Genomic DNA, 72,089 nt, shown 5'->3' on the forward strand with positions numbered 1-72,089 from the left:
CTCACAGTGTGTCTAAGAATGTTTTGCACACGAGTGTGGGCATGCAGGGAGTTACTGATCTGCAGGATAAGTTGGGTATCATCCATGTAATTAAAAACTTGACAGTCCATGCAAGCTAGGGCAGCCACCAAAGGTTGGAGTTACACATTAAACAGGAGAGGGGACAGGCCTGAGCACTGAGGGACACCACAGGTAAGAGCACCGCTATTTGACATCTGCATAAGCAGTTGGATCCTTCGGGACCGCCCCAGCAAAAAGGATACAAGCCACTGGAAAGCCAATCCACAAATGTCCATATTGGCAATCCGAAACAAGAGTTGGACGTGATTGACTGAATTTAACGCCGCTGACAGATCTAACAAAATCAGGGCGCTCAAATCTTTGTTATCAGCCCTCACTCTGAGCTCATCTAGCACAGTCAACATCACCAGTTCGGTTCTATGGTGTGCTCTAACGTCTGCCTGCCGCCCCTGGAGTAGCTTGTGTTCCTCTATAAAGGCTGAAAGTGTTTTGAGGACATGTTACTCCAAGACATTTGCCAGAAAAGGGAGCTGGGAAATGGGCCGATAGTTTTTAAGATTGGCCACCTCTGCCCCTGGGTATAAGTACTGGGGCTCTGACTCTACCAAGACAGTACACTACTGGACCTGTGAAGATCTCTGCGAGAAATAAATAGTGCAGTGCTACAAGGATTGCCACTCTGCTTGACTGTTCTGGAAGAACTGCTTTTCTGCTTTGCTGCCTGCTGCCTGCTTATCTTTGCTGTGCTGAGTACCCACAGTGGAGCCAAGGGCTTGCTGGCTTGCCCTCGGTTTTGAAGTCTAAGAGCCATCAAAGACTTCCTTCAACCCTGCAACAGCACCTGGATTCTGTCATCAGTGAATGCTGCCCTGCAGTGGTGCCAATCCAGCCCTAGGACCTTGAAAATGAGCTTTTGCTGTGCACAGCCATCAAAATTGAAGCTGTGACAATTGTGCGCTGATTGGAACTGACACATTGCTCTTTGACGCTGATGCAGGAGTCAATCGACAACACTGCTTCAACTGACTGCACATCTCATCAACAATGTTCAGCATGGCCCAACGACGATGCATCATCTGCATCATTAGGGGTTCGGCGACGAAGCCATCATCACCTGTGCGGATTGGAACCAAGTCATTGAGTGTTCGACGTCGGCTCATTCTCCATCCAAGGTAATTTTTCAGCAGGAACTGCATGTGCATTGTAGCTGGCATGCCCTTCATCACAGTCAACCTGAACTTTAGATTCACCCCGGTCCAACGTGCCCTCAAGTGATCCCCTAAGCGCGATTTGCTTGAAAGCACTACATGTTGATTTATTCTTTAAAAATGCATAACTCCGGTTCTACTTAATGGATTTTTGTCAATTTTGTCTTGTCTTACTCCTATAATTATCATCGATGTTTCTAATCCTGTGTGGATATTTTTGTGGCGTTGTCATTGTGTTACTGTGTGTATGTGAGTTGCACAAATAATGCACACATTGCCTTTTTAGATAAGCCTGACTGCTCTGTGCCAAGATATCAGAGGGTGAGCACACGTTATCTTTTAGTGTGTGTCTAGCTTACCCTGTCTAGAATATCGGTTCCTGCTTGTACAGGGTGCATACTGTGATAACCAGAAACTTCAGTTCTAACAAGCACATTATGGACAGCATTACCAGTTAAATTATTGATTTCATTGATTATATCACCATTTAGTTTAGTAGATCAATCAGAAACCCTATTTTACCAATTAGTAAACCAGTTTAATTATCATCCAAACATTAAATGCAAAATGTTTCATATGTGGTCCACATTGACAATTTTGATAGAACCACCTTCATTTGACCGTAGGAATGAATCTGGACCTAGATTTTATATGCTAAATGAAAATGTAATTTAAAAATTAGTACATATTACACGGGTACATTAAAAAACAAATATATATATATATTTAACTTAATCCATCCAACCACGAGCTCCTGTACAGAAGAATTAAGGAAACGTAACAGTGGTTACCTTTCGCAAGCACTTGCAGATATCTCTCAGAGGAGTCAATTTTGTGTTATATTTTTTACCTTTAAATAATGATGCAATATTTGCGGAAGGCAAAATTCACTTTAGTAATTGAGTGACATTTGCACACAAGAAGTATTAATGAGCGAGTAATTAACCAGGGATAATGGGTTATGACAAATGAGTCATTAATAGGGCACTTGCCTGAAATAAGAAAACAGTTTTTTAATTGCATTCATATTTTTTTAAATTGTAAAAACTTGTGATATTACCACAGAGTTTTATAATTATTTGGGCGATTGAGCATGCTAATTTGTAAAATGCAATGAAAATTTGTTGGATATATTGACTGCAAATGTCGCCTTGTAAGTTATATTGTTGCACTGTCACTTTAATTTTACATTTGAAAATGTATTGCTAATAATGCAATTAAGAGTTGCACAAGTATAAAAAGGTGAAAAAATAGCGGCGCCTTTAGGTCTGAAAAAGACCGCTTGGACGGTCGAAAAGCGTGACCTAACAGTATGTGGCTTGAATAAATACCCATAACGAGCAACCCAGAGGGTGCTGGAGTCTGTTTTAAAACTTGAAAGCAGACGTTGGAACGTATATATATATATATATATATATATATATATATATATATATATATATATATATTCACTGAAAAAACCATAGGTTATAGACCATATATAGTTAGGAATTAGCATTTAAAAAACCTTATTTTACTCACACAAAACCATTGAAATTCCATATATAGTTAGTTGCACTAACTATATATCGCGCACCCGCAATCCACTGCTGATCATGTCACATATTACATCATTCATGACATGGTCAGTGACATCACTGATGACATCACTGATGACATCTCAAATGACATCACTGATGAGATCACTGATGACATCATCCAGTGACTGTGTGTTTCTGTAAAGTTTAAATATGTTTTACATATTGAAGAATGAGTAGATGTATAAGTGTCTGGACGAAGGATTTAGTAGGTGCATGACTGAATGTATGAGTGAGTGATTAAATGTGTCTCACTGAGTGCATGGGTTAGTGAGTAAACTGTCTTAATTTGTGCATCATTATGTCTGTTGTTCTGTAAACTGCTGCATGTGTTGATCAGTAGCTATATGATTAACTATATGGGTTATTGATTGATTGTCCAAGTATTTGTATAGGAGACTGAGTGTGTGTGTGGCTGGCTGGGAGGTGTGTGACTCTGTGCAGATCAATGTGTACTTGTATCAATGATTGTATAAGAAAGTAAGTATGTGTTAGTATATGTTTGAAAATGTAAGGTGCTCTATGTTTAACTGTATAGACAAGAAAATGGAAGTGTGATTGATTCTTTACAGGACTGACTAGGTGTGTGAGTAACTCCATGGATGAGTGGCAGAGTGTAAGTGTCTGTATAGGTGTATGAGTGCATATGATAGTGTTGTAAAGATGAGTGATTGTATGTATGAATGATTGTATGGGTGAATGAGTGAATGTGTGTGTAGACGTAGGAATCAGTGAGTACGTATGTAGTAACTAGTATTGGTGTGTCAATGGTTTCAAAAATTATACTCTGTATTTAACACTGGGTGAAACAGAGGTTATATTAAAACGTGAGGAGATGCATTGTATTGTCACATGAATGATATCATCAGTGATGTGGTCATTGATGTCAAATGAGATGTCATCAGTGATCTCATCAGTGATGTCATTTGAGATGTCATCAGTGATGTCATCAGTGATGTCACTGACCATGTCATGAATGATGTAATATGTGACATGATCAGCAGTGGATTGCGGGTGCGCGATATATAGTTAGTGCAACTAACTATATATGGAATTTCAATGGTTTTGTGTGAGTAAAATAAGGTTTTTTAAATGCTAATTCCTAACTATATATGGTGTATAACCTATGGTTTTTTCAGTGAATTTTCAAGGTTTTGTAAATGCTAATTCCTAACTATATATGGTCTATAACCTATGGTTTTTTCAGTGAATTTCAATGGTTTTTTAATAGCAAATATCATAAGCTGTCGAATGTCAAGTACGTGGTAAGTGAAAACATTTTCGTGTTTATGCACACTGATCTGCTTTGAATGGTGCCCCCCCCCCCTCATTTCTATTAGGAGTACTCTCTCTTTGCAGATAGTGAAAGGTAGTTAACGCAGGCCTTTGCCCCCGTTGTAATCCGTCGTGCCTGCTTCTCTCTCCATTTGATTGATTGTTATCCAAGTATTTACTGTTTTAGAATTAGTTCTCTTTGGTTCATTCTCTATTTACAAACAAACACAGAGTCGCAATACTCTGTTTAGTCTTTGCAGATAACGAAAAATCGTGTAAAAAAAAAGAAAAGGAATCGAGCAAAATCAGTAGGCCACTAATGGGATCTCTTTTTGACCTCGCTAAAATAGAAACATTAGGAACAACCCCTCATGACAAATACAAAACTAGTGAGATGAACTGAACTCCACACAATGATGGCTGCAAAACAGCTCGGCTCCGCCACCCACCCCGCCCAAAATAACGATAAAGAGCGGCTGCCATGATTGGTTGCGGAATGGTCACAACGGAGCTACGAAATGGTGCTGCTCTCATGCTAACCCCAGCTTCGGTCTGAAACATCCAGAAACACTGTAGACTACCAATTCTATCAGTTCCGGTAGCGCCCCAATGTAACCCGGTAGAGAAGAACTAGCCCTCCCCTCTTTGACTGATGGTTCTTGTTGCCTGTCCTTTCTGTTGTCATTTAACAGAACTATTTAGCCTGCTGAAAGGGGTTGTGTTTCGACCGCTGGTTGGTGGCGACATTTTGACTATATTCTGGACCTGCGTTGTCGCGTAATGCGTCATATGACGCGCCGCGTTAGCGCATCCGGAAGTCATCCGGGGCGCGCAGCGAGTAACGTAAGCATAACAAGTCATGTGACTTGTTAATAAAACTTTTCATTGGTTCATTTTACTTTTCTTATTCTAATGATGAAAGCCTTGGTCATATCACCTAAAAATTACGCTTTTAATTACTTCCGAACATTATTTTCTCTTAAATATATGTTATAATGTTCCAGGCTAATGTACTTTCCCGGAAATTTTACAACTGTCCTGCAAGTAAAATATATTCTTTTTTCGAGAAAAAGAGCGTTTCTTCGTCCCATGACGGAGCCGTTGAGCAAAAGAGGGTCGACCTGCTGTCTTAGTCGCCGATACGCCTGAATATGAGATTCTTATCGATCACTTTATGTTGCAGGAATAGAAAACACAACAGCCCTTGACCATTTATCTTTACTGCGTTCCTTCGTATTATACCTTTTACCCTTCATGTAATTGGTCTGCTTTATTTCACTTGCCTTTTAATGATTCTAAAACAGTGACTATTATTAAAAACTTTACCAATGTATACACTACTACCATGTTTTCTTTTAAAAACCTTTATTGTGAAAATTTCATTATACAAATACGAGCCTATAACCACGTGGGCCTGCCACGGAGCAAACTGTAATCGTATATGATGAATAGACATTTACACTGTAGAGGAACGTAACGGGCGGGCCATTAGGTTGCAAAAACTAAGGTGTCTAACAGTTACGGAATCGGTGGACGTACATTTTATAATTAAAATACGACAGGGCCAGTTACAATAAAATTATCTAGATATACATTTGCGGGCAAGTACCATGGGTGACGTTAATTCGAATTTTCAACAGTACAGTAATCAATAACACATCAGAACTTAATATCAATAGGGATGTCGAAATATTCAATCAATTCTCGTCCCCGCCCGCCATGTGCTTCAAAACTGCATACGTATCTCGTGATTTCAAGGTTCTGCAACCAGTACACAACAAGGAGTTACGAGTCCCATTTATTCCGGCGCCATTTTGGGCGAGGACGGGCAGGTCCAGGATATAGTCAAAATGTCTCTACCAACCATCGACTATGATGATGTTCATATGCTGTATTTATTAGAGTAACACTCATCTGCCCACATGAAATTAATTTACCACAATCTAAACATGTCATTTTAATCTTTCCAAAGTTCTTCTAAATATTTGGGACCGTTTCCCTTGCCTCTGAAGCTCTCAGTGCCACTTCTTTGATGAATGTACTAGCAGGTCAGGGGTTCTCCTCCAAATCTCTCTTTTATGCAGCACTATAATTAATTGGTGCCACCTCTCCATATGACGATGCATGGTATAGTTACCACAACTATATATTTTTTCGGTTCCTCTGGAGAGTTCATCGTGGCAGATGAAGCGTGTAACATACCGGGCATTTACCTTTTTTTGCATGTACAGGAAAGGAAAAAAAAATCGAGCGTTCGAGTTCTTAGGTGTCCCAGGGCCATTTTAGTGGACCAGGCCCAAATCCAAAGAACAGCTATCTCACAGGCTAATGGGGCGACCCACGCCGAGTTTCAGCATTGTAGGATGACCACACAAGTACAGCAACTTGCTAGACATCACCTCGGTGCCATCCGGATCTCGGCGCCCCACTGCAGATGAAGTGCCTCTCAACTATGAAACCACCACGGTGACATCCGGATCTTGGCGCGTTGTGCTGCCTTCGGCCTATTCGCACATCGGTCCGCTACTGACGCCATCTCACAGGCTAATGGGGTGACCCACGCCGAGTTTCAGCATTGTAGGATGACCACACCAACTTGCTAGACATCACCTCGGTGCCATCCGAATCTTGGCATCTCAACGCCTAGTGGTATCTTCCATACAGAAAATATTGTTACGCTGCCTTTGGCCCCATTCGCACATCAGTCCGCAACTTAGACATCACCTCGATGCCATCCGGATCTTGGCATCTCAGCGCCTTGTGGTGTCAGTCAGAAAATATTGTTGCGCTGCCTTTGGCCCCATTCGCACATCAGTCCGCTACTGACACCATCTCACAGGCCAATAGGGCGCCCCACGCCGACTTTTACCATTGTACGATGGCCACACCAGTGGCACAACTTCCTAGACATCACCTCGGTGCCATCCGAATCTTGGCATCTCAACGCCTAGTGGTATCTTCCATACAGAAAATCTTGTTACGCTACCTTTGGCCCCATTCGCACATCGGTCCGCAACTTAGACATCACCTCGGTGCCATCCGGATCTTGGCATCTCAGCGCCTTGTGGTGTATTCTCTTCAGAAAATATTGTTGAGCTGCCTTTGGCCCCATTCGCACATCCGTCCGCAACTTACACATCACCTCGGTGCCATCCGGATCTTGGCATCTCAGCGCCTTGTGGTGTCTTCTACTCCGAAAATATAGTAGAAAATATTGTTGCGCTGCCTTTGGCCCCATTCACACATTAGTCCGCTACTGACACCATCTCACAGGCCAACAGGGCGCCCCACGCTGACTTTTACCATTGTACGATGGCCACACCAGTGCCACAACTTGCTAGACACCACCTCGGTGCCATCCGGATCTTGGCATCTCAGCGCCTTGTGGTGTCTTCAAATCAGAAAATATTGTTGCGCTGCCTTTGGCCCCATTCGCACATCGGTCCGCTACTGACGCCATCTCACAGGCCAACGGGGCGCCCCACGCCGACTTTCAACATTGTAGGATGGCCACAGAAGTGCGACAACTTACTAGACACCACCTCGGTGCCATCCGGATCTTGGCGCGTTGTGCTGCCTTCGGCCTATTCGCACATCGGTCCGCTACTGACGCAAACTCACAGGCCAACGGGGCGCCCCACGCCGACTTTCAGCATTGTTGGATGGCCACACCAGTGCGACAACTTACTAGACACCACCTCGGTGCCATCCGGATCTTGGCGCGTTGTGCTGCCTTCGGCCTATTCGCACATCGGTCCGCTACTGACGCAAACTCACAGGCCAACGGGGCGCCCCACGCCGACTTTCAGCATTGTAGGATGGCCACACCAGTGCTGCAACTTGCTGGACACCACCTCGGTGCCATCCAGATCTTGGCGCGTTGTGTTGCCTTCGGCCTATTCGCACATCGGTCCGCTACTGACGCCGCCTCACGTGCCAACGTATTTTCTCCTAATTTTACACCCTATGCCGCATAACAGGTCATGTGACTTGTTTATAAAACTTTTCATTGGTTCATTTTACTTTTGGTTTCCTAATGATGGAAGGCTTGATCATGTGACCTAAAAACAACACTTTTCATAGGATGAAAACTTTTTTTTTTCCCCAAACGATGAAAGCCCCACCTTGTTTCTGGATGTTTCAGACTGAAGCTGGCGTCAGCATGAAAGCACCACCATCTCGTAGCTCAGTCGTGGTCATTCCGCGAGCAATCATTGCAGCCGCTCCCCACCAGAAGCCTGCAGGAGTCGGAGCCCCCAAAACTTTTGATGAATTCTCAAGGCGGAGGGGACGCTTTCGAGAATGAGGTCCAAGACCTAGCAGACAAGCGTCCGATTTCCAAGGTGTCCCAGGGCCATTTCAGTGGACCAGGCCCAAAAAGGAAACAGCCTGCCGCCATTTTGAGAGTCCTGTGACAGCCGCCTATCGCTGCACCGCAAGAGTGGGCGCAACTCAGCTGAATTGCGGCTTTTGACACAGTGGACCAAAAACGGACGGAATGGCAACTGAAACGGTAAAGGGGCGCCCCACTACAACAGATGACACTCCACCTGGAGAGGCCCGTTCACGCCGCCTCCCCCGGGGCGCTCCACGCCGTTATTCGGAGCAGCATTGTAGGATACCAAAACCAGTGCGGCAACTTACTGGACATCACCTTGGTGCCATCGTTCTGCTGCCTTGGAACTATTCGCGCAACAGTTTGCTACTGATGACCCACCCCCCGCGACGCCCCATGCCGTTATTTGCTGGGTGGCAACTTACTAGACATCACTTTCGTGTCATCTAGATTTCAACGCGTTCTGCTGCCTTGGAACTATTCGCACAACAGTTTGCTACTGATGACCCACCCCCCGCGACGCCCCACGCCGGAAATCTGGACGTTGTGCTGCGTTGGGACTATTCGCACAGCCGACCGCTACTTCGTTGTTTTTCCCTAAAAATGTTTATATGTTATTACTATTTTTGTTTTCTTGTATATATTTATAAATTATTAAAGTTTTATAATCTTACTACTTTGTCGGAGTGCTATATATTTTTAATGTGACACATAATTGTAAAAACTTTGATGTACAAACAGTCATCCCTGGAATCTTCCGCTTCAGGCTCGGTCCCCTCCCCAATCACAATACAGGATGGTTTTCAGATAATAGCAACGCTTCTGCTGTGACGAATCTCATCGAGTGTGGGCCTTGATCTACTATAACTCCTTTGAAGAGGGGTGATTCTTTACAGCTGTGGCCATAAACTACATCTGCAGGGCTAGCTGATACCCTAGGACCAGCCTGGACAATCGGACACAGAGGAAAAGGAGTGTCAGAGGGTGCGGTAGTGAATAGGGCGAAAGGGAGGTGTCGGGCGGGCACAGGGTGTGATTCTCAGGGAACAGCAGCGCAGATGGGGGAGGTTTATTACCCATGCATAAGACAGAGAGCGGGGGTGACCACTGCCTGGGGGAGATGTTTGCGAGGGTGGGGAGCCATGCTAAGGATCGACAGTGTGCACAGAGTGGGTCTGGTCAAGGCATCTAAAATGGCTGCCGTGCACGACAAAAGTGTGGCATTTGAAAAAAGACAAGATGGCGCAGACAATGTTTTTCAACACTTCCTGATTTCCTTTGAATCGAACGTTAACAGACGTTGGGGCATATTACCAAAGTTAAGCGATATTTATCCGTAACGATGCTTAGCAACGATTTTTTTACCGTCAGAAATTATCGCAGATAAACCTTGCTATTATCAAGGTTTATCGGAAATACGATAAAAAACGACCGCAATGCATTAATATCGCTGAAAACTCAGCGATATTCATGCATTACCGAGCTAATGCTCTTAGCCATGTTATCCACCTCCCATTGGATAACATGGCTAAGAACTGCTCAGGGCAGGTGGTAGCTTTTAGAGATATTCGCCCTTATCTCGAATATTTCCAAAAGTTGATAATAGGAGATAGCGATGTTAGCGACTGTTTCCAGTCGCTAACATCTTGGCATGCCCACTTTGCATGTCATTAGTGATAAATATCACTCACATGCAAAGTGGGGCCCAAGATGGTCGCTATCTTCTACTAGCCGTCGCTAACTGGTGTTAGCAACAGCTAGGTAATACACATATAATTTTATCTCCGCGAAGCGGAGCGCTGTTACAGATATATATCTTGTTTCTGAACGTTAATTTCTCAAAATGCACTGAAGCACATATATTGAGACCTAGCAAAGGCACATCGGGCTACCAGTCCCTACAATTTTGCCAAGTTTCGTGCAAATCCATTCAGCTGTTCGATCCTACCGAGAGACAAGATGGCGGCCGCTACGGACTGTTTGGAATGTTTACAGACACCGGAGAGCCAATCAGCTTCGCTTCGCAAAGCTCCGTAACGCGAAAAGTACGCGAAGCGGTGCGCTGTTACAGATATATACCTTTTTTTGAACGTTAATTTCTCAAAATCCACTGGAGCACATATATTGAGATCTAGCAAAGGCACATCGGGCTACCAGTCCCTACAATTTTGCCAAGTTTCGTGCAAATCCATTCAGCTGTTCGATTATTATTATTTTTATTTTTTTTTGCCCCGCGGGGCCCTTTTAAAACCTCCACATCAAACCTAGGGGGTGAGCGACAATGTACTATGCCCCCTTATGGTCATTTGCCCCTTCGCTTCGGCCTCCTCTTGTCTCTCGATCCTACCGAGAGACAAGATGGCGGCCGCTACGGACTGTTTGGAATGTTGACAGATGCCGGAGAACCAATCAGCTTCGCTTCACAAAGCTCCGTTGCGCGAAAAGTCCGCGAACCAGAGCGCTGCCCGGTCCGCTGTTACAGATATATATCTTTTTTTAAACGTTAATTTCTCAAAATCCACTGGAGCACATATATTGAGACCTACAAAAGGCACATCGGGCTACCAGTCCCTACAATTTTGCCAAGTTTCGTGCAAATCCATTCAGCCGTTCGGGCTAAAAGTGAGGCCAACCGCCCTATGGAAAACTCAATGTTAAAAACACGTTTTGGGACCCCCCTTTTTTCTCGGCCCCCACTGGACGAACCCCCCCCAAATTTTCAAGGGCTGCTCAGAAACAAAATGTGCCATTTTCCTGAAAATTTCAGCCAATTCCGTCCACAAACGCCAAAGTTATTAGACATAGAATTTTCAAAAAACCCATAGAGAAAAAATCCTAACTATATATACCTACTGGCGACCGCCAGTAGGTAATTTATATATATATATATATATATATATATATATATATATATATATATATATATATATATATATATATATATATATATATATATATATATATATATATATAATATATATTACCTACTGGCAGTCGCCAGTAGGTAGTTATAGTTAGGACCTAGTTTCCATAGGAAATCCGCAACATTCTATTGGGAATAACTTTGGCGCCGGATGAGGAATTTGCTTGTAATTTTCCCCCAGTAGTCCCACCCACATAGAATAGCTCTTACATGACCCCCAACGGAGGTGTCTAACCAGGGATTTATTTGTCAACAGGAGATGCCTCTCCTCAGCCTCACTTGATTCCGTCCCAACTGAAAAACGAGGCCTTTCCTTCCCACGTAATCCTCAAACACATAATGGAATCATTATGCATTGAGGGTCTGAGCGTGCAACCACTGGGAAGAGTGTTCGCAATTTCACTATAAAAGAAGGATGAGGCATGCCAAAGAAGAGTTTATAGACTTAGTAGCATTTCTGTCTAAAAACCGTGGTACTGGACGCAGCGTTGTTTTCCTCACCCTGGTAGTGCTGTTAATTTTAAATGCATGTACCAACATTAAAGCCATCAAACGGTTTATCGGATACGAGACCTAAAGTGGACCTAAAGTGGATATTTTGTAACCAATAATGTAAGCTTAGAGGTACAAATATCGGGGCATACATAATATTGAACTGGGCTGTTTGTGCCTCGTCACTATGCTCTTCGAGTTTGCTCAGATTCATTTTTCATTACTTATATGAAGTTGAAACATGCAAGAGAGTTCTTTAAAATTATTGATTATGTTCAATTTCAAGAGGATCACGATTGGTAAATTTGGAGTCTTTAAAGGGTCACCCCAAACCTGTTTGCCTTCCTCCTCTTTTTATTACTTTCTTTTTGTTGCCACCCGCACTGGTAGCCTTTTAAACCTGTCCCAGGCCTCAAATTGCAGGGCCTGTGTATGCAGTTTACTTCTACTCCGACTTGGCATTTAACCCGTTAAGTGCTGCGAACGTTCAGCGGACGTCGCTTGTACTACCTCAGTAGTGCTGCGCACGTCCACTGAACGTCGTGGCCCCGCCCGCACAATAGAACGTTCCGCATCAGCGCGGAACGTTCAGCGCAGCGGAGGGGTTAAAACTACTTCCCAAGCATTAAACTCCCCTTTTATTACACAGACGTCACCTTTAAGGTAGGCCCTAGATAGCCCATGTGGCAGGGTACTGTGCGACTTGGCATCTAAAACTACTTCCCAAGCATTAAACTCCCCTTTTATTACACAGACGTCACCTCTAAGGTAGGCCCTAGATAGCCCATGTGGCAGGGTACTGTGTAAATAAAAGGTAGGACATGTACTTTTAGGTTTTGCGTGCCTTGATAGTGACAAACAGCAAAATTTGATTTTCATTACTGTCTGGCCTACTCCTCCTATAGGTTAGCATTAGGAATTCTTAATGCTCTTTTAAGCTGTAATTCCTGATCAAAAAGGAGAGCTGTTTAATGTTTTTGGAATTATGATAAATCTTCTTTAATGCTAAAGCTGGATTTAACATTACTATTTTAGAAATGCCACTTCTAGAAAGTGAGAAATCATCTGCTCTTACTGCTCTGTGTGTGCCTGCACCCTGTCTCCAATACACATCTGGGGTGTGCGACACCCATTGGTGGCCCTCCATAGGAAAAATAAAATGAAAATAACACTATGTTTTTATCATTTTATTTTTCAGAAGGTTCTGAAGATGCGCGGCGGGGCTGCCCACAGAGCAAGGGGAGGAGTGTTGAGCACTTTCTAAGTGCGCGTGATGGTTTGGCCGGTCGTCTTGGGATGGCTTATCACTCATGCGCCATTAGCATGTTCTCAACCCAGATGTATTAGCACCGCCTGGGTGGCGAACATGCACAGGCCCATCACTGCCATTTGTGAGTGCTGAATCGCGTTGGTCAGACCCATCATGATGTTGCTGTCTTGCTGGTGGCAGCAGCATTGTGATTGGCTAGAGTAGGCTGCTTCCTGCTTAACCGAAGAGGACGGAGGAGAAGCGGCAGGTAAGTGAATTTTTCTTTTTTTCTAAATCCTCCCCCACCCCTGTCCCACCAGTACTACCCCATAGCAACTACTACTGGTGACAGCTACACTTTGTGCATTCCCTCTAGACAGCCACAAACGCAGGAAGGCTAGGAGTGACAAAGAACTCATCTGCATTTGGATTGCACTTACTGGGCAGAAGAGAGGGGGTCACTGACACACCTGAACAGGCAGTGTCCTGTTTTCCACACAAAAGGCTGATTACCCCCTCTTGATAGTTTGGAGCAAGGGCTAAGAAGAAAGGAACTGTGTGCACTTCAAAGACCCTTCTTTTAAGTCACCCCCACTTCAAAGGCGCAACTGGATATGTTATGTTAACTACAATTTGCATAGCGCATAATCTCCTGCAGGTCTCCTAGCGCTCGTTGAGAAGACCCAGAAGCCATCTGCCAACACTGAAAGCACCTAAGCGGAGGAGTTAGACAATGTCCAGTGGCTCCCTAAACAGATAAGTCTTGAGGCGTTTCCTTAAAGGAAGAAGGGCGGTTTCCTTGCGGAGATTGTCAGGCAGTTGGATCCAAAGTTGGGGATTAAAACAGAAAAAGCTCTGCCAACTTTAGATGCAGTTTTGACCTGTGAGTGGGCCAGGAGGCCTGCCTCGGATGATATAAGTGTGCCTCCTGGCTCATAGTTCACCAGGCACTCCTTGATTTAAGCTGGAGCCTGGCTGTAAATGGCTTTATGGGCAATACAGAGGCCCTTAAACTTTGCTCTCTGTTTGACCGGGAGCCAGTGCAGCTTGTGCAGCACAGGGTTAGCCTGAGCCCTTCTAGGGAGCCTGAAGATCAGCCTAGCTGCATCATTCATGGTCACCTGCAGCTTGTGGATTATTATTTTAGGGAAACCAATTTATAAGGCATTGCCATAGTCCAGCCTTAACACAATTGTGACCGACAGGATCATCTGTAGAGTGGTGGGTGAGAGAAGCGGGACAAGTTTCTACAACTGTCTCATTAAGCCCAGACAAGTGCCGACCACAGTAGCGCCTTGATTGGTCATGGAGAGATTGGCATCAATCTTGATGCCCAGGCTTTTTACGATGGGAACTGGCGAAGGTGCGGTGCCGAGCTCTTGTCGCCAGAAGAGGTCGTTCCAAGGGTTGCCTTTGGAGGAGATTACGAGAACCTCCGTTTTGTCCGGATTGACTTTTAACAAGTTTGCTGTCATCCAGCTCACAGTGTGTCTAAGAATGTTTTGCACACGAGTGTGGGCATGCGGGGAGTTACTGATCTGCAGGATAAGTTGGGTATCATCCATGTAATTAAAAACTTGACAGTCCATGCAAGCTAGGGCAGCCACCACACGTTGGAGATACACATTAAACAGGAGAGGGGACAGGCCTGAGCACTGAGGGACACCACAGGTAAGAGCACCGCTATTTGACATCTGCTTAAGCAGTTGGATCCTTCGGGACCGCCCCAGCAAAAAGGATACAAGCCACTGGAAAGCCAATCCACAAATGTCCATATTGGCAATCCGAAACAAGAGTTGGACGTGATTGACTGAATTTAACGCCGCTGACAGATCTAACAAAATCAGGGCGCTCAAATCTTTGTTATCAGCCCTCACTCTGAGCTCATCTAGCACAGTCAACATCACCAGTTCGGTTCTATGGTGTGCTCTAACGTCTGCCTGCCGCCCCTGGAGTAGCTTGTGTTCCTCTATAAAGGCTGAAAGTGTTTTGAGGACATGTTACTCCAAGACATTTGCCAGAAAAGGGAGCTGGGAAAAGGGCCGATAGTTTTTAAGATTGGCCACCTCTGCCCCTGGGTATAAGTACTGGGGCTCTGACTCTACCAAGACAGTACACTACTGGACCTGTGAAGATCTCTGCGAGAAATAAATAGTGCAGTGCTACAAGGATTGCCACTCTGCTTGACTGTTCTGGAAGAACTGCATTTCTGCTTTGCTGCCTGCTGCCTGCTTATCTTTGCTGTGCTGAGTACCCACAGTGGAGCCAAGGGCTTGCTGGCTTGCCCTCGGTTTTGTAGTCTAAGAGCCATCAAAGACTTCCTTCAACCCTGCAACAGCACCTGGATTCTGTCATCAGTGAATGCTGCCCTGCAGTGGTGCCAATCCAGCCCTAGGACCTTGAAAATGAGCTTTTGCTGTGCACAGCCATCAAAATTGAAGCTGTGACAATTGTGCGCTGATTGGAACTGACACATTGCTCTTTGACGCTGATGCAGGAGTCAATCGACAACACTGCTTCAACTGACTGCACATCTCATCAACAATGTTCAGCATGGCTCAACGACGATGCATCATCTGCATCATGAGGGGTTCGTCGACGAAGCCATCATCACCTGTGCGGATTGGAACCAAGTCATTGAGTGTTCGACGTCGGCTCATTCTCCATCCAAGGTAATTTTTCAGCAGGAACTGCATGTGCATTGTAGCTGGCATGCCCTTCATCACAGTCAACCTGAACTTTAGATTCACCCCGGTCCAACGTGCCCTCAAGTGATCCCCTAAGCGCGATTTGCTTGAAAGCACTACATGTTGATTTATTCTTTAAAAATGCATAACTCCGGTTCTACTTAATGGATTTTTGTCAATTTTGTCTTGTCTTACTCATATAATTATCATCGATGTTTCTAATCCTGTGTGGATATTTTTGTGGCGTTGTCATTGTGTTACTGTGTGTATGTGAGTTGCACAAATAATGCACACATTGCCTTTTTAGATAAGCCTGACTGCTCTGTGCCAAGATATCAGAGGGTGAGCACACGTTATCTTTTAGTGTGTGTCTAGCTTACCCTGTCTAGAATATCGGTTCCTGCTTGTACAGGGTGCATACTCTGATAACCAGAAACTTCAGTTCTAACAAGCACATTATGGACAGCATTACCAGTTAAATTATTGATTTCATTGATTATATCACCATTTAGTTTAGTAGATCAATCAGAAACCCTATTTTACCAATTAGTAAACCAGTTTAATTATCATCCAAACATTAAATGCAAAATGTTTCATATGTGGTCCACATTGACAATTTTGATAGAACCACCTTCATTTGACCGTAGGAATGAATCTGGACCTAGATTTTATATGCTAAATGAAAATGTAATTTAAAAATTAGTACATATTACACGGGTACATTAAAAAACAAATATATATATATATTTAACTTAATCCATCCAACCACGAGCTCCTGTACAGAAGAATTAAGGAAACGTAACAGTGGTTACCTTTCGCAAGCACTTGCAGATATCTCTCAGAGGAGTCAATTTTGTGTTATATTTTTTACCTTTAAATAATGATGCAATATTTGCGGAAGGCAAAATTCACTTTAGTAATTGAGTGACATTTGCTCACAAGAAGTATTAATGAGCGAGTAATTAACCAGGGATAATGGGTTATGACAAATGAGTCACTAATAGGGCACTTGCCTGAAATAAGAAAACAGTTTTTTAATTGCATTCATATTTTTTTAAATTGTAAAAACTTGTGATATTACCACAGAGTTTTATAATTATTTGGGCGATTGAGCATGCTAATTTGTAAAATGCAATGAAAATTTGTTGGATATATTGACTGCAAATGTCGCCTTGTAAGTTATATTGTTGCACTGTCACTTTAATTTTACATTTGAAAATGTATTTCTAATAATGCAATTAAGAGTTGCACAAGTATAAAAAGGTGAAAAAATGGCGGCGCCTTTAGGTCTGAAAAAGACCGCTTGGACGGTCGAAAAGCGTGACCTAACAGTATGTGGCTTGAATAAATACTCATAACGAGCAACCCAGAGGGTGCTGGAGTCTGTTTTAAAACTTGAAAGCAGACGGAACGTATATATATATATATATATATATATATATATATATATATATATTCACTGAAAAAACCATAGGTTATAGACCATATATAGTTAGGAATTTGCATTTACAAAACCTTGAAAATTCACTGAAAAAACCATAGGTTAGAGACCATATATAGTTAGCTGGACATTTTATTGACATAAAACCAATGAAATTCCATATATAGTTAGTTGCACTAAATATATATCGCGCACCCGCAATCCACTGCTGATGATGTCACATATTACATCATTCATGACATGGTCAGTGACATCACTGATGACATCACTGATGACATCTCAAATGACATCACTGATGACATCACTGATGACATCTCAAATGACATCACTGATGACATCATCTAGTGTCTGTGTGTTTTTGTAAAGTTTAAATATGTTTTACATATTGAAGAATGAGTGGATGTATGGAAGACTGAGCGTGTGTGTGTGGCTGGCCGGGAGGTGTGTGACTCTGTGCATATCAATGTGTACTTGTATCAGTGATTGTATAAGAGAGTAAGTATGTGTTAGTATATGTGTGAAAAGTATGGTGTTCTGTGTTTAACTGTATAGATGAGGAAATCGAAGTGTGATTGATTCTTCACAGGACTGACTAGGTGTATGAGTGCATATGATAGTGTTGTAATAATGAGTGACTGTATGTATGAGTGATTGTATGGGTGAATGAGTGAATGTGTGTGTAGACATAGGAATCAGTGAGTGCGTATGTAGTAACTGGTATTGGTGTGTCATGATGTCATCAGTGATGTCATTTGAGATGTCATCAGTGATGTCATTTGAGATGTCATCAGTGATGTCATCAGTGATGTCACTGAAGTATGGTGTTCTGTGTTTAACTGTATAGATGAGGAAATGGAAGTGTGATTGATTCTTTACAGGACTGACTAGGTGTGTGAGTAACTCCATGGATGAGTGGCAGTGTGTGAGTGTCTGCATAGGTGTATGAGTGCATATGATAGTGTTGTAATAATGAGTGACTGTATGTATGAGTGATTGTATGGGTGAATGAGTGAATGTGTGTGTAGACGTAGGAATCAGTGAGTGCGTATGTAGTAACTGGTATTGGTGTGTCATGATGTCATCAGTGATGTCATTTGAGATGTCATCAGTTATGTCATCAGTGATGTCATTTGAAATGTCATCAGTGATGTCATCAGTGATGTCACTGACCATGTCATAAATGATGTAATATGTGACATCATCAGCAGTGGATTGCGGGTGCGCGATATATAGTTAGTGCAACTAACTATATATGGAATTTCATTGGTTTTATGTCAATAAAATGTCCAGCTAACTATATATGGTCTCTAACCTATGGTTTTTTCAGTGAATTTTCAAGGTTTTGTAAATGCAAATTCCTAACTATATATGGTCTATAACCTATGGTTTTTTCAGTGAATTTCATTGGTTTTTTAAAAGCTAATATCTATAGCTGTAAAATATATTCTTTATTACGTGACGTATCACGTAGCCACGTGAGACGCCTCATGACGCGTCGCATAACCGTGACGTATCGGCTCTGCAGCGCAAACAAAACCCGTAACGTAAGCGTGCCGGAGCACGCTTACAGATATATATATTTTTTTTAACCTTAATTAGACAAAATCCACACGTGCACATATCTTGAGGCCTTGCAAAGGCACATCAAACAAACAGTCCCTACAATTTTGCCAAGTTTGCTGGAAATCTATTCCCTTAATTTTTTTTTTACTGTTTCTCTTGGTTTTCCCCTTGTTACGCTTACCGGGACGCTACCCGGTACGCGAACCGGACGCTCCAAAAACACAAGATGGCGGACTCCCGTTACGCTGCCGGTTAGCTGCCCGGTTCGCGTACCGGGAAGCGCCTCTACCGCGAAAAATCGCGGGGGACTTTAATATCCCCCTCATCAATCCTAGGGGGTCAGGAGGGGTTTACCTTGCCCCCTTTCCTTCATTTCCCCCTTCTTTTTTCACCACATCTTGTCTCTCGAACCTACCGACAGACAAGATGGCGGCCGCTCCGGACTGTTTACAATGTTGACAGCTACGCTGCCGGTTAGCTGCCCGGTTAGCTGCCCGGTGAGCTGCCCGGTTCGCGTACCGGGACGCGCCTCTACGGGGCACTTTAATATCCCCCTCATCAATCCTAGGGGGTCAGGAGTGGTCTACCTTGCCCCCTTTCCTTCATTTCCCCCTTCGTTTTTCCCCACATCTTGTCTCTCGATCGTACCGAGAGACAAGATGGCGGCCGCTCCGGACTGTTTAGAATGTTGACAGACACCGGAGAGCCAATCAGCTTCGCTTCGCGAAGTTCCTTTACGCGTCAGGTACGCGAACCGGGGCGCTAACCGGAGCGCTGTCACAGATATATATATTTTTGTAAACGTTAATTTCTCAAAATCCACTGGAGCACATATATTGAGACATAGCAAAGGCACGTCGGGCAAACCATATCTATAATTTTGCCAAGTTTCATGTAAATCTATTCAGCCGTTCGAGCTAAAAGTGAGTCCAACCGCCCTATGGAAAAATGAATGGGAAAAATGCGTTTTGGGACTCCCCTTTTTTCTAAGCCCCCCCTTTACGAAACCCCCCCAAATTTTCAGGGGCTGCTCAGAAACAAAATGTGCCATTGTCCTGAAAATTTCAGCCAATTCCGTCCACAAACGCCAAAGTTATTAGACATAGAATTTTCAGAAATCCCATAGAGAAAAAATCCTAACTATATATACCCACTGGCTATCGCCAGTAGGTAATATACATATATAAACATATATAATCTGCATATCTATATAAATATTCACTGAAAAAACCATAGGTTATAGACCATATATAGTTAGGAATTAGCATTTACAAAACCTTATTTTACTCACACAAAACCATTGAAATTCCATATATAGTTAGTTGCACTAACTATATATCGCGCACCCGCAATCCACTGCTGATGATGTCACATATTACATCATTCATGACATGGTCAGTGACATCACTGATGACATCACTGATGACATCTCAAATGACATCACTGATGACATCACTGATGACAACATCCAGTGACTGTATGTTTCTGTAAAGTTAAAATGTGTCTTACATATTGAAGAATGAGTGGAAGTATAAGTGTCTGGACAAAGGATTTAGTAGGTGCATGACTGAATGTATGAGTGAGTGATTAAATGTGTCTCACTGAGTGCATGGGTTAGTGACTAAACTGTCTTAATTTGTGCATCATTATGTCTGTTGTTCTGTAAACTGCTGCATGTGTTGATCAGTAGCTATATGATTAACTATATGGGTTACTGATTGATTGTCCAAGTATTTGTATGGGAGACTGAGTGTGTGTGTGGCTGGCTGGGAGGTGTGTGACTCTGTGCAGATCAATGTGTACTTGTATCAATGATTGTATAAGAAGGTAAGTATGTGTTAGTATATGTTTGAAAATGTAAGGTGCTCTATGTTTAACTGTATAGACAAGAAAATGGAAGTGTCATTGATTCTTTACAGGAGTGACTAGGTGTGTGATTAACTCCATGGATGAGTGGCAGACTGTGAGTGTCTGTATAGGTGTATGAGTGCATATGATAGTGTTGTAAAGATGAGTGATTGTATGTATGAATGATTGTATGGGTGAATGAGTGAATGTGTGTGTAGACATAGGAATCAGTGAGTGCGTATGTAGTAACTAGTATTGGTGTGTCAATGGTTTCAAAAATTATACTCTGTATTTAACACTGGGTGAAACAGAGGTTATATTAAAATGTGAGGAGATGCATTGTATTGTCACATGAATGATATCATCAGTGATGTGGTCATTGATGTCAAATGAGATGTCATCAGTGATGTCATCAGTGATGTCATTTGAGATGTCATCAGTGATGTCATCAGTGATGTCACTGACCATGTCATGAATGATGTAATATGTGACATCATCAGCAGTGGATTGCGGGTGCGCGATATATAGTTAGTGCAACTAACTATATATGGAATTTCAATGGTTTTGTGTGAGTAAAATAAGGTTTTGTAAATGCTAATTCCTAACTATATATGGTCTATAACCTATGGTTTTTTCAGTGAATTTTCAAGGTTTTGTAAATGCTAATTCCTAACTATATATGGTCTATAACCTATGGTTTTTTCAGTGAATTTCATTGGTTTTTTAACAGCTAATATCTGTAGCTGTAAAATGTATTCTTCTTTAAATCCAAAAATATATTTTATATGTTTATGAATAATTTTTTTTTAAAATATTTTTTTTTCTTCGTTCCCGCTTCGCGAATCGGGAAGCTTCCCGTTAGCTGACCTTGATGACGCGAAATAGACCGCGAGCCGGTAAACGTTTCTTTACCGCAACTGCCGCGTTAGAAAACAACATCGTGACGCCTCCCGTCCGCATGACGTTTCACGTTGTCGCGTGATACGTCATATGACGTGCTACGTTAGCGAACTGGTACGCGAAGCGAGTCGCAAAGCGCAGGTTTCTGGAAGCAAACCGGGAGGCCCTGCAAAGCGCTTAACGTAAACACAGCAGGTCATGTGACTTGGTAATAACACTTTTCATTGGTTCATTTCACTTTTGGTTTCCTAATGATGTAAGACTAGGTCATATAATCTAAAATGAACACTTTTCATTGGTTGAGAACTCTTGTTTTTCCCAAATGATGAAAATCCCTCCTTCTTTCCTCACTCTGACTTTCATCATTGTGAGAGAAAGACCCTTTGTTACCAGTGAGCAATGTCTTCTTTAGTAGCTTCAGCTGGTGCTTCCCCACCACCTCCACCACATCCAAGGAAGAGTGGACCACCTGCTCAAGTTATAATTCAACAAGAAGAGGAAGAAGATGAACAGGACGACGAGCACGAAGAGAGGCAGTTTTTGCCTGAGGAGCCCAGGACGTCTCACCGGAAAGAAAACTTCATTTGGCAATTTTTTAAAATTCCCAAAGGTCAGAAAAAAGTAAATGCAAGATACGTAACTTGCCTTATATGTCAAGATAGACTGTCCAGAGGGACCGAGAAAAAATACAGTTTCGGAAACTACACAATGCATCGCCATATGACTAGGTGGCATCCTAACAACTACAGTGCTGCACAGTTTCGGAACGACCTAGATAATCTCCCTATTATGGCCAGAAGATCTGTTGTACCGGAAGTAACGGGACCAGAGGGCAGGGAGATGGTGCCAAATATACAAATGAGATTTGGTGAAGTAAAACACGTCTGCGTACATTGCAATGGATTCATTTGCTACAGAGAAAGTAGCATCACTCTGATCAACAGAGCTATTGACTATCATATGCAAGTTTGTACGAAACGCCCAAAATAATAAATACTTTTTTTTTGTTTTGTTGCTCCTGTTGAGCCCTTTACAATGAATCGTTTTCATTGCCCCCTCCAAGAAAAACCCCCAAAAATATAAAACTGTTCAGAAAAATTCAAAAAAAGTAAACAAATGTTCAGAAAAATAATAAAAAAAATATAAAACAACAAAAACAATAAAAAAAAAGTTCTTTTCAGAACTACCTCCCCGTTATAAAAAAATTGGTACAATATTTGGAACTGTGCCAACCTCTATTTCTCGTAGTTCGCTTCCCAGTTCGCTCGCCGGTACGCGAACCGGAAGTGAACCAAAAATTTTTTTTAAAAAAAAGAACAGTAAGTATAAGGGAAGGAAACAGACACTTATGTTAAAAGAAAGACAGCTATAAGGGAGTAAACTAGAGATACTATTACCCGTAATCCACTGCTGATGATGTCACATATTACATCATTCATGACATGCTCAGTGACATCATCAGCAGAGGATTGCGGGTTTTTTGGCAACGTGCCTTATCCACGGTTTAATAACGCTGCCTTTTGCTTTATATAAGTTTTCAAATTGTATGAAATATATACCAATAGGTCGTTATGAACCTTTAGGTAGTGCTTTTCTTCATGAGGTCTGGTCGCTTCCATACACATACAGATGTTTCAAAGATGATCAAGAAGTTTATCTGAATGGAGAGGAATGCACTGAGACGACACATCATTCACTAATGTGTAGGCACATACAGTTACACGGTTCATGCAACAAACACCGACCAAATATGGCTTGCGTGTTGCAAGGCACGCCAGTTCCTGCTATCATCCCCACGTTCAAGTTGTTGGAAAATGGTAGTTATTTGATGCTCAATAATGAAGATTGTTCTGGGTTAATTAAAAGTATTCCTTTTATCGTAACAGTAAGTGAACGGGTTATTTGCTGCAGAAATGTTCTATTTCCTCCCACACATGAACATAGGGAGTTTTCAATCTCGCCACAAATACCAACCTTGGGAGCAGATTTCAACGGCATGGCAAGAATAAGAGCTCTTTTGTCTCAGAGAGAGGTGGCCTTGAGTTCGGCCCGTGAAACTTTCGTGCTTCACATAGCGAACACCCGTACAGAGGTGCAGACCCTTTTCAATACAGATTTGCCTTTCCATTTCAGCAAGATGGTTCGGACTATCTCTAACGCGTCCTCCACAAAGGGCCTGGCGCACTTTTTTAAAGTTGTTACCAGTGGTCTCGTGACTTCATTTGAGAAAATCTTTGGAGTCATCCCTGCTTTCTTTCATTCTATTTTTTTCACTCTGCTTCGTGGATTCCCATTTTTACTTGCATTACCAGCGGACGCTCTTGTGCTTTTTTACATTTTTAAATATGGATGACCCTCCTGTGCAAGCTCCCGCCCTGCAGCTGCTGACACTGTTCCGCAATCGCATGCTAGAATATTATGGCACAATGCCGTTGGCGATATTAAGCACGGCATATGGATTATCTTTTCGATTCTCCTACTTCACCTGTGTCCAGCCTGTATTTCACTGCCTGACCTGTGATTTCGATTGGGCCATTGATTTGTGTCTCTGCGGACCGGTTTCTCCTGACGTCGACTTTAATCAGCTGATGACTCCTATGATTACTCACGAGTTGGTTTGTCCTGGCGAAAGGATTATGGCTGTGGCATTGATGCATGGACTAATTGGTCCCTGGAATTTACTGGCGGCAACACAGTCTTTCTTGGAACAGAGCTTTCTTGAAAACCCACCGAGCTGTCCTCTGATGGTGATAGAGGATCCGGTGCTGGGAGAGCACGTATGTTCTTTTCCGCTTTTAAATTGGATGGCTGAACTCTTTTCGGATGAAGACGGTGACTTCCTATTGGAGGCTGTTGCAGCTTATTTTGCATACACAGTTATGTCATAGACCTTTTTCATGTTTGATATGCTGAGTACTAGCATTTCATTGACAATTCATTGACTTATTTGTCAAGTTTTTATTATTTAGCTTGCCTATTGGCTTAAGACTCGATAAAGTACTTGGCTGTTTTATTTTTCTTTAGCATTACATTTTCCTAGTTTTTAATGCTTTACCTTGCGGACCGTCCACATATAAACTTGCAATCTGCTCTCATGAGATGGCACTTCTATTATCTTATTCAGTTCGTTTCCGGATCATGGGGAGGTGTCATCTAGGTCCTGGATATCTTTACACCGTGTTAAGTTAGCATGGGCTCATTACCGGTTTAAACGCCATTTTTCCTTTTTTGCAACTTCTGCACACGACACTTAGTTGTTGCTTTAGCTTTCAACCTAGTAGTTCATCGTGGTTTACATGAGAATAATATGTTATTGCTCTACTATCTGCTTTGCTTGTTAAACTATATCAGTACAGCGAGTGCTGAAGTTTCAAGAACAACACGATACAGAATTGTTATGAGGTCTGATCTCCACAACTTCATACTCATAACATAAGTGCAACTTCTGCCAATTCTGGGCATTAGGCGGGTTTTATATTGCTTTGCCGAACACATATACACAACAGTTGATGCGGTTCACATGAAGAGAGAGCTGGTGTATGCTGATGTGATTCCTTCAAATCTAAGACACTAAAGTATGGGCACGCCCTAAACCAACACAAAGAGACCTTCTTAGCAAATAATATAATATGTGTATTAGGGAGGGTGAGATATAAGCAGCCGCGGGCCGTGGAGGGAGTTACGGTGGGGCAGGGAGGCGGGGAGGGGGAGGGGCAGGGTGGAGCCCTCTCCACCCTGCCCCTCCCCCTCCCCGCCTCCCTGCCCCACCGTAACTCCCTCCACGGCCCGCGGCTGCTTATAAGTGTTGCTAACTCTTATTCATTTACAGCATGTTAACATACTGTCACCATTCGCTTTTTATGTACTAGTAACTATGCTGGTAATTTTGCTACTGATAATATGTGTACTTGTATTCTCCACCCTGCTTCTCCCCCTCCCCGCCTCCCTGCCTCACCGTAACTCCCTCCACGGCCCGCGGCTGCTTATAAGTGTTGCTAACTCTTATTCATTTACAGCATGTTAACATACTATCACCATTCGCTTTTTATGTACTAGTAACTATGCTGGTAATTTTGCTACTGATAATATGTGTACTTGTATTATCTAAGATACTACGCCTGAGAAGACGGCATTAGTAAATAAACATTTCAAATACACATGTGTTCTTCTTAACTCCATGTTCTGGTTTCTAAGAAATATATAACGACCGACTGTTCATGAGTTCCACGTATCCTGAGGTACTATAAGTTCATATTCTGGATTGTCTAAACATTGAGAGTTTGTTATATCCAATGTGACACTGTACCTAGCTTGCTAAGGAGTTTTTGATTACTAACGTGAGTTTTGGGATACCCTAATTCGCCGAGGTTCCAATCCTCTGTCCACAGTTCTGTGTGAGAACAGAAACCCTGCGACAGGGGCACCCCCGACCCTTGCTGGAGCTTCATCACACTTGCGATACAACTCCAGCAATGCGCCACCTTTACGGCACAGATACATCACGCATCTGTGCTGTTTTTGCCCCATGATGCGCCGCATTGTAAATGCAGCACACCATAGGTGACGGAACAGCGGCACAGAATGACTAACACATCCCTGGTGATGCGCCAGTCATCATAAATGTATCCCTATGCTTCTTATCTTGTTAGAGATGAACCGCCATATGTATCATCAAAGTTTTTTGCATTTACGGCGAGGAAGCAAGGCCACGCCTACCTGAGGCCACGCCCACCCCCCCTCCTTAACCCCATAAAATAATGTGCAATCACCGGACGCGCAGCGGACGGGCGCAGCGGGCGCGCCGTCAGCGCGCCGAAGGCGCGCCAAAGGCAAGCCCGTCTGGGCCCGTCCGGACCCGGACGGCCCCTGGCCCGGTTACTCTGCCAGGTGACCCTCAGGAGCGAGTGATGTATACAGCTGATACATTACGCGCCCTACGTCCGAAAACCACCCTGACCTGCTACCACACGGTCACGGAAGGTAAGGTCTTTTCGACCTGCTCACACTGCAATCCGACTCCCCCCCCTAAAATTACCAGACCGGCTCTGAAAGCTGGACTCCTCAACTGCCGCTCCCTCCCGAAACACGCCACCGAAGTAAATCTCCTAATCCAAAATCAGGATTTCGACCTATTGTTCCTAACAGAGACATGGCTTTCTGACTGCACCGATCCGGATGTCATCACAGCCCTCCCCACAGGTTATCTCTGCCAAACGCTAAATAGACCGAAAGGGAGAGGAGGCGGGGTAGCCATAATCCACAGGGAACGATACGTCTGTAGGATGATTAACGCTGATATCGAGGATTGTGAGTGCGGCCAGTTCTCCATCCAAATCTCTCCAGCCTTCACTGTGGCGGGGCTTCTGACCTATCGTCCCCCTGGGGCCCCAGGCAATTTCTCCAACTCCATAGTTGAAACCATTTCCCAACTAGCCTCCTCCACCTCCAACTTCCTGATATTAGGTGATCTCAATTTCCACTTCCTTGACCCAACGGATCGTGTCGCCGCGGACATCAGACACGACCTTACAGCTCTAGAGGTATGTCTGGTGAACAACGAGCCCACCCACGAGAAGGGCCATCTATTGGATCCCATCTTTACCAATATTCCAACGATGACCACTAACTCTCCGGTGACCCTTCCATGGACTGACCATTTCCTGGTTCCGTTCTTCTGGGAAACTCCCATATCTAATCACTTAACTCCTAAAACCCAGGTCACCGACCGCCAATGGCACAAATTGTCATCTGATATTTGGGCCCGTTCTCTTATAGATTCCACTCCCGAGCTTTCTTCGGACCCGAATGCGGCCGATAAACAATTCAGCGACTGGATTACGTCGTCTCTCGACGCTTTGCTTCCAAAAATCACTACTTTTAAACAGCTAAAAAAGATATCCCCTGCTCCATGGTATACTCCAGAGCTTAAAGCCCTACGGCAAGAATGTAAAAAAACTGAACGCTCATGGAGACGTGATAAAACAGGAGCAAATAAAAATATCTACTCCATCTCTCTTCTCAATTACAAAACCGCCATCCGGAAAACCAAAAGCGTGTTTTTTCAGGAGAGAATAGAGAGAGCGGGTGGCTCCGGGAAGGAAGCATTTGCTATCCTCAAAGAACTCTCAAAACCACCAGAACAAGGACGGGGACTCCCTTCCGACCCTAAAGCCGACCAGGAGAAATGCCAACAATTGGCTAACTTTTTCCAGGACAAAATCCGATTAATCCTGGATTCAATTCCTCCCCTGAGTCCGAGGGAAGAAATCGCTCTCCCATATCCGACTTCTTCCACTAGCCTGTCCACATGGGGCCAGGTCACTTCAGACGAAGTACGTACGACGCTCAACTCCATGAAGAGCGGCTCCCCCAGAGATCCTGCTCCTCTCCGGATCCTTAAAGAGGTAGCCCCTTCTATCATCCCCTCCCTCACTCAGCTGATTAATACGTCACTTCAACAGGGAGTTGTGCCCCTGAGCTGGAAGAAGGCGGTGGTAAAGGCCTTACTGAAGAAACCCACTCTTGACCCTGAAAACCTGGTGAATTACCGGCCCATTTCCTTACTCCCAGGAGTAAGTAAAATCGCGGAAAAACTCATCAACAAGAAACTCTCGCAGTACCTAGAGGCTAACAACAAACTGAAAAATTCCCAGACGGGCTTCCGACCAGGACAGGGCATGGACATCGCCCTCCTGGCGGCGGTAGAGGAAGCCAGAACGCTGCTGGATGGAGGAGGATCAGTGGCAGTGATCCTCCTCGACCTTAGCGCAGCGTTCGATACCGTTGACCACCAACTCCTCACCGAAAGGCTGGCAAGAGTTGGTCTGGAAGGCACAGCCTTATCCTGGCTCTCATCCTTCCTGACACAACGATCTTATCAGATCTGGGAGAAGAACGCCCGCTCCTCCGAAATGCCCCTCCAATGTGGTGTGCCTCAGGGCTCCTCCCTGAGCCCCACATTATTTAATATCTATATGTCCACATTGGAGGAGGTTATCACCCCTTTCGGAGTGAGTGTCGTCAGCTATGCTGACGACACACAATTAGTGGTGTCTCTGTCCCACCCTAAACAACAGAAAGCTGATCTCCTCAACTGCCTCACGCAGGTCCATCACTGGATGAATAGATCAGTGCTAAAATTAAACGGGACAAAAACCGAGGTCCTTATACTCGGCTCAAAAGGAACTTCACTTCCTCTGGACATGTGGCCAACATGTCTAGGTCCTCCCCCAGACCCAAAGACAGAGGTGAAAAGTCTGGGTGTTTGGATTGACTCGGAACTCTCATTCGCCCCGCAAGCAAAGAAGGTCGTAGGGACCTGTTTCGGTCTTCTAAAATCCCTGAGGAAAGTCCTGCCCCTTCTTCCTCCGAAATCGCAAAAACTATTAGTCCAGGGTCTCATTATATCAAGACTGGACTATAGTAATGCGATTTATCTGGGTGCACCGGAAGCAACACTGAATAAACTGCAAAGGATTCAGAATACTGCTGCCCGGATCATTACCAACACCCCGGCCAGATCATCGGCCAAACCGGCCCTCAAACTCCTGCACTGGCTCCCTATAAGGGAGAGAATTAAATTTAAAGCCTTGTGTTTGGTGCATAAAACTTTGAACAACCAAGGCCCCCCAGTTCTACGCAATTTCATCACCCCTTACATAGCCACCAGATCCCTCCGCTCCAACGCAGAAAATCTCATCAACGTCCCAAGGTTCAGGAAAGCACGTTCAGGAGGAAGACGGTTCTCGGTCCATGCGGCCCGTCTTTGGAACTCCCTTCCTCGGGATCTTCGTCTGGAACCCCAATACCTCCGTTTTAGGAAACTGCTAAAGACATATCTTTTTCCCTAGCTCCTATGTCCCCCTCGTGAACTCAGCTTCGGTCCTCAGTTTTACTGTTTTAGGGTTCTTCAGCGCTGGGATACCTCCGGGTGACTATGCGCTTTATAAAAATAAAAAAAAATAAAAAAATAAAAAAAAAAAAATTTCCTAAATAGCGAACTTTAAGGAATAAATAGCGATTCTTTACCATTCCTAGTTTGCGATTAGCTATTTGCTAATGACAAATTACCCATTCATTTCCTTCATTTCCATAGGGCGGTTGGACTCACTTTTAGCTCGAACGGCTGAATGGATTTCCACGAAACTTGGCAAAATTGTAGGGACTGGTAGCCCGATGTGCCTTTGCTATGTCTCAAGATATATGCTCCAGTGGTTTTTACGAAAATTAACTTTGAAAAATATATATTGGGCTACATTGGCCTATATATATGTTGGAGCCCAAATGTAGCCCAATGTAGCCCAATGAAGCCCAATGTAGCCCAATGTAGCTCAAAGATGGCCGCCAGACACACAAAAAAACAAATGTAGCCCAAATATCAGCCAGATGTAGCCCAACTATAGCCCAGTGACAGAATGACCAATCAGCTTCGCAAACCTCCGTTACGCGAAGCGGAGCGCTGTTACAGATATATATCTTTTTTTGAACGTTAATTTCTCAAAATCCACTGGAGCACATATATTGAGACCTAGCAAAGGCACATCGGGCTACCAGTCCCTAATATTTTGCCAAGTTTCGTGCAAATCCATTCAGCCGTTCGATTATTATTATTATTATTATTTTTTGCCCCGCGGGGCCCTTTTAAAACCTCCACATCAAACCTAGGGGGTCAGCGAGGGTCTACTATGCCCCCTTATAGTTATTTCCCCCTTTGTTTTGACCTCCTCTTGTCTCTCGATCCTACCGAGAGACAAGATGGCGGCCGCTACGGACTTTTTGGAATGTTGACAGACGCCGGAGAACCAATCAGCTTCGCTTCACAAAGCTCCGTTGCGCGAAAAGTACGCGTCCTGGGACGCTGCCAGGTCCGCTGTTACAGATATATATCTTTTTTTAAACGTTAATTTCTCAAAATCCACTGGAGCACATATATTGAGACCTACAAAAGGCACATCGGGCTACCAGTCCCTACAATTTTGCCAAGTTTCGTGCAAATCCATTCAGCCGTTCGGGCTAAAAGTGAGGCCAACCGCCCTATGGAAAACTCAATGTTAAAAACACGTTTTGGGACCCCCCTTTTTTCTCGGCCCCCCCTTGACGAACCCCCCCCAAATTTTCAAGGGCTGCTCAGAAACAAAATGTGCCATTTTCCTGAAAATTCCAGCCAATTCCGTCCACAAACGCCAAAGTTATTACACATAGCATTTTCAAAAATCCCATAGAGAAAAAATCCTAACTATATATACCTACTGGCGACCGCCAGTAGGTAATAAATGCATGCATACATATACATATATGCATACATATGCATGTTATTTACATGAAAGTTTTAAAAACACTAATAAAAGCAAAGCTAAAAAGCCACCTCATTACAAACAGAATGGCTTTAACTTAAACGAGGGCGAGATCTATTGCATTTTCAATGCTTGTTTACTTTGGTTCTATCAAGAAGGCATTCAGATGTGTCACACATTTGCCATAAATTCTGAATGTTAGCACTCTAGTTGCTCATTAGATCACTGTAGTAAAGCTAGTGCTCACCAGGGAAGTCTGCTGCTAATCATGGTTTGCAGCCATTTTCCCGCATTTTTTATCCCGCAGACTTTCAGTCCGCATACCATTATCCCGCAAGGTCATTGACCTCGCATACCATTATCCCGCATTTTTTCAAAACGCATGTGCATTTATCGCGCATGCCTTTACAAAGAATTACGTTTTAAAGGCATGTATGGTAAATGCATTTGCGTTGTGAAAACCACGATGACGAGAGAGGTAAGTGGGTTTGTGTTAATTTTTTCGTGGGTTAGTGATTGTGTAGTGTAGTGTAGTGTTGTGTAGTGTAGTGTTGTGTTAGTGTAGTGTAGAGTTGTGGTGGTTGTTTAGTGTAGGGTCATGCTGGGGGTAGTGTTTTAGGGTTTAGGGTTGTGTTGTAGTGTTTGCGTAGTGTAGGGTCATGCTGGGGGTAGTGTTTTAGGGTTTAGGGTAGTGTTGTAGTGTTTGCGTAGTGTAGGGTCATGCTGGGGGTAGTGTTTTAGGGTTTAGGGTTGTGTTGTAGTGTTTGCGTAGTGTAGGGTCATGCTGGGGCTAGTGTTTTAGGGTTTAGGGTAGTGTTGTAGTGTTTGCATAGTGTAGGGTCATGCTGGGCGTAGTGTTTTAGGGTTTAGGATAGTGTTGTAGTGTTTGCGTAGTGTAGGGTCATGCTGGGGGTAGTGTTTTAGGGTTTTGGGTAGTGTTGTAGTGTTTGCGTAGTGTAGGGTCATGCTGGGGTGTAGTATTTTAGGGTTTAGGGTAGTGTTGTAGTGTTTGCGTAGTGTAGGGTCATGCTGGGGGTAGTGTTTTAGGGTTTTGGGTAGTGTTGTAGTGTTTGCGTAGTGTAGGGTCAAGCTGGGGGTAGTGTTTTAGGGTTTTGGGTAGTGTTGTAGTGTTTGCGTAGTGTAGGGTCATGCTGGGGTGTAGTGTTTTAGGGTTTTGGGTAGTGTTGTAGTGTAGGGTCATGCTGGGGTGTAGTGTTTTAGGGTTTTGGGTAGTGTTGTAGTGTTTGCGTAGTGTAGGGTCATGCTGGGGGTAGTGTTTTAGGGTTTAGGGTTGTGTTGTAGTGTTTGCGTAGTGTAGGGTCATGCTGGGGGTAGTGTTTTAGGGTTTAGGGTAGTGTTGTAGTGTTTGCGTAGTGTAGGGTCATGCTGGGGGTAGTGTTTTAGGGTTTAGGGTTGTGTTGTAGTGTTTGCGTAGTGTAGGGTCATGCTGGGGCTAGTGTTTTAGGGTTTAGGGTAGTGTTGTAGTGTTTGCATAGTGTAGGGTCATGCTGGGCGTAGTGTTTTAGGGTTTAGGATAGTGTTGTAGTGTTTGCGTAGTGTAGGGTCATGCTGGGGGTAGTGTTTTAGGGTTTTGGGTAGTGTTGTAGTGTTTGCGTAGTGTAGGGTCATGCTGGGGGTAGTGTTTTAGGGTTTTGGGTATTGTTGTAGTGTTTGCGTAGTGTAGGGTCATGCTGGGGGGTAGTGTTTTAGGGTATTGGGTAGTGTTGTAGTGTTTGCGTAGTGTAGGGTCATGCTGGGGGTAGTGTTTTAGGGTTTTGGGTAGTGTTGTAGTGTTTGCGTAGTGTAGGGTCATGCTGGGGGTAGTGTTTTAGGGTTCAGGGTAGTGTTGTAGTGTTTGCGTAGTGTAGGGTCATGCTGGGGGTAGTGTTTTAGGGTTTAGGGTAGTGTTGTAGTGTTTGCGTAGTGTGGGGTCATGCTGGGGGTAGTGTTTTAGGGTTTAGGGTAGTGTTGTAGTGTTTGCGTAGTGTAGGGTCATGCTGGGGGTAGTGTTTTAGGGTTTAGGGTAGTGTTGGAGTGTTTGCGTAGTGTAGGGTCATGCTGGGGGTAGTGTTTTAGGGTTTAGGGTAGTGTTGTAGTGTTTGCGTAGTGTAGGGTCATGCTGGGGTGTAGTGTTTTAGGGTTTTGGGTAGTGTTGTAGTGTTTGCGTAGTGTAGGGTCATGCTGGGGGTAGTGTTTTAGGGTTTAGGGTAGTGTTGTAGTGTTTGCGTAGTGTAGGGTCATGCTGGGGGTAGTGTTTTAGGGTTTAGGGTTGTGTTGTAGTGTTTGCGTAGTGTAGGGTCATGCTGGGGGTAGTGTTTTAGGGTTTAGGGTTGTGTTGTAGTGTTTGCGTAGTGTAGGGTCATGCTGGGGCTAGTGTTTTAGGGTTTAGGGTAGTGTTGTAGTGTTTGCGTAGTGTAGGGTCATGCTGGGCGTAGTGTTTTAGGGTTTAGGATAGTGTTGTAGTGTTTGCGCAGTGTAGGGTCATGCTGGGGGTAGTGTTTTAGGGTTTTGGGTAGTGTTGTAGTGTTTGCGTAGTGTAGGGTCATGCTGGGGGTAGTGTTTTAGGGTTTTGGGTAGTGTTGTAGTGTTTGCGTAGTGTAGGGTCATGCTGGGGGTAGTGTTTTAGGGTTTTGGGTAGTGTTGTAGTGTTTGCGTAGTGTAGGGTCATGATGGGGTGTAGTGTTTTAGGGTTTTGGGTAGTGTTGTAGTGTTTGCGTAGTGTAGGGTCATGCTGGGGGTAGTGTTTTAGGGTTTTGGGTAGTGTTGTAGTGTTTGCGTAGTGTAGGGTCATGCTGGGGGGTAGTGTTTTAGGGTTTTGGGTAGTGTTGTAGTGTTTGCGTAGTGTAGGGTCATGCTGGGGGTAGTGTTTTAGGGTTTTGGGTAGTGTTGTAGTGTTTGCGTAGTGTAGGGTCATGCTGGGGGTAGTGTTTTAGGGTTCAGGGTAGTGTTGTAGTGTTTGCGTAGTGTAGGGTCATGCTGGGGGTAGTGTTTTAGGGTTTTGGGTAGTGTTGTAGTGTTTGCGTAGTGTAGGGTCATGCTGGGGGTAGTGTTTTAGGGTTTAGGGTAGTGTTGTAGTGTTTGCGTAGTGTAGGGTCATGCTGGGGGTAGTGTTTTAGGGTTTAGGGTAGTGTTGTAGTGTTTGCGTAGTGTAGGGTCATGCTGGGGTGTAGTGTTTTAGGGTTTTGGGTAGTGTTGTAGTGTTTGCGTAGTGTAGGGTCATGCTGGGGGTAGTGTTTTAGGGTTTAGGGTAGTGTTGTAGTGTTTGCGTAGTGTAGGGTCATGCTGGGGGTAGTGTTTTAGGGTTTAGGGTTGTGTTGTAGTGTTTGCGTAGTGTAGGGTCATGCTGGGGGTAGTGTTTTAGGGTTTAGGGTTGTGTTGTAGTGTTTGTGTAGTGTAGGGTCATGCTGGGGGTAGTGTTTTAGGGTTTAGGGTAGTGTTGTAGTGTTTGCGTAGTTTAGGGTCATGCTGGGGTGTAGTGTTTTAGGGTTTTGGGTAGTGGTGTAGTGTTTGCGTAGTGTAGGGTCATGCTGGGGGTAGTGTTTTAGGGTTTAGGGTAGTGTTGTAGTGTTTGTGTAGTGTAGGGTCATGCTGGGGGTAGTGTTTTAGGGTTTAGGGTAGTGTTGTACTGTTTGTGTAGTGTAGGGTCATGCTGGGGGTAGTGTTTTAGGGTTTAGGGTAGTTTAGTTGTTTAGTGTATGCTAAAGGCATATTCGTTCTAAAAGTTTTCGTTATTTTAATTTGCGGCCTAATAGTACATGCGGGATTTTTTTTGTGGACTTTTGGTATGCGGGATTTCGTCATATATTCGCTAATCATACTTTCTATGGCAAAATTAACCCCCTCATTTTGTTCCTTTTTAAATTAAATGTTTTAAGAGTTACCACTTTATTCCAATCAAGATGGCTTCAGGTGTGCCATACCTTTGTAATAAGTAGGACTGTTAGCACTCTAGTTGTTCTTTAGAACACTCTGGGACATTCTGTCATTGGGCTATAGTTGGGCTACATCTGGCTGATATTTGGGCTACATTTGTTTTTTTTGTCTCTGGTGGCCATCTTTGGGCTACATTGGGCTACATTTGGGCTCCAACATATATATAGCCCAATGTAGCCCAATATATATTTTTCAAAGTTAATTTTCGTAAAAACCACTGGAGCCTATATCTTGAGACATAGCAAAGGCACATCGAGCTACCAGTCCCTACAATTTTGCCAAGTTTGGTGTAGATCCATTCAGCCGTTCAGGCTAAAAGTGAGGCCAACCGCCCTATGGAAAATTGCATGGGAAAAACACGTTTTGGGACCCCCCTTTTTTCTCGGCCCCCCCTTGACGAAACCCCCCCATATTTTCAGGGGCTGCTCAGAAACAAAATGTTCCATTTTCCTGAAAATTTCAGCCAATTCTGTCCTCAAACGCCAAAGTTATTCGACATAGAATTTTCAAAAATCCCATAGGAAAAAAATCCTAACTATATATACCTACTGGCTATCGCCAGTAGGTAATATATATATTACCTACTGGCGGTCGCCAGTAGGTATATATAGTTAGGATTTTTTCCCTATGGGATTTTTGAAAATTCTATGTCTAATAACTTTGGCGTTTGTGGACGGAATTGGCTGAAATGTTCAGGAAAATGGAACATTTTGTTTCTGAGCAGCCCCTGGAAATTTGGGGGGGGTTCGTCCAGGGGGGGCCGAGAAAAAAGGGGGGTCCCAAAACGTGTTTTTAACATTGAGTTTTCCATAGGGCGGTTGGCCTCACTTTTAGCCCGAACGGCTGAATGTATTTGCACGAAACTTGGCAAAATTGTAGGGACTGGTAGCCCGATGTGCCTTTTCTAAGTCTCAATATATGTGCTCCAGTGGATTTTGAGAAATTAACGTTTAAAAAAAGATATATATCTGTAAGCGCGCTCTGGGCAGCGCTCCGGTCCGCGGACCTTAAGCGTACCGGAACTTCGCGTAGCTAAGCTGATTGGCTCTCCGGTGTCTGTCAACATTCTAAACAGTCCGGAGCGGCCGCCATCTTGTCTCTCGGTAGGATTGAGAGACAAGAGGAGGCCAAAACAAAGGCGAAAATGACCATAAGGGGGCATACTAGATCCTCCCTGACCCCCTAGGTTTAATGTGGAGGTTTTAAAAGGGCCCCGCGGGGCAAAAAAAACAAAAAAAAAATTATTTTTTTTTTGCGTGGGGAGCGCCCGGTCCGCGAACCGGGAAGCGTTCTGGGCAGCGTACTGCAATGAAAAATGAATGATAGACTTTTCAAATGCTGTATGTTAATTGATTGTTGTTTTTGTTGATTATTTTTTATTTTCTTTATTTTTTAAGCATTTTTTTTAATGTGATTGTGTTTCATAATTTATTAAACTTTCTAACATTTCATTGTCAGAAATTTCATAATTATCATGGAATATACATTGTAGTCTCTGAGGGTGTAAAATGTCCTCATTTGCAAGGAGGTTATCTACTGCTTGTACACATTGCAGTAGTTCATTGTCCCAAGTTTCATCGAAAAATTCAATGTCAATTTGATCAATTGTATCAATCAATTCTTGGCTGCTGTCTTGCAGGTCCATTTCAAAAGAAACTTGGTTTTCGCCTTCCTTTTTGCCTGAAATTTGAATTAAAAAAATATATATTAGTAGAGATAGGGCAATGTTGGGAATAATTTTAGATAGGCATTTTTTATCAGTGAATTTATCTTTGGGCAGTGTATAGTATCAGAGTGGAAGTAGGAATATAAAAATGTGTATGTGATTTAACGTAAGTAAATTCATAATTATACAAGAGAAGCCTAACTCCATCCTTAACTATAACAGAGAAGTCTCTCTAAATCTATAACTACTACAGAGGGATAGTATATATCTATCAGAAAAAGTTTACCATATTAACTTATAGTGCACAATATACTTCAGTTTTAAAAATAAAAACTTACCTTTAGAAAGAAGTTGAAGGAATTAGTGAAAATACTATTGAAATGTACAGCAAGAAGTAGTAGTCAAAATGGCTGTGTTTTCTTCTCTTCCTTTATATATATTCAGGTATATAACCAATGAAATGTCAGGTAAAAAAAATAGAAAATGAAAGTAACATTTTCATTGGTTGTCAATTCCAACACTTCAGATGTGTTTTGTGAAGTAATTTACCTCAGGGTATTTAGAGAGGTCTACAGGCTAAATGACTAAATGGAATTCCAATCAAATTTGTGAAAATGGTAGGGATTGGTATGTAGTATGAGCTAATCTATATTTGGTGAAATTGTCTCCAGTGGCTTTTCTGTGAACTACTTTCCCACCTTTTTTGATGGTGCGCTTCCCAGGGAGCGACCCGGTACGCGAACCGTTGAGCGCCCCGGTTCGCGAACCTTAAGCGTTCCGGGAGTCCACCATTTTGTGTTTCGGTCGAATTTAGATACAAGCTGGAGGGCAAATAATGTTCAGAATGGGTAGAAGGGGGCACGGTAGACTTATCTTGACCCCCTAGGTTTTGTGAGGGTGGCTGAGGAGGCCCATATGTGCGAAAAAAAAACATTTTTTTTAAAAATTTCGCGAGGTTAGCTCCCGGTTCGCGTACCGGGTAGCGCCCCGGGGAGCGTACTTTGTTGAAAATTAGTGAAAATGTTAGAGTAAAATAATAATTGTGAGTGATTAGATGTAGGGTAGCTCTGAGAAGAGCTTTTGGGTTTATGGTACATTTAGGTACTTATAAGTAGGCACCAATGCACATTCTTAAATTCAGAGTGAAAACTCTGTTGCCCTCATCTGAGAAGTGAACTCCATCTCCTCTGTAGATATCTTGCATGTAGTATCGCAAGTTATTGTTGTACAGGGAGCCCATTCCATGGTCTCTCATGTAAGCTGAAACAGATTTGTTTACATGCTTCCTCGACTTCTCAATTTGTGGACAAAATTGGTTTGACCACCTCCATTTCTGTCTTTGGCATATATTTGAATATACCAAGGCAGTCTGAGGAAAAAGTGCCATTAATTGCTCAAAGGTGTCCTTTAAAAGCATTTCCAGACCTACACCAGTCAAAGTGCCCAAGTCATTACCTCCACAGTGCACAATTAACAGGTCAGGTTTGGGCAAATGCATAAAGGTTTTCACCAATGGTATCAATTGGTGACATTTTAATCCTCTGTGGCCAAACCACTTAATTTCCACATCTTGTAAATTGAGGTTAGGTAATTTCCTGTTTTCAACGTACCTTTGAGCCCAGTGAATATAACTATGTCCAACAATCCAGACAGAAAACATGGTGAGAGAAGGTTCTCCTGCAGTCAGATGAAGTGTGGCAATGAAATGGCAGTTGAAAAAATGAGAGTTTAAAATGAAAAAAACTGTGGAGTTTCTGTGTTCATGAAGCAGTAACAGTGATTGGTGGATTTTGATTGCTGAAAACAGAAAGTTAGGGTGCACGGATGTGTTCTTTGAAAGATGTATTTTGAATGGTCAATAAAAAATCATTAAATGAAAGAATGCACTGGATATGCAGGTGCACTGAGAGTTCAGAGTTCAATTGCAACAAAGTTGTGTGAACTTGCAAACACCAGAAGTCTTCCAATGAGGTGGTTGCCATGCAGAAAAGACAGAAAGGCCAGAGGGGGGAAGGGTTTTCATTTGAAAAAAAGTGAGGGAAGAGTTTTGATTGGGTGACATGAGAAATATGTGTGAAGAATTACAGCATTTCTGTGCTTTTGATAGCTGCAGACTCTGGAGTGCATACCTTTTGCTCTGCTGAAGACAAATTGGTGTGTTTCTGAGACTGTTTTCAAACTCAAAGTATTTGCTAAGGTGAGAAAATATTTCTTTAAGTTAGATAGAGAATAGTGTGCTTTAAGGAGAAAATTATGAATTATGTGGCGCAAATTGCTTGTAAATATGCTCCCACCTGTGCATGGAAAATTTAGATTTTGAATGTTTGTGTTACATAGCCATGTTAAAAGTGACCCAACCATGCAGGAAAGGCAATCAAAAAACGCTTTTATGTGTCTTAAGGACATTTTAAGTAATTTTCCCATGTGCAGTGTTTTGAAATTATGAATTGAAAATCGTTTTTGAGGTAAAGGAATTGTTTTTAAATTTATGACAAGGACATAATGGTGTATGCTTCTTTATAAGGCAATTGACTGTCCCTGATGTTATTTTTCCCATTTTAATGTAAGACTTTTCTCTGTGGCGCAAATTGCTTGTAAACATGCTCCCACATGTGAATGGAAAATTTAGATTTTGAATGTTTGTGTTACATAGCCATGTTAAAAGTGACCCAACCATGCAGGAAAGGCAATCAAAAAACGCTTTTATGTGTCTTAAGGACATTTTAAGTAATTTTCCCATGTGTAGTGTTTTGAAATTATGATTTGAAAATCGTTTTTGAGGTAAAGGAATGTTGTTAAAATTTATGTGCGCCATATGCCCCCAAATTTATTTTTCAGGGGTGCAGCAGGGTGTTATTGAGACACCCCTGCAGCTTTGGAAAAATTCCTAATTTGTGATGAGCACATTGTTAATCGCAAATTGCACCTTCATTTATATGAGCCTCCTAGCCCATGGAAATGAATGGGTAATTTGCAATTAGCAATTTTCTCATCGCAAATTTGGAATGGTAAAGAATCGCTATTTATTCCTTAAAATTCGCTTTTTTGGAAATGCAATATAGTTATATGATACATATGGCGGTTGATGTCTAACAAGATAAGAAGCTTAGGCATACATTTATGATGACTGGCGCAATGAAGTAGAAATCACTTACTTCATTGGTAGAGCTTTACATGTATTATCTCCTCTTTATTCTTCATCAAGCGTAACTTTAATCTGCAATCCTGAGTAGGCCTCACTTTAAACAAACCTCTGGATAGGCCACATCTTGTTGTTATCTTGATTTAATCATTTAAAATGCTAGGGACAGATTTATGATAGGTGTATGCCTCTTTTGCGCCACTTAGAAAACATTGTCCATGGGGAAATGACTTAAAATGTCCTTAAGACACATGAATGTGTTTTTTTAAAACGTTTGCAATTTTTTTGGGTCACTTTTAACATGGCTATGTGACTCAAACAGTCAAAATCTAAATTCGCCATGCACAGGTGGGAGCATATTTACAAGGAATGTGCTCCATGGGGAAAGGTCTTATAATGTAATATGGGAAAAATGACATCAGAGACACTGAAATGCCTTATAGAGAAGCATACACCATTATGTCCTTGTCATAAATTTGCAAACCATTACTTTTCCCCAAAAACGATTTTCAAATCATAATTTGAAAACACTGCACATGTGGAAATGACTTAAAATGTCCTTAATTCAAAATGTGCGATTCCTTAAATGCAATGTATCAAACAAAAAATATGTAAAAAATGATATTAAGGATGAGCACAGAGTCGGTGAGGCTTATCCAAGGTTAAGAACAGATGAGTCCTGTTCAGTGAAAAATTAGACATAGGCTTCACCTGCTCAGCATCGCTGGACATGGCTAAATAATAGCTGCAAAATGTTACTCTTGTTAAACAATTTTACTATTATAATCTGTGAGATTTGTCTCTTACTCTGCAACATCTCATTGTTGTTATCTTTCTTTAAAGATAAAGACAACCTCAACATGAGCGACAATCTGCAATCAGTTGATTTTGACCTCATCATTGAACTTGTAATTGAAACATCAGTGGATGTTGATCCATTGGATGATTTAAATCCTGAGGATGAAGAAGAGCGTGATGAGGATGCAGATTTGTCCGAATTATATGATATAGGATGGGAAGCTGACCTGCTTGAGCCTTTGGAAATATAAACATTTATTTTTAAAATTTATAATTAATAAAAAGTAAAAAGGAAACCGTTTAATTTAAAAATAAAGACACCTTCAAAAGCAGGTTATGTGTAGTGTCTTCAATAAAATATTAAAATATGCTCATAAAATTAGATCAGATTCACATATAAAATAGCATAGGTAACATAAATATAAATGTCATTTCTTTTCTGGTATTTCTGTATTGTAAATTTGCCAACGACTAAAAAATCTTCTAATTAAAATGCCAAGTAGTGTGTTAAGTTTTTTATCACTGTTACTGATTTACTGTTTGGTAATAATGGTTAATAACATTATTTATTATATTTTTCCACAGATTCAACTGCAGATCATTTCAAGATTTCACCATGCCTACAATAGAAAGACAGAGAAAGGCTGCAAAACGTCAAAGACAGCAGGTGAAAAATAATACGCAGCAGTCCTCTAACAAAAAGATTTGTCAAGTCACGAAGAAAGCACCGGGTAAGAGCACAAAACACTTTATAAGAAATATGTGTAATAAAAAAAATATTACTACAGAAAATGTTTCAGTCCATAAAACGAGAAGGAAATCAAATGGAAAAGAAAGGCCAATGAAAAATGTTACTGCTAGAGCAAGAGATAACTCTGTGCATGATAGTAGAAGGAAACAACAGTTTAGGGAGATTCGTAAACGAATGTTCCGGAACAGGATAATTGGCAATTTGTTAAAAAATATTAGGAAAGGTCAACATAAACTAGTTTTTTATAAGACAAAAAAAAAAGTTGAGAAAGTTATTGATCAGGCATTTGAAATTAAACGTAAGTTATTTATTTTGATAATCAATAGAATTAGGAAGCTAAACAAGGCAATTTTTGATTTCAAAAGAAATAGTAGATGGAAGAGAATAGTTAATCGTAGTAATTTTTGTGAAGTTTTTTCTGGAGAATGGATGCATAGTTCAAGCTGTGAGGCATTTTTTAATGAGGAGAGTTATTTCCAGGATAATGATTTGGTGCATGCAGTTGACACCAGTGGTCGTGCTTATGAAGTGAAAGATGGTTGTCCAGTTGAAAAAGAAAAACTTGTGACAACAGAGGCAGAAGAGGTGTTAGGTAATGAGGTTTTAGGAAGACGTGCTAAGGGTCCTGTGTACACCTGGAAGTGTAGTAGTATTTGCAGTGTGCGACAGGATTCCATCAATTTGCTTTGTGATTTTGTACGGTCATTTAATAAGAAAAGTTTGAAGCAGAAAATGATGTTGTTGCAAGAATTAGATCCTTGCAGAGTAAGAGAAGTGACAGGTTTGCATGGACATTCACTGGCTTGTCTTTCCAGGAGAGTATGCCAGAGTGTTTTTCATCATTTCAGGATGCTAGCAGTGCATCATAACAAAGTGAGGAAATTAGTTAGAATGTTGTATTATGCTAAGAGTCCAGCAATTATGCTTAAACAATTATGCGCTGCTCTTTTGCATGGTTCTGAAATAGATGTGAAGAATATATGTGAAGAAATTGAGTTTTGTTACTTTGGAAGTAAAGAGGAGAATGTTGAAATTGACCAAGAAGAAGAGGGTCTTGTGGAAGATAGTGTACATGTTTCCAGTACAGATAATTTCCAGAGGGAAATTGCGACGTTTGAGGTGAAATCAAGTGAGAGGCCGAATTTCACTTGTGTGTGTTGTCGACGCACTTATTATAAGAATCAGACTAAGTTAGTGGATTTATATGCAGAAAGTGAAAGGGAAAATAATAGTGAATGGAAGGATTTTGCAACATACTTGATGGTAGAAAATTGTTTTGATTTGGGATTGGATCAACGTGTGTGTACTTATTGTTCTTGCAAATTAAATCAAAACCAGATGCCTGCTAGAGCAGTTCATAATAATCTGGAATTGGTTGAGATTCCTTCTGAATTGAAGGATTTAAATACTTATGAATCTATTTTGATTCAAAGTATCCATCCCTTTCAGGCTATTGTAAGAATGGAGCCAAAGACAGGGAAATTGCCTCCATCAGATTTACAGAGAGGATTAAAGGGAAGAGTTGTTTATTTGCCTCTAGATTTGAAGAAAAACATTAACACAATTGGAGTAGAAAAAGTGGAAGAGGAACCTCTGGTTATCTTAGTTAATGGGGTTCCGACAAAGAATAAGAAAATATGGCAAGATTTAGTAGATGTTAGGAAAGTTAAAAAGGCAACATTGTATTTGAAAAAAAATAATAAATACTATAAGAATGTATATGTTGCAGAAGAGGAAGTAAGTGAGGAAGAGGATAGCGATTTGTGTGCTGGTCAAATTGAGAAAGTAGAACCCTCTACTAGTGAAGAAATATATGAACATTATAGTGTTCATCCTTTGCATTCCAAGGAAGTCATGGGGAATGCTATTGAGTTGTTTCAAATGAAACAAGCCAAAGGGAGACCCATTAGTGTTTGGGAGGAAAGTTTGGAAGCTCGGTGTTTCCCACAGCTTTTTCCAACAGGTCAGGGAGGAAGATATGATGAGCGACCTCATAAAATTCCTGCTTCTGAATACCGGACTTTGCGATTGTATGCAGGAGATGCTAGGTTTCGACAATGCATTCCTTATTTGTTTCATCTCCTGTTTGAAAGCGATCTGTCTGGACTGTCATATGCAGTGAACCACATCTTGAAAAGTGGTATACACATGCAAAACATCTCGGCAAGTGACTTTATGGATAAAGTCAATGTCCAAGACAGTATTTTGGATTCTCACCTGATTAATCTCATGGCGTGTCAGCGTGGTACTAATGAGTACTGGTACCGTCGTCATGGTGATTTAAAATGTATGCTGAGGAACTTAGGTACTCCCACATGGTTCCTCACTCTGAGCTGTGCCGAGTATGGCTGGGAAGACTTACTTGAATTTCTACGAGAGGCAAATGCTAACGTAGATAACATCGAATTCAAGACACCCGGAGAACTGTGCTCTTTGGATCCAGTCAATGTATGTAGGTACTTCAATCATAGATTTGAAGCTATGATGTCTTTCATCATGAATAAGAAGAATCCACCTCTTGGAGAGGTGTTGGATTTCTTCTGGAGAAAAGAGTACCAAGCAAGAGGTGCTCCTCATATACATATGTTGCTGTGGATCAAGGATGCACCTAAATTTGGAACGGATCCAGAAGACTCAGTGATGAGTTTCATCCAACAGTATTCTACGTGTGCTGTTCCAAATGCAAAGGAGAAGAAAAGCCTAAGAGAAAAAGTTCTGCGTTTCCAAAGCCATCGATGTGGAAAGTACTGCCGTCGTAAATTCCGAAACAAGGACAAGTTCTACACTAAATGTCGTTTCGGCTTTCCACGACCGGTGATTTATAAAGGAAGAGTAAACAGTTTGATGTCTTCGCTGCGACACAATGTCATGAAGAAATCACCTAAAAACACTTACAATTTGAAGAGGAACGAAGAGTCCAAGTACATCAACGACTACAACCCGGTGATTTTGTCCATGTGGAATGCTAACATGGATATACAGTTTGTGGCTGATAACTGTATGGCTGTGGCTCGGTATGTGACGTCTTACATCACCAAAAAAGAGAAGACAGAATTGAAGGATATGTGGGAGGACATTTCCCATGAAAAGAGCCTCAGCAAGAAGTTGTACAGTTTCAGTCTGAAGATGTTGTCGCATCGAGAAATCGGAGCGTACGAATGTTCTGACCTGTTGTCTTCAGCAAGTCTCTATGCCAAGTCCAGGAGTATCGTTTGGGCGAGTCTTGGTCTTGCTGCAACGCGTAATCGAGTTCTCAAACCTGTGCGGGAAATTGAGTATTTGGCGGAAAAGGAGCCAAACAGTACCGACATTTTGAAGACAAACATGTTGGATACATATTATCCAAATCGAAGCAGTCACCTCGAGAATGTTTGTCTGTATGAGGTTCTGCAAAATTACATATTCAAGAGGAACATCAAAGAAGATACTGAGAAAGGAGTGTATGCTGTAATAGGAAGTGAGGGATGTCTGGTCAAGCAAAGAAAATGCCACTTGGTAAACCATCGAAAATTGAGTGGCGAATCTCCTGAAAAAAAGGAGTTTTTCTATTTAGCACTTTTGCAACTTTTCAAGCCTTGGCGTGCAGAAGAGGAACTGCTTGGAGATTTCCTCTGTTACGAAGACTCTTTCAATGCCGCCAAGGAGACCATAGAATGTCCTGCTTTTCCCAAATATGTAGAAATGTTGAATGCGGAAATTGAGCAGGAAGCAACGATTGCAGCCGAGATTGCCAGAGACAGTTCTCAGGACAGTCAGAGTTCTGCTTCATTGAGTCAGGATCCACTAGGAGGACCTGTTATTGAAAATGAAGCTGCCACTGCTATGAATGAAGTGGAAAGAGCCATGGCACATGCTCAGGAGGATGCGGTTAACTTAGAAGAGTTGGAAAGACAACTTAACGTTGAGCAGAGGAAAATATATGACGAAGTTACCATGCAAATTGATCATGGATTAAGTCATGATAAGAAAGAGTGCTCATGTACGTCGTTGAAGCCTGTCCGACTGTACGTGAGTGGAGAAGCGGGAACTGGAAAAAGTTTCCTCATTAAAGCAATTTCATGCTATTTGCAGGAAAGGACAGAGTCATCGCTGTCTTGTGTTGTCACTGCTCCAACTGGACTGGCAGCACATAATATTAAAGGGATTACTTTACATCGTTTACTGATGCTGCCAGTGGAGCATGACAACAAATTACAATATCACAAGCTATCTGGAGATGCTTGTTTTGAAGTTTCAAGAATCTTGAGGAAAATGAAACTTCTTATCATTGACGAAGTAAGCATGGTTTCCAATGTCATGCTTGCTTTTGTGCATTTGAGGATGCAAGAAGTTCTCAAAACAGAGTATGATGTGTTATTTGGTGGCAAACACATCATTGTTTTCGGAGATCTTTTGCAGCTGACACCAGTGAAAGGGCAACCTGTGTTCAAAATGCTCACGCATGAAGATACCAGGAAGTGCCTAGGCAGCATTGGCAACGTCAATATATGGTTAAACTTCAATTATGCTGAACTGCATGAAAATATGCGTCAGGCGAAGGATGAAGTTTACAAGACTATTCTACAAGATGTTAGAATTGGAAAAGTGACCGAGCATGGGAAAGAAGCTTTACATGCACGATTACTGTCAAATTTATATCCAGAACAAGATGTTGTGCCTGAGAATATTTTTCAGAAAATTACTGAGAAGAAATCTGGAATATGTTTGATGCCAACTCTTGCAGAATGTGCCAAATTTAACAACAAAATGTTGCATTTAGAAAAGCAAGAGATTGTGAAACTGGAAGCTATTGATAGAGTAGAGCATATGGGATCAACAATTATTTTGTCTGAGAATCTGAAAACAAAATTGGATTCATTAGAGAAGAGTATATCTAAAACTGCAGGTTTTGAAAAGACTCTGAATGTGTGCTTGAACTGCCGTATAATTTTAAGAAGGAATTTACATGTTGAAAGAGGTCTGGTAAATGGATCAATGGGTAATGTTGTTGATTTTGTGAAATACAGAAATAGAGATGGAATTGAATTTTTAAAAATTAAATTTGATGGCATTGAGGAAGTACAGCTAATTGCTCGTTGCTCTGCTAGATTTTTGCTTGTAAAAGACTTATATGTTCGCCGTAAGCAGTTTCCTGTTTGCTTGGCATATGCGGTGACAATTCATAAATCGCAAGGTTTAAGCGTAGACAGTGCATTGGTGAATATTGGCAGTTCTGTGTTCAAGGAGGGTATGGCATATGTGGCATTGTCACGAGTTAGAACTTTATCGGGATTGTACTTGATTGAGTGTGATGTCACAAACATTTGTGCGGATCTAGATTGTGTTAAGGAATACAATAGGTTAAGAAGAGAGTATGCGCCACATTTGCCTCAGTATCCTTTGTTTGAGAAACGTGTGGTAGGCCGGAAACGAAGAAATGAGAACAATACTGGGGAGGTTGTAGCAAAAAGACAAAAAGTCAATGAACCTAAAATTACAAGCAGAAACAAAAAGGATTCTGTTGAAGATGTTGTTGGTTTTCAGTTTGAAAACAGTTCTGGTGTCAACTGCTATGCTAATGTAGTGGTAAATGTTTTATTTTCTCTAAAAAATGTAAAAGAAGAGATTGTGGTCAATTCTGATCAAAGATTTTGCAGTTTGTTAAATTCTGTGTTTGAGAAATGTACCACTGATAGAAGAAACATAGAAAGTGTGTCTGAAATTCGAAATCTGTTAGACAGATGTTCAGGCCAAACACAATTCTCTCAAAATATTCAGCAAGATTGTCAGGAGTTTTTAATGTATATGCTTGATGTATTACATGCTGAAGGTGTAGATGTAGATCAGCTGTTTGGGCTTTCTTATCAATGGCAGCATGACTGCGAGAACTGTATGGTATCAAGTACTACTAGTGTAGACTCAGAAAGATTTATATATTTAACTTTGCCAGACAGTAAATCAGTCTCTTTTAATAAGCTAGTAAAAGCAGCTGATCACAACATGGAGTGTAGCCAATGTAAATCTGAAATGATGTCCACATTATTTATACGAACATATGGCCAGTATGTCATTTTAATGTTCCAACGATGTAGGCCTGATGGAACAAAATTGACAACTTTAATTAAAAATGTTGTGGCTTCACAGTTGTCAATATCAGGAAGGACTTTTGTAACTGCAGCAATTATATATCATGACGGTCCTTCAACAACATCAGGACATTACACAGCTTATTTAAAGTCTAGAAATGGCTGGTCATTTTGCAATGATTCTGTTTTAATTTTCAAAAAAAAATTGCCGTATGACCTTAAAAACTCTTACCTGGTGTTTTTAAAACCAAAATTTTAGGGAAAGAATCTCGGGATGTGCTCTGTGGAATTTCAAGAAGTTCTAATGGCTCCTACACAATTTGGCCTTGAGGATAAGTGTAGTTCAGAGACATAACTTCTAACCATAGGACTGGACATTATGGAGAAATACGTGCACTTTGAATGAGTTCAGAAAAACTGTTTCTTTTTATAAACTAATTGAAGCAGCCAATCAAAACATGGAGTAGAGGGAATGTAAGTCTACAATGCTGTCTACTGTTTTACATTGCTTTGTGATTAAAAGTGATGTAGAGAATTAAATAATTGTAGTAGTCATAGGGGTAGTGTAAGTCTGCTTGTATCAGTGTCATAGGAAAAGTAGAACATGACTGAGCAAGAAGGGGAAGATATTACTATTCCAGGATTGTGAAAATGATCTTCAACATTTTAATTCTGAAAGTTGCGGAAATGCCAAATGACGGGATTGGCTTACAAGAAATCCAAGAGTTATCAATGGCTCTGACAAGATTTGGCCTTGTGGAAAAATGTGGTAGAGAGCAAGAAGTCATTTATTGCATGTAACGTGTTTTTAAAAACGATGGAGATTTTCTTTCAGAAAGTGGCGGGCTGAAAGTAATAACAGCACAAAAGAGTGTAAGCTGTTCATAGGACATCCTTGGACGTCATGGAAAGTAAGTTAACTTTAAGGAGTTCTGAATTTTGATTTCTGATGTTGTATGAGTTTTTTAAACACAATCATTTTGATTGTGTTTTTTTTTCCCCGCTGTTACATGATGAATACCTTCAAGTCACTGTTTTTAGTGAATGTTGATACATTCTGAGAACAGCAAAAATAAACCATTTAACATGTATAATTAATTCTGTACTGTTTGCATTTATGATGTATATGTAGAACTGAGTAGGAGGCATGGAGAAGGTGAGGCTTCTGTAAGTGTCAAAGTTGTTGCATGCAGTGCTGCACTTCTGCGTATTCTTTCATATGCTAGACTACATCTGCACAATGAGATACCTAAGCAAAGGAAACGCAAGTGATGTGATTGAGAAATGAGCAAAATAAATTGCACGTATTTCAATTACATCACCTGTGTTTCCTATCATTACGAATCACATTGTGCAGATCAAGTTTAGGTCTGTCCAGGGAAACATAGGAGGTTTCTACTTTGTTGAAGAGTGCAGTGGACATGACTCACTTCATTGGTAGACTTTCACAGATATTATCTCCTCTATACACTTCAACAAGTGTAAATCTCATCTTGAACTCTGAGTAGGCCTCACCTCAAACAAACCTCTGGATAGGAGACATGTTATTGGAATCCTGAAGCGACACTTTTCTGAAACAAGAGCAATGAAAAAGATGCACCATGTTTTAAGATAGGCCTCACTTCATCTGTATCAAGATACTGTTAGTTTAAAATGTATATCTTTAGGACTGTGTAGGGGACCTGGAGAAGCAGAAGCTTCTGTCAGTGTCAAAGTTGTTGAAAAACTATTTGTCCTTCAATCTTTTCCCTTGTATTTTGTAATTTTTAAATACATGTTTTAATATTTTTCAAATGTTGGTTCTCTCTTTCACAGATTGAAAGTATAAAAATAAAAAGTGAGTAATTTAACGGCAATTATAAGGTAAATAGTTGTACTCTTTTCGTTACATTTCTATCACATTCACCTACTATCAGATCCACTGCTTCACTTCTTTAACCCTCAGTTTCCTGCCTTTGCTACTTTCCTCATTCCTTTCTCTATTACCTACTTACTCAACTCCTTCCACTCTTTTTCTCAGTCCCTCTGTTCTCATAGTTCCTCAGTCTTGTTCACTCACTCCGTCTCTATTACTCTTAGTGTCTGTGAATTACTTTCCCACTTTTTTTTTTGGACCGCTTCCCGGGAAGTGGCCCGGTTCGCAAACCAGCAGCGTTACGGGAGTCCACCATTTTGTGTTTCGGTCGAATCAAGATACAAGATGGAGGGCAAATAATGTTCAGAATGGGTAGAAGGGGGCACGGTAGATGTATCTTGACCCCCTTGGTTTTCTGAGGGTGGCTGAGGAGGACCATAGTTCTTCACTCTTGTTCACTCTCTCTGTTTCTATTAATGTCACTGTTTCTGACTGATCAAAAAAAATTTTTTAAAAAAAGAACAGTAACTATAAGGGAAGGAAACAGACAGTTATGTTAAAAGAAAGGCAGCTATAGGGAGTAAACTAAGGATACTGTTACCCGCAATCCACTGCTGATGATGTTACTGACCATGTCATGAATGATGTAATATGTGACATCATCAGCAGTGGATTGTAGGTAACAGTATCTCTTGTTTACTCCCTAGAGCTGTCTTTCTTTTCACATAACTGTCTGTTTGCTTACCTTATACTTACTGTTCTTTTTTTTAAAAAATATTTTTTTTGGTTAGCTTCCGGTACGCGTACCGGGTAGCGCTCCGGGGAGCGAACTAAGAGAAATAGAGGTTGGCAGAGTTCCAAATATTCTACCAATTTTTTTATAACGGGGAGGTAGTTCTGAAAAGAACTTTTTTTTATGTTTTTGTTGTTTTATATTTTTTTTAGTATTTTTTATGAACATTTTTTTACTTTTTTTGTATTTTCTGAACGTTTTTATATTTTTTTTGGTTTTTTTTTGGGGGGGGGAAACAAAAACGATCCATTGTAAAGGGCTCAACAGGAGCAACAAAAAAAAAGAATTTATTTTTTGGGGCGTCTCGGACAAACATTAACATGATTCTGAATAGCTCTCATAATCAAAATGATGCTACTTTCCCTGTAGCAGATGAAATCGCCGCAGTGCACGCACACTTGCTTCACGTGCCCAAACAACATTTGAATGTTTGGGATCATCTCCCTCGCCTCTGGTCCCGACACCTCAGGAACAACCGATCTTCTTGCCATTGGGAGGGGATTTTGTTGCTCATCACGTAGCTGGGCAGCACTATAATTATTTGGGTGCCACCTACTCATATGCCGATGCATAGTGTGATTGCCGTAACTGTATTTTTTTTCAGTTCCCCTTGACAATCTATCACCGCATATACGGCAAAACACGTAGCGTGCATTCACTTTTTTTTGCCCCTCAGGAAATCTATAGAATTGCCAAATGTAATTCTCTTTTCGATTGTACCTCCTGGGCTCCTCTGGCAAAAACCTTGGCTCTTCCTCCTCTTCCTCCTCTTCCTGTTCTTCCTCTTCTTGCAAAATTACTTCAGCAGGTGGTCCTCTCTTATTTGGATTTGGTGGAGGTGGTGGGTTAGAACCAGCTGAAGCTACTAATGAAGCCATGTCAAAGTGTAAATAAAGGGTCTTTCTCTCACCAAGATGAAAGTCAGAGTGAGGAAAGAAGGAGGGGTTTTCATCATTTGGGAAAAGCAAAAGTTCTAAACCAATGAAAAGTGTTCATTTTAGATCACATGACCTAGTATTACATCATTAGGAAACCAAAAGTGAAATGAACCAATGAAAAGTGTTATTACCGAGTCACATGACCTGCTGTGTTTACGTTACGCGGTCGGCGCCGCGCCGCGGATCGCTTCCGGTTCGCGTACCGCTGCGCTTCCGGGTACGCGAACGTAGCACGTCATATGACGTATCACGCGAGAACGCGAAACGTCATGCTGACGCGACGCGTCACGATGTTGTTTTCTAACGCTAGAGGTGCGCAAACGGAACGTTTACCGGTTCGCTGACCGGGTCGCGGCTCCGAATTGAGCTAACGGGAAGCTAACCGGTTCGCGTACCGGGAGCGAAACAATAAAAATAATAAAAAAAAATTGTATTAAAAACATGTAAAAAATATTTTTCGATTTAAAGAAGAATACATTGTAAAGGTTTTGATATTTGCTATTAAAAAACCATTGAAATTCACTGAAAAAACCATAGGTTATAGACCATATATAGTTAGGAATTAGCATTTACAAAACCTTGAAAATTCACTGAAAAAACCATAGGTTATAGACCATATATAGTTAGGGATTAGCATTTACAAAACCTTATTTTACTCACACAAAACCATTGAAATTCCATATATAGTTAGTTGTACTAACTATATATCGCGCACCCGCAATCCACTGCTGATCATGTCACATATTACATCATTCATGACATGGTCAGTGACATCACTGATGACATCACTGATGACATCTCAAATGACATCACTGATGACATCACTGATGACATCTCAATGACATGACTGATGACATCACTGATGACATCTCAAATGACATCACTGATGACATCACTGATGACATCTCATTTGACATTACTGATGACATCACTGATGACATCATTCATGTGATAATACGATGAACTTCTTCAGACTCTAAAATAACCTTAGATACACTCAGTGTAAACAGACACTCACAGACTGTCACTCATCCATGGAGTTACTCACACACCTACTCAGTCATGCAAAGAATCAATTACACCTCCATTTCCTCAACTATACAGTTATACATACCTTACTTATTCAAACATATACTAACACATATTTACTCTCTTTTACAATCCCTGATACAAGTTCACAATGATCAATACAGCCACTCACACATTCACGGACTCTTATGCACAGTTATTTATATATGTCAACTCTCACATGTACTGTGTTTTACATATGTTCTTACTTTGACATGTAGCACTCAGATATCCATTCACTCACCAATGCACTCAGTCAACCGCCCATACACCTGTTTCCACATGCACTTTTGAATCCATATATCTAGTGAATCAACTGCTTACACATCTATGCACAGAGTCATACACCTCCCAGCCACCCACACACACACTCAGTCTCCCATACAAATACTTGGGCAACCAATCAATAACCCATATACTTACTCATATAGCTACTGATCAACACATGCAGAGGTTTACAGAACAACAGACATAATGATGCACAAATTAAGACAGTTTACTGACTAACCCATGCACTCAGTGACACACATTTAATCACTCACTCATACAGTCAGTCACACACCTACTAAATCCTTCATCCAGACACTTATACATCCACTCATTCTTCAATATGTAAGACATTTGAGATGTCATCAGTGATGTCATTTGAGATGTCATCAGTGATGTCATCAGTCATGTCATTGAGATGTCATCAGTGATGTCATCAGTGATGTCATTTGAGATGTCATCAGTGATGTCATCAGTGATGTCACTGACCATGTCATGAATGATGTAATATGTGACATGATCAGCAGTGGATTGCGGGTGCGCGATATATAGTTAGTACAACTAACTATATATGGAATTTCAATGGTTTTGTGTGAGTAAAATAAGGTTTTGTAAATGCTAATCCCTAACTATATATGGTCTATAACCTATGGTTTTTTCAGTGAATTTTCAAGGTTTTGTAAATGCTAATTCCTAACTATATATGGTCTATAACCTATGGTTTTTTCAGTGAATATATATATATATATATATATATAAATATATATTACCTACTGGCAGTCGCCAGTAGGTAGTTATAGTTAGGACCTAGTTTCCATAGGAAATCCGCAACATTCTATTGGGAATAACTTTGGCGCCGGATGAGGAATTTGCTTGTAATTTTCCCCCAGTAGTCCCACCCACATAGAATAGCTCTTACATGACCCCCAACGGCGGTGTCTAACCAGGGATTTATTTGTCAACAGGAGATGCCTCTCCTCAGCCTCACTTGATTCCGTCCCAGCTGAAAAACGAGGCCTTTCCTTCCCACGTAATCCTCAAACACATAATGGAATCATTATGCATTGAGGGTCTGAGCGTGCAACCACTGGGAAGAGTGTTCGCAATTTCACTATAAAAGAAGGATGAGGCATGCCAAAGAAGAGTTTATAGACTTAGTAGCATTTCTGTCTAAACACCGTGGTACTGGACGCAGCGTTGTTTTCCTCACCCTGGTAGTGCTGTTAATTTTAAATGCAAGTACCAACATTAAAGCCATCAAACGGTTTATCGGATACGAGACCTAAAGTGGACCTAAAGTGGATATTTTGTAACCAATAATGTAAGCTTAGAGGTACAAATATCGGGGCATACATAATATTGAACTGGGCTGTTTGTGCCTCGTCACTATGCTCTTCGAGTTTGCTCAGATTCATTTTTCATTACTTATATGAAGTTGAAACATGCAAGAGAGTTCTTTAAAATTATTGATTATGTTCAATTTCAGGAGGATCACGATTGGTAAATTTGGAGTCTTTAAAGGGTCACCCCAAACCTGTTTGCCTTCCTCCTCTTTTTATTACTTTCTTTTTGTTGCCACCCGCACTGGTATTTTATTTATTTATTTATTTATAGTGTTTTATATAGCGCGGACATTACCCGTGGGTATCAGAGCGCTTTACATACAGATTACATATTGGCATTATAAAAGCAGTTATAGCAGCAAACATATATGGATGTAGAAGGCGATACACTATCTAGGGAGGTTACAAACTGACATAGAAGGTTAATAAATTGACATTATAGTCGCAATGAAAACAGCAAACAGATATGAAGGTAGGAGGCAATATGCTATCTAGGGTGATTAAATAAATATATTCTTAACGCCTGATCACTTAGCGATAAGTGGTGCATATGGTTTAGGTTGTGTCATAGACCTATGGTCAAGTTCGATGAGGTAGGATTGTAAATTAATTATCAGAGCAATGTCAGAGTAATTACGAAGGAGTAGAATGGATAAGACTAGTTATAACGATCATAAATATTCACATGACAAGGTAGGGGTAGTGTCTTTGGTGTGAGACATAGTGCAGATAACATCTAAAAATGAGGTAGCGATAAGGTGTACAGCCAAGCCTTGGGTGGATAGACATAGCTAGAGTGGTTAGACATTTGTCTTATTGGTCTTCCAATTGTTTATGATGGCTCCCATCCTCTTTGGCGTAAGAAGTTTGTGCCATTAGTCCGAGGTCGTCACTATGTAGGGTATTTACTCATCATATGTCTTTTCAGTTCCCTTTTAAACGCTGCAATATTTTGAATCTTCCTGATGTAGGGTGGGAGTGAATTCCAGACTCTGGGGGCGGCTCCCGAAAAAGCTCGGTCATAGGTCTTTTTTTTTCGGAAGAAGGCTGGCCGTAGTAGCAACTCTTTAGCGCTTCTAGTTGGTCTGTTCCCTCCCGATAGCTTGATTTTCTTGGCTAGATATCTCGGCGTGTTGTAGTGGACCGCTTTGTGTGTGATACAGGCCATCTTCATTTTAATTCTAGCATCGTAAGGTAACCAGTTCAGTGCCTTCAGGTGAGGAGATATGTGATCGAATTTCCTCGTTCCAGTGATAAGTCTTGCCGCTTCGTTGAGACAGGTTTAAAAGGCTGGTAGCCTTTTAAACCTGTCCCAGGCCTCAAATTGCAGGGCCTGTGTATGCAGTTTACTTCCACTCCGACTTGGCATTTAACCCGTTAAGTGCTGCGCATGTTCAGCGGACGTCGCGTGCACTACCTCAGTAGTGCTGCGCACGTCCACTGAACGTCGTGGCCCCGCCCGCACAATAGAACGTTGCGCATCAGCGCGGAACGTTCAGCGCAGCGGAGGGGTTAAAACTACTTCCCAAGCATTAAATTCCCCTTTTATTACACAGACGTCACCTTTAAGGTAGGCCCTAGATAGCCCATGTGGCAGGGTACTGTGCGACTTGGCATCTAAAACTACTTCCCAAGCATTAAACTCCCCTTTTATTACACAGACGTCACCTCTAAGGTAGGCCCTAGATAGCCCATGTGGCAGGGTACTGTGCAAATAAAAGGTAGGACATGTACTTTTAGGTTTTGCGTGCCTTGATAGTGACAAACAGCAAAATTTGATTTTCATTACTGTCTGGCCTACTCCTCCTATAGGTTAGCATTAGGAATTCTTAATGCTCTTTTAAGCTGTAATTCCTGATCAAAAAGGAGAGCTGTTTAATGTTTTTGGAATTATGATAAATCTTCTTTAATGCTAAAGCTGGATTTAACATTACTATTTTAGAAATGGCACTTCTAGAAAGTGAGAAATCATCTGCTCTTACTGCTCTGTGTGTGCCTGCACCCTGTCTCCAATACACATCTGGGGTGTGCGACACCCATTGGTGGCCCTCCATAGGAAAAATAAAATGAAAATAACACTATGTTTTTATCATTTTATTTTTCAGAAGGTTCTGAAGATGCGCGGCGGGGCTGCCCACAGAGCAAGGGGAGGAGTGTTGAGCACTTTCTAAGTGCGCGTGATGGTTTGGCCGGTCGTCTTGAGATGGCTTATCACTCATACGCCATTAGCATGTTCTCAACCCAGATGTATTAGCACCGCCTGGGTGGCGAACATGCACAGGCCCTCACTGCCTTTTGTGAGTGCTGAATCGCGTTGGTCAGACCCATCATGATGTTGCTGTCTTGCTGGTGGCAGCAGCATTGTGATTGGCTAGAGTAGGCTGCTTCCTGCTTAACCGAAGAGGACGGAGGAGAAGCGGCAGGTAAGTGAATTTTTCTTTTTTTCTAAATCCTCCCCCACCCCTGTCCCACCAGTACTACCCCATAGCAACTACTACTGGTGACAGTTACACTTTGTGCATTCCCTCTAGACAGCCACAAACGCAGGAAGGGTAGGAGTGACAAAGAACTCATCTGCATTTGGATTGCACTTACTGGGCAGAAGAGAGGGGGTCGATGACACACCTGAATAGGCAGTGTCCTGTTTTCCACACAAAAGGCTGATTACCCCTCTTGATAGTTTGGATCAAGGGCTAAGAAGAAAGGAACTGTGTGCACTTCAAAGACCCTTCTTTGAAGTCACCCCCACTTCAAAGGCGCAACTGGATATGTTATGTTAACTACAATTTGCATAGCGCATAATCTCCTGCAGGTCTCCTAGCGCTCGTTGAGAAGACCCAGAAGCCATCTGCCAACACTGAAAGCACCTAAGCGGAGGAGTTAGACAATGTCCAGTGGCTCCCTAAACAGATAAGTCTTGAGGCGTTTCCTTAAAGGAAGAAGGGCGGTTTCCTTGCGGAGATTCTCAGGCAGTTGGATCCAAAGTTGGGGATTAAAACAGAAAAAGCTCTGCCAACTTTAGATGCAGTTTTGACCTGTGAGTGGGCCAGGAGGCCTGCCTCGGACGATATAAGTGTGCCTCCTGGCTCATAGTTCACCAGGCACTCCTTGATTTAAGCTGGAGCCTGGCTGTAAATGGCTTTATGGGCAATACAGAGGCCCTTAAACTTTGCTCTCTGTTTGACCGGGAGCCAGTGCAGCTTGTGCAGCACAGGGGTAGCCTGAGCCCTTCTAGGGAGCCTGAAGATCAGCCTAGCTGCATCATTCATGGTCACCTGCAGCTTGTGGATTATTATTTTAGGGAAACCAATTTATAAGGCATTGCCATAGTCCAGCCTTAACACAATTGTGACCGACAGGATCATCTGTAGAGTGGTGGGTGAGAGAAGCGGGACAAGTTTCTACAACTGTCTCATTAAGCCCAGACAAGTGCCGACCACAGTAGCGCCTTGATTGGTCATGGAGAGATTGGCATCAATCTTGATGCCCAGGCTTTTTACGATGGGAACTGGCGAAGGTGCGGTACCGAGCTCTTGTCGCCAGAAGAGGTCGTTCCAAGGGTTGCCTTTGGAGGAGATTACGAGAACCTCCGTTTTGTCCGGATTGACTTTTAACAAGTTTGCTGTCATCCAGCTCACAGCGTGTCTAAGAATGTTTTGCACACGAGTGTGGGCATGCAGGGAGTTACTGATCTGCAGGATAAGTTGGGTATCATCCATGTAATTAAAAACTTGACAGTCCATGCAAGCTAGGGCAGCCACCACACGTTGGAGATACACATTAAACAGGAGAGGGGACAGGCCTGACCACAGGTAAGAGCACCGCTATTTGACATCTGCTTAAGCAGTTGGATCCTTCGGGACCGCCCCAGCAAAAAGGATACAAGCCACTGGAAAGCCAATCCACAAATGTCCATATTGGCAATCCGAAACAAGAGTTGGACGTGATTGACTGAATTTAACGCCGCTGACAGATCTAACAAAATCAGGGCGCTCAAATCTTTGTTATCAGCCCTCACTCTGAGCTCATCTAGCACAGTGAACATCACCAGTTCGGTTCTATGGTGTGCTCTAACGTCTACCTGCCGCCCCTGGAGTAGCTTGTGTTCCTCTATAAAGGCTGAAAGTGTTTTGAGGACATGTTACTCCAAGACATTTGCCAGAAGAGGGAGCTGGGAAATGGGCCGATAGTTTTTAAGATTGGCCACCTCTGCCCCTGGGTATAAGTACTGGGACTCTGACTCTACCAAGACAGTACACTACTGGACTTGTGAAGATCTCTGCGAGAAATAAATAGTGCAGTGCTACAAGGATTGCCACTCTGCTTGACTGTTCTGGAAGAACTGCTTTTCTGCTTTGCTGCCTGCTGCCTGCTTATCTTTGCTCTGCTGAGTACCCACAGTGGAGCCAAGGGCTTGCTGGCTTGCCCTCGGTTTTGAAGTCTAAGAGCCATCAAAGACTTCCTTCAACCCTGCAACAGCACCTGGATTCTGTCATCAGTGAATGCTGCCCTGCAGTGGTGCCAATCCAGCCCTAGGACCTTGAAAATGAGCTTTTGCTGTGCACAGCCATCAAAATTGAAGCTGTGACAATTGTGCGCTGATTGGAACTGACACATTGCTCTTTGACGCTGATGCAGGAGTCAATCAACAACACTGCTTCAACTAACTAACTGCACATCTCATCAACAATGTTCAGCATGGCTCAACGACGATGCATCATCTGCATCATGAGGGGTTCGTCGACGAAGCCATCATCACCTGTGCGGATTGGAACCAAGTCATTGAGTGTTTGATATCGGCTCATTCTCCATCCAAGGTAATTTTTCAGCAGGACCTGCATGTGCATTGTAGCTGGCATGCCCTTCATCACAGTCAACCTGAACTTTAGATTCACCCCGGTCCAACGTGCCCGCAAGTGATCCCCTAAGCGCGATTTGCTTGAAAGCACTACATGTTAATTTATTCTTTAAAAATGCATAACTCCGGTTCTACTTAATGGATTTTTGTCAATTTTGTCTTGTCTTACTCATATAATTATCATCGATGTTTCTAATCCTGTGTGGATATTTTGTGGCGTTGTCATTGTGTTACTGTGTGTATGTGAGTTGCACAAATAATGCACACATTGCCTTTTTAGATAAGCCTGACTGCTCTGTGCCAAGATATCAGAGGGTGAGCACACGTTATCTTTTAGTGTGTGTCTAGCTTACCCTGTCTAGAATATCGGTTCCTGCTTGTACAGGGTGCATACTCTGATAACCAGAAACTTCAGTTCTAACAAGCACATTATGGACAGCATTACCAGTTAAATTATTGATTTCATTGATTATATCACCATTTAGTTTAGTAGATCAATCAGAAACCCTATTTTACCAATTAGTAAACCAGTTTAATTATCATCCAAAGATTAAATGCAAAATGTTTCATATGTGGTCCACATTGACAATTTTGATAGAACCACCTTCATTTGACCGTAGGAATGAATCTGGACCTAGATTTTATATGCTAAATGAAAATGTAATTTAAAAATTAGTACATATTACACGGGTACATTAAAAAACAAATATATATATATATTTAACTTAATCCATCCAACCACGAGCTCCTGTACAGAAGAATTAAGGAAACGTAACAGTGGTTACCTTTCGCAAGCACTTGCTGATATCTCTCAGAGGAGTCAATTTTGTGTTATATTTTTTACCTTTAAATAATGATGCAATATTTGCGGAAGGCAAAATTCACTTTAGTAATTGAGTGACATTTGCACACAAGAAGTATTAATGAGCGAGTAATTAACCAGGGATAATGGGTTATGGCAAATGAGTCATTAATAGGGCACTTGCCTGAAATAAGAAAACAGTTTTTTAATTGCATTCATATTTTTTTAAATTGTAAAAACTTGTGATATTACCACAGAGTTTTATAATTACTTGGGCGATTGAGCATGCTAATTTGTAAAATGCAATGGAAATTTGTTGGATATATTGACTGCAAATGTCGCCTTGTAAGTTATATTGTTGCACTGTCACTTTAATTTTACATTTGAAAATGTATTGCTAATAATGCAATTAAGAGTTGCACAAGTATAAAAAGGTGAAAAAATGGCGGCGCCTTTAGGTCTGAAAAAGACCGCTTGGACGGTCGAAAAGCGTGACCTAACAGTATGTGGCTTGAATAAATACTCATAACGAGCAACCCAGAGGGTGCTGGAGTCTGTTTTAAAACTTGAAAGCAGACGTTGGAACGTATATATATATATATATATATATATATATATATGTATATATATATATATATATATATATATATATATATATATATATTTATATATATATATATATATATATATATATATATATATATATATATATATATAAATATATATTACCTACTGGCGGTCGCCCGTAGGTAGTTATAGTTAGGACCTAGTTTCCATAGGAAATCCGCAACATTCTATTGGGAATAACTTTGGCGCCGGATGAGGAATTTGCTTGTAATTTTCCCCCAGTAGTCCCACCCACATAGAATAGCTCTTACATGACCTCCAACGGCGGTGTCTAACCAGGGATTTATTTGTCAACAGGAGATTCCTCTCCTCAGCCTCACTTGATTCCGTCCCAACTGAAAAACGAGGCCTTTCCTTCCCACGTAATCCTCAAACACATAATGGAATCATTATGCATTGAGGGTCTGAGCGTGCAACCACTGGGAAGAGTGTTCGCAATTTCACTATCAAAGAAGGATGAGGCATGCCAAAGAAGAGTTTATAGACTTAGTAGCATTTCTGTCTAAAAACCGTGGTACTGGACGCAGCGTTGTTTTCCTCACCCTGGTAGTGCTGTTAATTTTAAATGCAAGTACCAACATTAAAGCCATCAAACGGTTTATCGGATACGAGACCTAAAGTGGACCTAAAGTGGATATTTTGTAACCAATAATGTAAGCTTAGAGGTACAAATATCGGGGCATACATAATATTGAACTGGGCTGTTTGTGCCTCGTCACTATGCTCTTCGAGTTTGCTCAGATTCATTTTTCATTACTTATATGAAGTTGAAACATGCAAGAGAGTTCTTTAAAATTATTGATTATGTTCAATTTCAGGAGGATCACGATTGGAAAATGGGAGTCTTTAAAGGGTCACCCCAAACCTGTTTGCCTGCCTCCTCTTTTTATTACTTTCTTTTTGTTGCCACCCGCACTGGTAGCCTTTTAAACCTGTCCCAGGCCTCAAATTGCAGGGCCTGTGTATGCAGTTTACTTCCACTCCGACTTGGCATTTAACCCGTTAAGTGCTGCGCACGTTCAGCGGACGTCGCATGCACTACCTCAGTAGTGCTGCGCACGTCCACTGAACATCGTGGCCCCGCCCGCACAATAGAACGTTCCGCATCAGCGCGGAACGTTCAGCGCAGCGGAGGGGTTAAAACTACTTCCCAAGCATTAAACTCCCCTTTTATTACACAGACGTCACCTTTAAGGTAGGCCCTAGATAGCCCATGTGGCAGGGTACTGTGCGACTTGGCATCTAAAACTACTTACCAAGCATTAAACTCCCCTTTTATTACACAGACGTCACCTCTAAGGTAGGCCCTAGATAGCCCATGTGGCAGGGTACTGTGTAAATAAAAGGTAGGACATGTACTTTTAGGTTTTGCGTGCCTTGATAGTGAGAAACAGCAAAATTTGATTTTCATTACTGTCTGGCCTACTCCTCTTATAGGTTAGCATTAGGAATTCTAAATGCTCTTTTAAGCTGTAATTCCTGATCAAAATGGAGAGCTGTTTAATGTTTTATATCTTTGGAATTATGATAAATCTTCTTTAATGCTAAAGCTGGATTTAACATTACTATTTTAGAAATGCCACTTCTAGTAAGTGAGAAATCATCTGCTCTTACTGCTGTGTGTGCCTGCACCCTGTCTCCAATACACATCTGGGGTGTGCGACACCGTTCGGTGGCCCTCCATAGGAAAAATAAAATGAAAATAACACTATGTTTTTATCATTTTATTTTTCAGAAGGTTCTGAAGATGCGCGGCGGGGCTGCCCACAGAGCAAGGGGAGGAGTGTTGAGCACTTTCTAAGTGCACGTGATGGTTTTGCCGGTCGTCTTGGGATGGCTTATCACTCATGCGCCATTAGCATGTTCTCAACCCAGATGTATTAGCACCGCCTGGGTGGCGAACATGCACAGGCCCTCACTGCCTTTTGTGAGTGCTGAATCGCGTTGGTCAAACCCATCATGATGTTGCTGTCTTGCTGGTGGCAGCAGCATTGTGATTGGCTAGAGTAGGCTGCTTCCTGCTTAACCGAAGAGGACGGAGGAGAAGCGGCAGGTAAGTGAATTTTTCTTTTTTTTCTAAATCCTCCCCCACCCCTGTCCCACCAGTACTACCCCATAGCAACTACTACTGGTGACAGCTACACTTTGTGCATTCCCTCTAGACAGCCACAAACGCAGGAAGGGTAGGAGTGACAAAGAACTCATCTGCATTTGGATTGCACTTACTGGGCAGAAGAGAGGGGGTCGCTGACACACCTGAATAGGCAGTGTCCTGTTTTCCACACAAAAGGCTGATTACCCCCTCTTGATAGTTTGGAGCAAGGGCTAAGAAGAAAGGAACTGTGTGCACTTCAAAGACCCTTCTTTGAAGTCACCCCCACTTCAAAGGCGCAACTGGATATGTTATGTTAACTACAATTTGCATAGCGCATAATCTCCTGCAGGTCTCCTAGCGCTCGTTGAGAAGACCCAGAAGCCATCTGCCAACACTGAAAGCACCTAAGCGGAGGAGTTAGACAATGTCCAGTGGCTCCCTAAACAGATAAGTCTTGAGGCGTTTCCTTAAAGGAAGAAGGGCGGTTTCCTTGCAGAGATTCTCAGGCAGTTGGATCCAAAGTTGGGGATTAAAACAGAAAAAGCTCTGCCAACTTTAGATGCAGTTTTGACCCGTGAGTGGGCCAGGAGGCCTGCCTCGGACGATATAAGTGTGCCTCCTGGCTCATAGTTCACCAGGCACTCCTTGATTTAAGCTGGAGCCTGGCTGTAAATGGCTTTATGGGCAATACAGAGGCCCTTAAACTTTGCTCTCTGTTTGACCGGGAGCCAGTGCAGCTTGTGCAGCACAGGGGTAGCCTGAGCCCTTCTAGGGAGCCTGAAGATCAGCCTAGCTGCATCATTCATGGTCACCTGCAATTTGTGGATTATGATTTTAGGGGAACCAATTTATAAGGCATTGCCATAGTCCAGCCTTAACACAATTGTGACCGACAGGATCATCTGTAGAGTGGTGGGTGAGAGAAGCGGGACAAGTTTCTACAACTGTCTAATTAAGCCCAGACAAGTGCCGACCACAGTAGCGCCTTGATTGGTCATGGAGAGATTGGCATTAATCTTGATGCCCAGGCTTTTTACGATGGGAACTGGCGAAGGTGCGATGCCGAGCTCTTGTCGCCAGAAGAGGTCGTTCCAAGGGTTGCCTTTGGAGGAGATTACGAGAACCTCCGTTTTGTCCGGATTGACTTTTAACAAGTTGACTGTCATCCAGCTCACAGTGTGTCTAAGAATGTTTTGCACAACAGTGTGGGCATGCGGGGAGTTACTGATCTGCAGGATAAGTTGGGTATCATCCACGTAATTAAAAACTTGACAGTCCATGCAAGCTAGGGCAGCCACCAAAGGTTGGAGATACACATTAAACAGGAGAGGGGACAGGCCTGAGCCCTGAGGGACACCACAGGTAAGAGCACCGCTATTTGACATCTGCTTAAGCAGTTGGATCCTTCGGGACCGCCCCAGCAAAAAGGATTCAAGCCACTGGAAAGCCAATCCACAAATGTCCATATTGGCAATCCAAAACAAGAGTTGGACGTGATTGACTGAATTTAACGCCGCTGACAGATCTAACAAAATCAGGGCGCTCAAATCTTTGTTATCAGCCCTCACTCTGAGCTCATCTAGCACAGTCAACATCACCAGTTCCGTTCTATGGTGTGCTCTAACGTCTGCCTGCCGCCCCTGGAGTAGCTTGTGTTCCTCTATAAAGGCTGAAAGTGTTTTGAGGACATGTTACTCCAAGACATTTGCCAGAAAAGGGAGCTGGGAAATGGGCCGATAGTTTTTAAGATTGGCCACCTCTGCCCCTGGGTATAAGTACTGGGGCTCTGACTCTACCAAGACAGTACACTACTGGACCTGTGAAGATCTCTGCGAGAAATAAATAGTGCAGTGCTACAAGGATTGCCACTCTGCTTGACTGTTATGGAAGAACTGCTTTTCTGCTTTGCTGCCTGCTGCCTGCTTATCTTTGCTGTGCTGAGTACCCACAGTGGAGCCAAGGGCTTGCTGGCTTGCCCTCGGTTTTGAAGTCTAAGAGCCATCAAAGACTTCCTTCAACCCTGCAACAGCACCTGGATTCTGTCATCAGTGAATGCTGCCCTGCAGTGGTGCCAATCCAGCCCTAGGACCTTGAAAATGAGCTTTTGCTGTCCACAGCCATCAAAATTGAAGCTGTGACAATTGTGCGCTGATTGGAACTGACACATTGCTCTTTGACGCTGATGCAGGAGTCAATCGACAACACTGCTTCAACTGACTGCACATCTCATCAACAATGTTCAGCATGGCTCAACGACGATGCATCATCTGCATCATGAGGGGTTCGTCGACGAAGCCATCATCACCTGTGCGGATTGGAACCAAGTCATTGAGTGTTCGATATCGGCTCATTCTCCATCCAAGGTAATTTTTCAGCAGGACCTGCATGTGCATTGTAGCTGGCATGCCCTTCATCACAGTCAACCTGAACTTTAGATTCACCCCGGTCCAACGTGCCCGCAAGTGATCCCCTAAGCGCGATTTGCTTGAAAGCACTACATGTTGATTTATTCTTTAAAAATGCATAACTCCGGTTCTACTTAATGGATTTTTGTCAATTTTGTCTTGTCTTACTCATATAATTATCATCGATGTTTCTAATCCTGTGTGGATATTTTTGTGGCGTTGTCATTGTGTTACTGTGTGTATGTGAGTTGCACAAATAATGCACACATTGCCTTTTTAGATAAGCCTGACTGCTCTGTGCCAAGATATCAGAGGGTGAGCACACGTTATCTTTTAGTGTGTGTCTAGCTTACCCTGTCTAGAATATCGGTTCCTGCTTGTACAGGGTGCATACTCTGATAACCAGAAACTTCAGTTCTAACAAGCACATTATGGACAGCATTACCAGTTAAATTATTGATTTCATTGATTATATCACCATTTAGTTTAGTAGATCAATCAGAAACCCTATTTTACCAATTAGTAAACCAGCTTAATTATCATCCAAACATTAAATGCAAAATGTTTCATATGTGGTCCACATTGACAATTTTGATAGAACCACCTTCATTTGACCGTAGGAATGAATCTGGACCTAGATTTTATATGCTAAATGAAAATGTAATTTAAAAATTTGTACATATTACACGGGTACATTAAAAAACAAATATGTATATATATATTTAACTTAATCCATCCAACCACGAGCTCCTGTACAGAAGAATTAAGGAAACGTAACAGTGGTTACCTTTCGCAAGCACTTGCAGATATCTCTCAGAGGAGTCAATTTTGTGTTATATTTTTTACCTTTAAATAATGAGGCAAAATTCACTTTAGTAATTGAGTGACATTTGCACACAAGAAGTATTAATGAGCGAGTAATTAACCTGGGATAATGGGTTATGACAAATGAGTCATTAATAGGGCACTTGCCTGAAATAAGAAAAGTTTTTTTAATTGCATTCATATTTTTTTAAATTGTAAAAACTCGTGATATTACCACAGAGTTTTATAATTACTTGGGAGATTGAGCATGCTAATTTGTAAAATGCAATGAAAATTTGTTGGATATATTGACTGCAAATGTCGCCTTGTAACTTATATTGTTGCACTGTCACTTTAATTTTACATTTGAAAATGTATTGCTAATAATGCAATTAAGAGTTGCACAAGTATAAAAAGGTGAAAAAATGGCGGCGCCTTTAGGTCTGAAAAGGACCGCTTGGACGGTCGAAAAGCGTGACCTAACAGTATGTGGCTTGAATAAATACTCATAACGAGCAACCCAGAGGGTGCTGGAGTCTGTTTTAAAACTTGAAAGCAGACGTTGGAACGTATATATATATATATATATATAATCCAAACAAACGATCCCGAACCTCCAACCAGTGGCGAACAGAGACCAGTGAATCCAGAAGTTATATCAAGATGTTTTATTTCCAAGCACCAATCTTCAAATGCATACAGCGGACTGACGCGTTTCGGGCAGATGCCCTTGATCACATTGAAATGCATGTTAAAAAGCCTGATTTATATACATTGTGAAATACACCATGTGATTAATAGAAGTAAACAAAATACTGCAGGGTCAACTGGGATACTTCATATAAATGTTAAAAACATTTCATTACAGTTGTATAAATATTGCAAAATGGTTTCACAACTTATCACGTAGATAAATATATTTACAAATGGCAAATAATATCTGCATAAATGCATTGTATCTATTCGACTTGAGTGGGCTCATCAATTCCCATATGTATTGGTCAGAGAACATTGAAGTCTAGCAGCAAAAAATGTACTGTGCAAATTATTGCATTATGTAAACAATATATGTAAAGTGCAACGTGCATATGTGCAAATCACTGCATTGAGCCAATAGTTTATACAAAGTGCACCGTGCAAAGATGGTCCGGCATGTGTTAAAAAGTACCAAATAAATACCTAAAAAACACATTGAAATATCAAAATTTCTTAAAAAGCCGTTATTTCCATATTCTGAAATGTGCAAAATATCGCAATGTAAACCATTATTATATGCTGTGTCTCTGAATTGAAGCCTCAAACTCTGTTATGTTACTCAGTCTATATTAGTATGCATAAATTGCTTGGGGACATCTGATATAGATGGCAACCCCTTCATGTTTATAGGCCCGAACAAAAAATAAAAGGACCACCAGATATTAAAGATAAAGTAGTGCCGTGAAACCAGCAACAAAGAAATTCTAGAAGATAGTTCCCATAGACCCTGTCAATGTAAAATGTCCCCCTACAGTTGGATTTAATAAACCAAATCTGTACCACCATATAGAAATAAAGTAAATGTGTATGTATCCATCCCTAGGTGTAAAACAAAAATTATTTTCCTTTACAAATACAAAATAGATAAGGAAAAACAAACAAAACAGCATAGATCATTTCAATTAGTAATGTCAATTCGTAGTGCGACATCAGATGTTAAAGGCATAGACTCAAGGAGAGACATCACCACAGCATGTGCCTCGAGATCAACAAGTTATATCAAATAACTGCCCTTCCATATTCCCTATAGAGCCCTATAGGAAATGGTACAAATCTTCTGTTGTATTAAGCCCATTCGGGACCTTACTGTCCAGTTCTAGTATAGTTTTAGATTCTAGTTGGCGTAATCTTTTGTCCCTGTCGCCGCCTCTACGCATTTTTGGTACTGCGGTGAGTACATAGTATGAAAGACATTCAAGATTGTTGCCATGTACACTTTTAAAATGTCTTGCGACAGGGTAAGAACTGTCATTATTAACAATTGCCCGGAGATGCTGCAATATTCGGGCGTGCACCTGTAGCCTGGTACTCCCAACATATCTCAGGCCACAGGTGCACCCCAGAACATATACAGCATACTCCGTCTTGCAATTGTAATTGTCCCTGATGGCCACAGGAATGGTGCTGAAGGGGGTGCTGTAATGAGTCGTATTAATGCCGAACTTGCAAGCTCTGCAGCTCGAGCATTTGTAAAACCCCGGCCGGGGTTTGAACCAAGATGTACTTTTAGGGAGCTCAGGGAAGGAATTGGATATTAGGGTCCGCATGGAAGGACCTCTACGGAATGCAACATTAGGATTGTTGGGAAGCTGGGGTGCCAACACTCCGTCTGTTTTCAGGATGGGCCAACTCTTAGTTAGAATCGCCCTGATTTTTCTTTCCTGACAACTAAATGCTGTGATAAACCTGATGTTACATTCAGCTGATTCTGTATTTGTCGGGGGCTTCTTGAGAAAAAGCGATTCTCTAGATTTTTGTTTTGTTTTGTTAATCGCCATATTGAGGATTTTGTCATTGTATCCTCTGGCTTTAAATCTAGTTACTGCATCAGCAGTGCATTTCTCAAACTCCTCCTCACTGCTACAGATACGCTTTAGACGAAGTAATTCGCCATAGGGTATATTATCTATGACGTGGCGCGGATGGGAACTGCTTGCATGTAGCGTTGAGTTCCCAGCTGTTTCCTTTCTGTGGAGGGTAGTAGATAATTGATTGTTACTGGCCGAGACTCTAACATCTAAAAAATCTACAAAGTCTTTGCTGATGTTTGATGTAAACTTTAGGTTTACAGAATTAGTATTAAGACTTGTGATGAATGCTCTGGCGCTTTCTTCATCCCCTCTCCAGATTAAAAACACATCGTCTATAAAACGAACCCATAAAGTGACATGTTCCAAAAATGTTTGAAAGTGCTCCCCCATGAGGACCCACCTCTCCCACCAGCCTACGTGTAAACACGCATAGCTGGGGGAAAAGCAGGCCCCCATGGCAACACCTCTCTTCTGTAGGTAAACATCCTTGCCAAAGATAAAGTAATTGTGGTGGAGACACCACTTGACACATTCCATGATCATCTTATTGTGATTGTAACAATGGAGAGGTCGTGTGCCCAAAAAGTATTCTAAAGCCCTTAGACCTGCTTGGTGCTCTATGCTCGTATAAAGAGCTTCTATATCCAAAGTTATAAGAAGCAGATTTGTTGACCATGGAATGTCCTTGATTTTTGATAAAAAATCACCAGTATCCTTGATAAAAGTGGGTAGCTTTATCACCAGTTCCTGTAGGAAATAGTCAATGAATTGCGCCAAGTGTTCTCCCATACTTCCAATGGCAGAGATTATTGGTCTGCCCGGCGTTGGTAGTACACCTTTGTGTACTTTGGGTATTAAATAAAATCTAGGAATGATGGGTTGCTCGACGTTTAGGAATTTGAATTCCTGCATAGATATTAGTCCGTCTCTTTTAAAATTATGTAGCATCTTCTTGAGGGAATCTTTTGCCATATATATATATATATCCACCGATTTGGCTCCGTTTAACAATCCTCTGGCGCTCTCTCCACCGGTGCCATAACTCCTAAGCAGAGCCCCGCTTTCAAATTATTTTGTCCAACTCCCTTTCACCAAGGGAATGAGTCAGCACTCACGGAACCGATTATTTCCCAAGTTCTTTATTCAAATTGTCAATGCTCCAACACAAGCACAAAACCAACGCGTTTCGCAACAACAGACCGTGAACAAGCGACTGTTGTTGCGAAACGCGTTGGTTTTGTAAAGAGCTTGTGAAATAATCGGTTCCGTGAGTGCTGACTCATTCCCTTGGTGAAAGGGAGTTGGACAAAAAAAAAAATATAATAATAATATATATATATATATATATATATATATATATATATATGTATATATATATATTATTCCGTTTGTCTCTTTGCAGAAACGTTTTTCCTCGTGCACTCCTGTGTGCTAGAGCACCCGGAAGCTCTGACCTTGGACCAGATTGAATGAATATATATATATATATATAAATATATTTTACCTACTGGCGGTCGCCAGTAGGTAGTTATAGTTAGGACCTAGTTTCCATAGGAAATCCGCAACATTCTATTGGGAATAACTTTGGCGCAGGATGAGGAATTTGCTTGTAATTTTCCAAACTTTTGGCCAGCTCCGCTGCGCTCCTTCCCTAAAATTCTCGGGTTGATTCGTCAAGCGGGGGCCGAGAAAAAAGGGGGTCCCAAAACGTGTTTTCCCCATGTTAATTTCCATAGGACCTTTAGACACGGCTACAGCCCGAACCGCTGAACGGAATTACACCAAACTTGGCAAAATGCTAGAGTCTGGTACGCAGATCACGCTTCTGGTTAAATAGTGTAAATCCCTCCAGTAGTTCCTGAGAAAATTAAAGTTGAAATCAATTATATATCTATAAGCGTGCACCGTGCGCGCACCGTGCGCGCACCGTGCGCGCACCTTCCCATGCACGAGCTTCATGCTGATTGGCTGCCACTGTCTGTCAACACTCAAAAACAGAAATGGATGGCAGCCATCTTGTGCCTCAGTAGACTGAGGCACAAGAAAGCAGAGAAAAAAAGTGTAGAACTCAAAAAGGGGGCAGGGTAAGGGCACCCTGGCCCCCTAGGCCTGCTCAGGGGGTCCCACAGGGACCCCCAAGGCGAAAAAATAAATTAAAAAAATTAAAAAATCGCGGGGTGCGCGCACCCCATGATTTCCCCCCCCCCCTTGCCTTGTGAGAACCCCTGAGCAGGCCTAGGGGGTCAGGGTGCTTCTACCCTGCCCCCTTTTTGAGTTCTAAAACTTCTCGAGCACGAGCTGCATGCTCATTGGCTTTCAACACTTCAAACCAGGAAGTGTTGGCAGCCATCTTGTGCTCGGTAGACCGAGCCACAAGAAAGCAGAAAAACAAGCGTGTATAACACAAAAAGGGGGCAGGGTAGAAGCACCCTCACCCCCTAGGCCTGCTCATGGGGTCCCACAAGGACCCCCAAGGCCAAAAATGTTTTTTTTTAAAAACCCTGTATGTTTATTTAAAAATTACCCCCCAGGGGGACCAAATTGTGGGGGCATAGTGATAAAGAAGTGTGGGGGGTGCCCAATCCCCCCCACACTGCCACGGGGACCGCCGCCCTCCGAGGCAAAGCAACGCTGCCCCCTGGCGCATACTGGAGGCTCCTGGTGGGCTAGTTGCCTCCCAGGGAGTTCCCCCTCTGCAAACGCGCCCGTGGGCTGCGCTGCAGAGAGGTGTAAAAAAGGGTGTGGCCTCCTTACACCTCTCTGTAATGCAGCCCCCTGGGGAATACTGGAGGTTCCTGGTGGGCTAGTTGGCCCCCAGGGACCCCCAGTATGCAAGGGGAACTAGTTCCCCCTCTGCAAACGCGTCAGGGGGCTGCGTTGCAGAGAGGTGTACAAACATTTTGTATCAATTTATATTAAAAATATGTAATGTAATTTAAAAAATAATATATCTAAAAATAAAAAATGTATAATAATATAGTAAATCAGTATAAAAAATATAACAATTATTACATTAAACAATTTTCATTTACAAAACCATTGAAATTCACTGAAAAAATCATAGGTTACAGCCAGTTATAGTTAGGAATTGGCATTTAAAAAACCTTTGAAATTCACTGAAAAAAACGTAGGTTTTACACACGTTATAGTTAGGAATTAGCATTTAAAAAACCTTTGAAATTCACTGAAAAAAATGTAGGTTTTACACACGTTATAGTTAGGAAGTAGCATTTACAAAACCTTTGAAATTCACTGAAAAAAACGTAGGTTTGACACATGTTATAGTTAGCTGGACATTTCACTCATATAAAACCATTGAAATTCCCCCGTTATAGTTAGTTCAGCTAACTATGACTCGCGCTCCCTCAATGCACTGCTGATGACGTCACATATTATATCACTCATGACATGGTCAGTGACATCACTCATGACATCACTGATGACATCTCAAATGACATCACTGATGACATCACTGATGAAATCATCCAGTGAATGGGTGTTTTTCTGAAAATTAAATATGTTTTATATATGTATATCGGAAGGTTGATGGAAGAAGAAATGGCTATATAAGTGTAAAATTGGCAGCTTTTTTGGTGAAAAGTAGATTGTGTAACTGACTGATTAAGTGTATCTTAATGAATACATGGGTTAGTGAGTAATGTTTAAATAAATACATTTCTGTATCAGTCTCTCACTTTCTGTATAAGCGGCTGCATGTGTTGGTGAGTAGCTATATGAGCGATACATGAGTGTCTATATAGGTTATTGTTTGTTTGATTATCAGTAGGAGTGTATGAGTGTTTGAGTGTCTGTATGCTTTGTTGGGAGGTCCTATGTAGTGCATAGATGCATGAATGAGTGACTTACTGCTTGTATGTGTTGAAGGCAGCATTTGTGCAGGACTGTATGGGTGGATGAGTGTGTGTGATGAGTAGCTATATAGGTAATTTTTTTTTTTTCTGTATCGGTGGATGAGTGTATATATGGGTGTGTTAGTGAATGCATGACTGTTTTAATAGTGTATTTGTGAGTAAGTACATATGTTTTAAACTAGTACATATGAGTTATGTGTGAGTAACTCTATGGATGAGTGTCGGTGTGTAACAGGATGATCAGGATGTATCAGTGTATGAGTACATATGATGAGTGAGTACATGTATGAGTGACTGTATATGTCTGTTGATGAATGAGTGGATGTGCGTATAGATCTTGGAATTACTAAATAGGTGTGTTGTAAGTGGCATTGGTATGTCTATTGTATTGAAAATTTTATTTTCTATTTTTGAATGTGTGTAATAAAAGTTATATTAATATGATATCATATTATGCATGGGCCTTCCAGTTGTCACACTCTAGGAGGCTTTTAAAAATACCATCTAACCTTCCTAGTGGGTCAATATATAGAGCTATGCTAACAGGATCAAATCTACCAGTTGACGGGTTTCTCTTCAAATTTGGGAGCCAGAAGTAAAAAAAAAAATGTAACTTAAAATTCTACA

The sequence above is a fragment of the Lissotriton helveticus genome, chromosome 2_2 (genome assembly GCF_964261635.1).
Source record: "Lissotriton helveticus chromosome 2_2, aLisHel1.1, whole genome shotgun sequence".
In the NCBI taxonomy this organism is placed as follows: domain Eukaryota; kingdom Metazoa; phylum Chordata; class Amphibia; order Caudata; family Salamandridae; genus Lissotriton; species Lissotriton helveticus.